This window comes from Microcaecilia unicolor, chromosome 11, assembly GCF_901765095.1.
Source record: "Microcaecilia unicolor chromosome 11, aMicUni1.1, whole genome shotgun sequence".
NCBI classification, from domain to species: Eukaryota; Metazoa; Chordata; class Amphibia; order Gymnophiona; family Siphonopidae; genus Microcaecilia; species Microcaecilia unicolor.
The window spans coordinates 110,991,859-111,063,947 of record NC_044041.1 but is presented as its reverse complement, the minus strand read 5'-3'; the positions used below and the strand labels follow the sequence as shown (position 1 = coordinate 111,063,947).

General features: G+C 45.5%; 1 protein-coding gene across 1 annotated transcript; it reads left to right on the top strand.

Moving 5' to 3' along the window:
- The first annotated feature begins 32,714 nt into the window (after nt 1-32,714).
- Nucleotides 32,715-70,453, top strand: UBXN1 (UBX domain protein 1). Its single transcript, XM_030218756.1, has 10 exons — nt 32,715-32,827; nt 33,376-33,449; nt 34,744-34,797; nt 39,206-39,327; nt 41,837-41,915; nt 53,734-53,925; nt 54,671-54,722; nt 68,769-68,888; nt 68,986-69,166; nt 70,096-70,453. Exons 2-10 carry the CDS (start codon nt 33,391-33,393, stop codon nt 70,134-70,136), a joined length of 900 nt encoding a protein of 299 aa, XP_030074616.1. The 5' UTR covers nt 32,715-32,827; nt 33,376-33,390; the 3' UTR covers nt 70,137-70,453.
- The last annotated feature ends 1,636 nt before the right edge of the window (nt 70,454-72,089 follow it).

Here is a 72,089-nt window from a genome sequence, read left to right as displayed (position 1 = left end):
GCAATGGAGGAAGTGCATGCTAATTCATATTTATTGTGGAAATCCTGAAAACCCAAGTGGCCAGGTGATCACTAAGACCTGGGTTGAAAGCCACTGGCATCAATCCTTCATCGTGTGGACAGGATTACCTAGACAGCATTATTTTCTGACCACTATGGAGCTGATACAATAAGTGCGTTCAGGCTTTGCATAGGGTTCACGTGGCTTTAAGGCAAAATATTGTGGGAACACAGTGCACAAAGGGGTTCTGTTCACAAGCTTTTCCTTAGACCAGTAGTTCCTAAACCTGTCCTGGGACAACCCCAGCCAGTCGGGTTTTCAGGATATCCGCAATGAATTTTCATAGGTTAGATTTGCATGCAATGGAGACAGTATATGCAAATCCAACTCATGAATATTCATTGCGGATATACTGAAAACTTGACTGGCTGGGGTTATCCCAGGATAGGTTTGGAAAGCACTGCCTTCTTAGACACTAGTGCACAGCATATTTAAAACCATGCTAATGAGGCTAATTAGATATTCTGCACTGATGCAGAAAAGTGTGCAAGACACAACACAGGAGCTTTAACATCATGTCTGAAGAGCAGGGCCGGTGTTCGACCTGCTGGGGCCCAGGGCATAAATTCAGGAGGGGGACCCCAATCCCCTCTCCTCCGATCTTGCCACTCACCATTACTACCACACATAAAGCAACTTTAAATGAGATCTTAATACACAAAACACAGACAGACCTTCATCAAATACAGATCACAAATTAGAAATATGAACACCACAACTGAACCGGGAACCCCAAGAAGTTAAACTTGGCAAGTACTGCAACACTTGAAAAATACAAACAGAAATGCACTTCATTTTGTACTTAACATAATTAGTGGCATAACCATGAGGGGGGGGGGGGGCTGGGCTGGGCTCCCCACTTTGGACTTAGACCCCCCCCCAAAGAAAATTGAACATATCTGTTGCTGTGGTTGATGGGGTCCCCAAGCCTCACCAGCTGATGATCATTTTCTCCCCTTCCTCAGATCCAACCACCAGAACTCTCCAAGTTCTGCATCTGGCAGCAGTATTTTAGAGCTGCTGCCCCCTCCCCCACACCAGCTCCGCTTTCACACATACATGGAAACTGAACATGCATGCTGAGGGAGCGGAGGTGGTAGTGGCAACTTGGGGATACTGCCACCAGCTGTACAGCTTAGAGATTTCTGGCTCTCAGACTGGAGAAGCTGGTCTTCAGTTGGCAGGGCTTAAGGATCCTGCTATTTATATTTTGCATTCAGGATGAGAAAAAAATTGGTGCCCACCCATTTTGAGCTCAAGCCCCCCCCCCCCCCCCCCAATCAGCTGTCTGGCTATGCCACTGAATACAATACAAAAACATTTGTGATGCACATATTCCAAAGCTAACATATTCCAGAGAACTGTTGGAAGGAGGACAATCAATGGGACACTGTGTTATCAGGGTACAAATTATATCACAATGATAGAGTGGATCAAATTGGAGGGGGGATTGTGCTATATGTTAAAGAGGGAATTGAGTCAAACAAAATAAATAACATGAAACAGGTAGCATCATGGAATCCTGGTCGATAGAAATTCCATGTGTGAAGGGAAAGAGTATACAGGTAGGGCTGTACTACCATCCACTAGAAACAGACAAAGGAACAAATGTTCACAGAAATTAGGAAAGCTGGCAAATTGGCAACATTATAATAATGGGTGATTTCAATTTACCCCAATACTGACTGGATAAATGCTACATCAGGGAGCGCTAGTGAAGTAAAATTCTTAGATGTAATATATGACTGCTTCTTGTAGCAACTGGTACAAGAACCAACAAAAAGAGGAGCAATTTTAGATCTAGTCCTTAGTGGAATGCAGGGCATGGTACAAGAGATAACGGTGTTGGTCTGCTGGGAAACAGTGATCATAATATGATCAAATTTGAGCCGATATCTGGAGTTAAGTCACTAAAGAAATCTACTGTAGCAGCATTTAATTTTCGAAAGGGTGGCTATGACAAAATGAAGAAAATGGTTAAAAAGAAGCTGAAAGGCAAGATGGCAGCTGTTTGAGCAAGCTAAACGGACGCACCTCGAAGCTGCTCCTAGCCTAGACTTGCGTGAGCGCCTTACCTGTCGTGGCGATGGGCAAGAGAAGAGGTAAAGTTTGGGTGGCTCCCTCTGTACCGGACGGCACATCTCAGCCATGCCAGACAACGCTGGATCACTTTTGCGTTGGGTCCGGTCCCGAGTTGGTGTCGACTCCGTTAGCCGGTGCTAGCGCTCAGACACTAGACAGCAGTGGAGACGGGGCTTCCCTGAGCCCCGTCGAGCGTGCAGCGCCCCCACAACCCGGAAGGGAAGCTTCTGTTGCAAGTCCTGGGGCCATGGCGTCTGGAAGAGAGCCAGATGATCAGGAAGGGAGACTGCACGGGCGGACAACTGTAGCCACACTGCAAGCTGAACCAGGATTAACAGCTGCTCAAGCCTTGGAAAAGACAGTGAGTACCCTGGAACAAGCTGCCAAGGCCCCCCTACCGGTTTTTTCAATGGGAAGGGTAGAAAAACCAGCTGTAGTGACTTTAGAGACACTGTGGGACTTGACTTCATCTACTCACTCAGCTTTACAAAATTTGATTTTGAAAAATATGGAGACGATCAAAGTCTTATCGGAAACTGCTCTAAAACAGATTAAAACTAGTGAATCCCAAGCTACTGAGGTTAGAAGATTGTCAGAAAAAATTGAGAAATATGATCTTGTGGGACAAACTTTAATTAAAGACAAAAACGTCACCTTGAGACGCCTGGAATATTTGGAGAATTACTCAAAGAGACTGACTTTGCGTTTTATAAATTTTCCTAGGTCCCCTAGGGTGGTGCCAACCCAAATGATCAGAAAATATTTAATGGAGATTCTGGGAATGCCGGAAAATTCCTTGCCACCTATAACTAGAGCTTATTATATACAAACGGATGCGAAATCATCTGAAAATCAACAGCAACAAGGTGCAATGGATCTTACGGCGTTTCTTGAGTCTTCTTTGAAGGTTATAACTCAAAGAACTACACTTTTGGTGACATTTGCGTTGGAAATAGATAGAGATGCAGTCCTTTCCCTGAGACATTTGGATTCTCTGTTTTTGGGATCAAAGGTTAGGGTATTTCCTGACTTGGCTAGGGATAGTCAACAAAGGCGTAGAAAATTTTTGATTCTACGTCCCAGAATAATAGCAATAGGTGCAGATTTTGTCTTGAGATACCCATGTATATGTAGAATAAAATTTCAATCCAGGCAATACCAATTCTTTGATCCAAAACAGTTGGAGGAATTTCTGTTAAGCAGAGAAGAGGTAAATGTAAAAGTCTAGCCACACATGCACCACTGTAAGGCAGCTTGGAGTCAGCCACTCGAGATGTAACTTGCTCTTTTGATTTACTTATTTGGTGATTATGCTTTATATTTAAGTATTTGAAATTTTCTATAACTCTTGGATCATTACCTTAACTTGGGAGCGATAGTAGGATATACTAGTGTGATTGTTAGAATTTTTGTTTACAAATTGCTGTTATGTGTATTATCACTCATAAGGATTTATTATGTTTGATAAAAGTATATAAATAAATAAATAAAAAAGAAGCTGAACGAGTCAGCTGCAAAGGTTAGAACTTTAAATCAGGCATGGGTGTTGTTTAAAAATACTATTGTGAAAGCCAAGACCAGATGTATTCCATGTATTAACAAGGGTGGAAAGAAGAGCAAATGACAGCCAGAATGGTTAAAAGGAGAAGTGAAAGAGGTTATTAGAGCCAAAAGAGCATCCTTCAAAGAATGGAAAAAAGATCTGAATGAAGAAAATAAGAAGCAACATAAGCAGTGTCTAGCTAGATGCAAAGCATTGATAAAGAAGGCTAAAGGAAAGGCCGCCGTGGCATTGTGAGCGGCCGAGAGGTAACCTGGTGACAGCTACATGGAAGGGCACCTCCACCATCGCCCCCTCATTCTCTCCTTGCAACTGGGCTGGGCCCCTTTCATCAGCGATGACAATGCACATGTTGCCGCTGACATGGGGGGTGGTGAGCCAGGTGATTGGTGGGCCATGGGGTGAGGGGGCAAGGCAGAGACAGACACCCTGGACATTTTGAATGAAATTGGGAAACTGGGTCTTGCTTCCCTTGCTGCCAACACTCTGGCTTTTGTTCATCGCCTCGGAGAAGGCATAGCAACCAGTGAAAAACAAGAAAAAAGAAGATGCATTCTTCCTCCCGCTCATCCAGGCCCTTCAGCCCTTTGCTCGTGGATTGTGTGACTACAGCTCATCCTTCTTAATAGGGCTCCCCATTCGCGGTGTGCAGGAAGATCACAATGGTTAAAGCAATTGGCCAATGGTAAAATTGATCCAGAGGGTTACAGATTCAAGTCCCACTGCAGTCTTCCCTATCAAGCAGAAGAGAAGAAAGAGAAACCATATTCAAGGTACACCTGGTAACCTTTTTAGAGAACTGCATGCTGTGCCATTTCTCCGCTCCCAAGTCCTACACAGCAACCACATCTTCCTGTAATAAAGGCAAGGGGCCATTTCTGCAGCCATACAGCTATGCCGTGCAGTATGAAGAAGCAATACAAAAGACTGGCCAGCAGACTGATAATGCTGCCACAGTACCCATTCTGTACCTGGAAACAGATCCTGCCCCTGTTCCTCCACCTAAAAGTCTGTGGAGACCACCTGAACTCAGTGGACTTAGCCTCTCCCACGGTCACTGCTCCAGCCTGTGTCAGCTTTTCCTTAAAAAGCACCAGTAGCTCATGTGCAACAACCCTCTGACACTCCAGCTTCTTTCAACCCATCTTCAGTGGAGGCAATCACAAGTGCACAGATTGGCCACAGACCCCTCTCCCCAACTTCTGTTCATAAGCCCAGTTCACAAAACCCAGTTGCGTAAACTAATCTACCCAGTCACTCTTATGATGCCTCTCCTAGACTGAGCAGAGAAGTTTCTATGTCTCACGAGTGGCTCGCTACCTCTCCTCAATATTTCCACAATTGCATTGAGAAGTACCACCGAAGGGTTAGAAGCCCATCCTATGGCTCACTTGAGCATTATGCTGGCTTCTGGTACTCCCGAAGATACTGGGAGTCACCCAAAGGTTACTACAGAACCAGCCCACGTAGATGCGGGCATTCATATGACTACCATCGGACACCACAAGCTACATGGGATCACCGCTCTGACATGAGCTCACATACCACTCCTTGCCTCGTTGACCTCACACCCTGTGCACTTCCAGAGGATGTTCACCAACTCCACTGAGCGAGCACCAGCAACACCCTGGACCGCCAACATTGAGCTACATGCCTCCAGCTGCTACAACCGTTTCCACAACTGTTCCTGCCATGGTGGTTCCTACAATGGCGATGTCACCTCATCAATCTGACCATCGAAATCTATCAGCTCTCCCTTCAGTTTCCAGAGTGACAGTGACAACCTCTTCAAATATTGTTACCAAGCTCAGGGACAAATCTACACAGAGAAAAAAAAAAAGTAAGAACCACAAGCGTCCAGGAGGTCTTCTTCCTCTTCATCCAGCTCTAGCACTTCCTCCTCATCTAGAAGGTCTGTGCTGCAAACTGCACACGATACTTCACATGGATCCAAGGCAACATAACTTTGGGAATGCGTACCTAGGTCTCTCAGGAAAAAAGTGCTGCGTACAGAGTATTTCGATATATTCAAGCTGCTCGAGGGACGCAAACGATAAAAAGGTGACATGCTTCAAGGCCACAACAAAATAACCTTCTCAATTGAGTGCATAACCTTCTCAATTGGGTGATCTCATTCGCCAGAACGATAAGCATCGTCACCAGGAAACAACCGCAACAGATTGGGTCCACGCTTTGTTATTTGGACCATGTCCTTGCCATATACAAGCATCATGAAGGCTCAGATTGGTTGGCATTTGATGAGCAATTTCAAGACAAGAGGCGACAAGACCGCATGTGTCCTGGGATGAAGAAGATGGTGGGCTATGGCTTAAGAATGTTTTAGCAGGTGCTGTTCCAGCAGGACTCAGACATCCCTTTCTTAAATTTCCCCCCCATGGGGCGCCAAGACAGCCCTCCTTCATGCCTAGGGACGTGTGTTGGTGCTACAACAAGGGAGCCTGTTCTGCATCCGACTGAAAGTTTCAACACTACTGTGCTACATGCAACAAGAAAGCCAAAAAGTAATAGCCATTTGCAGCGAGCGCCAACCCCCATACAGGTAGAGAAAATGGAGCTGTGGTTGAAAAATACCCTTACAAATGCAGTGCACACGTTCTTTATGAAGGCTTTACCTCTGGTCTCTGCATCTCTTACAAAGGACCTCCGCTACCCTTGACTTCGGCATAAGTCTGCCTTCTACCCCCACATCTAATGAGCATCCTGAAAGATAAGATCCGCATCAAATTTGCACTAGAAAGAATGGCCGGCCTTTCCCAGACCCTCCTTTTATCCACAGGTACAGTCACAGTGATCCCCAAGAAGGAACGTGGCAAATACAGACATACATAACTTATTTCACTCAATCAGGATGTCAGTAAATGATTTCATTCCCTCTGAAGCCACCATGGTGCAGCATATCTCCTTCAACAGAGCACTGTACCTTGTCCGTGCTACTGGACACAACGCCCTCATGGCAAAAGCAGATATCAAGTCTGCATTCTGGCTTTTACCAAGGGATTCTCAGTTGCTGGGAGGTACTATCTGGATAAATGCATGTCTATGGGCTGCTCTGTATCATGCAACCTGTTCGAGACTTTCAGCAAATTTGTACAATGGGTAGTCGAGCAAAAGGCTCTTTCAATTTCATCTACTAATTCAATTACTTTTTTTCATGGGACCAGAACATTCCTACACTTGTCATCTTTTGGACATCTTCCGGTCCACATCCAAGGAGTTTGGAATGCCCCTCACAGAGGAGAAAATTGTGGAACCCACCAGCTGTATTTCCTTCCTTGGCATTGAAATTTATGACCAGGTTGCCCAAAGACAAGCTCTTAGTGTTAAAGGACAAAATTACCACTGCCATGCAGTTGATGAAATTAACACTGCAACAGATGCAATCCCTTCTGGGATCACTCAACTTCGCATGCAGAGTCATCTCTATAGGGAGGATCTACGCCTGGAGATATCCGCATAACCGCCCCACTCAGATAAGACCTCGGCATCTGAAACCAATTCCTCAAAGATTTCAAGGCACACCTGTCATCGGAGTATGTTTCCAGTAACAAGATTCATCTCTTTACCAATGCTGCAAGTTCAGCTGGTTCCGGTGCATATTTTCATGGCACCTGGTGTGCTGCTTCATGGCCGACAGACTGGAATCACCTCTCATAAGAAACCTTGCCTTCCTGGAACTTTTCCCCATGGTTGTGTCTCTGTATATCTGGGGTACCCAACTGAGCAATATAAGAATAATATTTTGGTCAGACAACGAAGAGTCATCTTGGTTATTAACAAGCAAACCACTAAGTGTCCCAGGGTCGCAGAACTACTCACAGTTTTCGTCTTGCACTGCCTTCAACTTAATATAAAAGCATGAGCAAACATGTCCCAGGATTAGATAACAGTGCAGCTGATGCTCTCTCACGTTTTTAATTCTCTCTCTTGCTCCAAGTGCAGATGAGAAGCCTACAGCAGTCCCACCCGAAATTTGGAAGCTGGTCAGCCCACAATGATTGAACTGATTCGCCAATCTGTTGCCTCTTCAACCTGGAGTACATATCAGCTCACCTTCCACGATGTCTCCAATTTCTTACTGCTGCAAGGGTGGCAGGCTGATTCCATCCCAGAAATGTTGCTGGCCAACTATATCACCGCTGAGTTCCAACGGGGCATCTCGAGATCCACAGTATCAGCCAAGCTGGCAGGCTTTTCTTTCTTCGCTAAGCTTCACGGCTAGGGAATCCCGCATTCCAGTTTCCTGCCCAAGACCATTCTCAGAAGATGGTTCCACTCCTGCCCATCCCTTTCAGATATGCAGAGGCCTATAACACACAAACTGCTGATAGCCTTGTGAGAAATCCTGCATCAAGTATGCCATTCCACTTACGAGACCACCCTCTTCAGAGCCACATTTAGTTTGGCCTTTTTTGCTGTCCTGCACATTAGTGAACTCACAGCAAGGTCCAAGTCCAGCAGGAAAGGAGGCCTGGTCCTCGATGATGTTGCTGTGCAAGAAGACAAAGTCCGGATACGAACTGCAAGATCAAAATCGGACCAATTAACTTTGGATTACTGGCTGACTTTGCACAGTCTCCTGGTTAAACACCTGCTTGCCGCAAACTCTGCGCTGGTATCTGAGGCTACACCCAGAGGGAGGCTATCATCTGCTAGTGCCCGAGGACCTAATACCATTCACACAGTTCCAGTTCAATACAATACTGAAGAGAGCTCTCACCAAGGCAGGGTACTGTCCATCAGATTTTGGGACCCATTCCTTCCGGATTGGCGCTGTCACATCAGCGGCTCAGCTGGGCCTGCCCAGCCCAGCCAAATAAAACATCACCAGATGGAAATCCAATGTGTATCTTGGCTATATATGCCCGCTGAACAACAGCAGCTGTTCTCACAGACATTAATATGTCTTTGTGTCCTGCAGGGATGTCAGCAACGCCTCATAACAATCTGGATCATTGGACAATTCAATGTTTATCATGCTGCCAAGAGAGCTAAACCACGTCCTCTAGGATTCCATTTGGGGCTAGCCGCCAACCATGTGTACATTCACTGGCATGCTATCAGGGGCATAACAAGGAATCAACTCCTACTCTACATCTGAGAACTGCTGACCATAACTGCACCACCAGCTGTTGTGATCTTACACCTTGGAGGCAACAATTTGAATTCTATCTTCTGCAAGCAGCTGATCAACTTAGCTAAAGTCGATCTTTTCAAGCTATCACTCCTCTTACCAGCTACATGAATCTTCTGGTCTGATATTATACCAAGGTACAGATGGTCCACGTCTATCCTCTGGGGCCACAGCCTCAAGAAAGTGAACAGGCAGATTGGTCTATGGAACTACTCTCTAGGTGGCCAAAAAATATGGCACCACTGGGTCATACTTAAATCCCAGAGAATTTCCTCAAGGACCACATACATCTTTCCGATGCAGTGCAGGATTTGCTCCTCAACGTCTTTCAAGAGGCTCTTCAGAACTATTTCAGACACAATTCCTTAGTTGTGACTTACTTTATTCCAGCTTATATTACTCCCTTACTTGGGGTGGGGGACCTGAGGCAGGCTTTGCTGCTCAGGGCTGTGGCAGGAAGGGGAGTACCTGAGTTGTCATCCAGAAACATGTTTGGTGGAGTATTCGCCGAGCAAAGTTAATAAACAATGGACGCTCTGCAGAGTGGTAACACCCAGCTCCAGAGTAAGTAACATAATAACATAGTAGATGACGGCAGAAAAAGACCTGCACGGTCCATTCAGTCTGCCCAACAAGATAACTCATATGTGCTACTTTTTGTGTATACCCTACTTTGATTTGTACTTGTGCTCTTCAGGGCACAGACTGTATAAGTCTGCCCAGCACTATCCCCGCCTCCCAACCACCAGCCCCGCCTCCCAACCACCGGCTCTGGCACAGACCGTATAACTCTGCCCAGCACTAGCCCCACCTCCCACCACCGGCTCTGGCACAGACCGTATAAGTCTGTCCAGCACTATCCCTGCCTCCCACCACCGGCTGTGGCATAGACCGTATAAGTCTGCCCAGCACTATCCCCGCCTCCCAACCACCAGTCCCGCTTCCCACCACCGGCTCTGGTACAGACCGTATAAGTCTGCCCAGCACAATCCCCGCCTCCCAACCACCAGCCCCGCCTCCCGATCTTGACTAAGCTCCTGAGGATCCATTCCTTCTGCACAGGATTCCTTTATGCTTATCCCACGCATGTTTGAATTCCGTTACCGTTTTCATTTCCACCACCTCCCGCAGGAAGGCATTCCAAGCATCCACTACTCTCTCCGTGAAAAAATACTTCCTAACATTTTTCTTGAGTAACATTTTTCCAGAGTAAGGCGGCATGGACTGAAACATGTGTGAATTAGCTGGACATTTTGATGGTGGGTCATTGCGCATCTATGGCAGATTAAATGCCCCAGCTGGCTGATGGCGGGGCAAGGCACAGGACTTAAAGGAACAGAGCTCATGTGCTCCCCAGAGGTATTGATGTTGGTGGCCTTGTTTTTCCCACAACTGAACAAAGTTATTACCCGCAAACAATAAAGTTGTTATCTTGTTGCGCTGATCTGTATGAAATTCATTGCTCGCATCCTGTCTCGAAAGAGTGCAGTACAAGCCCTAACAAGTGTGATGTATGCCTATGGTAAAGAGTATGATGAAAAATTTGCCGTGGACACAAAAACTCATAATAACACTTTTTTCAGGTACATCAGAAACAGAAAGCCTGTGAGGGTATCTGTGGGACCATTAGATCATGAAAGAGCAAAAGGGGTATTCAGGGAGGACAAGGCAATAGAAGAGAGATTGAATTAATTCTTTGCTTCGGTCTTTACAGAAGATGTAAGAGATCTACCTGTACCAGGAATGGTTTTCATGGGTGATGATGCAAAGGAACTGAAAGAAATCTCGGTGAACCTGGAAGACGTACTGAGCCAATTGACAAGTTCAGGGCCGCCGAGAGGGGGGGACAGGGGGGACAAAATTCCCGGGGCCCGGGCCTTCAAGGGGGCCCGGTACCGCAGTCCCACCTGCCACCGCCACCGGGCCCCTTCCACCCGAACCCCTGCCAGCAGAAGTGCTGTCTTCTGACTCCGGCGTGCGCGACCCACACAGACGCGCTCCTCTCAGCTGATCTTCGCTGTACTCTGCAGGGCTTCTGTGCGTCTGACATGCAGGACGTCAGACGCACAGAAGCCCTGCAGAGTACAGCGAAGATCAGCTGAGAGGAGCGCGTCTGTGTGGGCCGCGCACGCCAGAGTCAGAAGACAACACTTCTGTTGGCGGAGGTTCGGGTGGAAGGGGCCCGGCCCGGTGGCGGAGGCGGGTGGGACTGTGGTGCCGGGACGACAACCTGGGAGGGGTGGCAGTGGGGGCGGGGCCGGGAGCCCGGGGGCGGCCTTGTCCCGGGCCCGGCCCAGTCTTTCGGCGGCCCTGGACAAGTTAAAGAGTGATAAATAATCGGAACCAGATGGCATACACCCCAGGGTACTGAAAGAACTCACACATGAAATTGCTGATTTTTTTTTTGTTACATTTGTACCCCGCGCTTTCTCACTCAAGTCCACCACCCTAACCACTAGGCCAACTGCCTTCCCAACATTACTCCCTCTCTTTTCTGTTCTTCTTCCCACCCTCTTTATGTGGCGTCTATTTCCCCATCCATCCCATTATTCAGCATCTCTCCCTCCTTTCCATTCCAGATCCAACATTTCTCCCCTTCTCTTCCCTCCCTCCCTCCCTCTCTCGGTCCAACTTCTCTCTCTTTCTTCCAAACTGCCTTCCCATTCAGCATCTCTCCCTCCCTCCCCACCATCCCCAGGTCCACTATCCCTTTCTCTTCCCAGCTGCCCTTTCATCCAGTATCTCTCCCTCCCTCCTCACCACCCTCAGGTCCGCAATCTCTCCCTTTGTCTTCTCAACTGCCCTCCCATCAGCATATTTCCCTCCCTCTCCGTCACCCCTGGATCCACCATCTCTCCCTTTCTCTTCCCAACTGCACTTCCATCCAACATCTCTCCCTCTCTTCCATCCCCAGGTCCATCATCTCTTCCTTTTCCTTTCCCACTGCCCTCCCATTCTACATCTATCCCTCCCTTCTTTCCCACCACCCCGGGTCCACATCTCTCTGTTTCTCTTCCCAACTGCCTTCCCATCTCATATCTCTCCCTCCCTCCCTCCCTCCCTATCACCCCTAGGTCCACAATCTCTCCCTTTCTCTTCACAACTGCCCTCCCATCCCATATCCCTCCCTCCACACCACTCCTTGTCCACCATCTCTCCCTTCTCTGTCCAACTGCCTTCCCATCCTATATCTCTCTCTCCCTCCCTCTGGACCACCCCCAGGTCCACCATATCTCCCTTTATTTTTTTTTATTTTTGTTACATTTGTACCCCACGCTTCCCCACTCATGGTAGGCTCAATGCGGCTTACATATTGTATACAGGTACTTATTTGTACCTGGAGCAATGGAGGGTTAAGTGATTTGCCAAGAGTCACAAGGAGCGGCCTGTGCCTGAAGTGGGAATCAAACTCAGTTCCTCAGGACCAAAGTCCACCACCCTAACCACTAGGCCAACTGCCTTCCCATCCAGTATCTCTCTCCCCCTCACACCCCCCAGTCCAATTTCTCTCCCTTTCTCTTCCCTCCCTCCATCCCATTGTGTACCAAACTCTCTCTCCCTCTCTGGGCCCTTCATTTCTTCCCCTGGTCCAGCATTCCTCCCTTTCTTTGAACCCCTCCCCAGGTCAACTTTAAAAACAGCTGCTCCAGGGGGCCCCCATGTCTTCCCCTTCTCTCCACCCCTGTTCGACGTCTCCCTCACCTTCCCGGACTACTTTTAAAATGCATCTTTCTTCGCAGGTAGTCACCAGTGTGGCAATGATTCTGATATGATGCCTGCAGACCCGTTGGCACTTTCCCTTTGATGCAGTCCACCCAAGTGGAAACAGGAAATTACCTCAGAGGGTGGTAGACCATGGCAGAGGGAAAGCACTTAGGGGGGCTGCAGGCAGCACATCAGAATTGCTGCCATGCTGGCAACCGTTGGCAAAGAAAAATGCATTTTCAAAGTAGACTGGGAAGGTGAGGGAGATGTCAGATGGGGTGCCATCCCATAGGAGCCCCCTGGAGCTCTGTGGCCCAAGGCAGCTGCCCTGTTCGCCCTCCCCTAACACCAGCCCTGCTGAGGAGGCATTGAAAGGTAGCATGTTCTTCTGCAGTAGTGTCTATGAGGATTTAATACTTGCTTTTCTTTTTCTGGCAAGCATATGAGACTTGCCAGCTTTTTTTGTGGGCTTCATGAAGAGCATGGGGGGGGGGGGGGGGGAAAGACAATGTGGACAGTGATGGCTCTGCACTAAGGGCAGCTAGAGGTGCGCAGAAGTCTAAGTCTAATCTAAATAAATAAGCAGAAAAAATTGTATTGGCGCACATCTGCTGGAATGTTATTCTGTACATAAACATCAGCATTCCAAACATTTTATGTACAGAATAGCATTTCAACATATGCTCAGATATGCCACAGCACTAGTTGCCCTTGGCACAGAACCTTGTGTGCATGCGTCCTGGTTAGCGCACAAGCTTTGCGCAAATCCTGTTTGCATATAGTTTCTTTACTGCAACAGCGAGCAAAAATTGGGAGTTACGCTTGTGTTAAGCAGCTGTGCGCTCAGCCACCACTGCACGTCTCTAACACAAACTTTTTGCATCAGTCCCTATAGGATTCCTTTTGTCTTTCCAGTGTCCACCATGATATGAAATGTATTTACAGAATATCTTTGAGTACTGTAGACAAAACATACCAAAACTGGCAAAGCACAAGTGTTTTCTTTAAATCCCTAATGTTGGATTAGAGACATTAATCAGTTCAAAATGTTATTTTCTTGCCTATAATGGGGAGTCTGGGTGCCTCTACCCCAAGGAAAGAATGGATATTTCTGGTAGCTGGTAACACATTTGAACAGAAGAAGTACTATGTATAAGTATGAAACTGTCAGCTTGCATGGTGCTAGCCTCCCTGCATGGATGTCCTCTTGCACAGTGGCAGCCTGTGTGTGTACACTTTGGGCCACATATTGCATTTCAGTACAAGCAGGACACCTGCAATTATGGCAGAGCTTTCTACACACCTTCTCCCCCAACACACACACACCACCTTAACAACTGGAAGTCACGCACATCTCGCCAGCAGACCTTTTGTAAGGGCACTTGGAGACCAGGAGCGATACAACATGCTGTAATTAGTGGAGCTGCTGCACCTGCTGTGGTGTTATACAGATCAGAGCAAATCCTGGAGTGGGGCTTTGTGTTCCCGGGAGGGATCTTCGCCTGGGGAGGGTACCTCGTCCCCAGTGTCAATGTCATAGTGCGGGGGTGGCTGGGCTAGCTCGGGCTTACTATAGAACTCCAGTACCCGTACCTGCCCTCCAGGCTGCACGATCTCATGGAAGTGTGGGCACCGCACTGCTGAGAAGAGCCGCTCTTTGATCTTGCGAGCTTGCTCCAGGCTGCAACGTCGCGCCTGCCTCCGGCTCACAGCCTTCTCCACCACTGAGCGAAAGAGCCTCTGGTACTCGTCTAGTAGCAGCCCATGGACCTTTATCAGCCGGCTGTTCCTCCCTGACTTGACCTCCTTGCCTGCCCGCCGCACCTCGAGACTGCTGGGATAATTTGCAGTGACGCTGGCACCTCCCTGCAGGAGACAGAATCTCCATTTTAGGTTTCTCCCTGTCAAATGTCTGCGTAATGCAGATCTCCCAGGCAGGCCAAAAGATCTACTGTGCAATGATTTGTACTGGTAGCACTACGTCTAGTAGCGCTATAGAAATGATAAGTAGTAGTAGTAGTAGTAATCGTCCCCTGGCTCTAAATGTTATCAATCACTGCTACACCACAGAAGGCATTCTAATGCTCCTACCCTCCTGTCATAGCCACTCGTCTGCCTCTAGGTGAACCCTCCCTTAAGTTAAGTGCACAGCAACTAACACGTCACAGCGACTCCCAGTGGAGAGTCCTGGGTGCCTGGAGAAATTGGTGCAGAGTGCAAAATCATAAATATAATTACAAAAAAAAATTAGTCAATAAAATCCAGAGGAGGGTAAATTATCCCCTTCCCACCCCCTCTGATAGATGGTACCTGCACAGCACAATGCCTCAGGCTTCCTTCTCAACAGACAAGAGAGTCACAAACCTGCTCAGGAGTGCAGCTGTAGCAGACAGACGCTTCAGGCACATCCTTCCTGCTGCCCTCAAACTGCGTGGTATAGCCCTGGCCCTGCCGGCGGCTCCGCAGGCGGAATTTGTGGAAGCGCAAGGCTGCCCGTACAGTTCGGGCAGTCTCTCGCTGGGTGCAGTAACTGTGCTCTCTCCTGATGTTGTTCCTGAGGCTCAGGGCAGTGGCTGGGGGATCAGGGCAGTGAAGGTCCTGCTGCTGCTGCTGCAGCACCTCACTGGGAGCCAGGTGGAGCACTTGCTGGGGGAGATGGGGACCAATGCGAGCTTCTGATGCGGGCGAACCATCCAGCAGCAGACTGGAGGTCACAGATGGCTCTGAGCCCAATGCAGCTGTTAGAGTCTTAGACCTCACCTGCACCTGAAACAAGGAAATGACAGATAGCAGGGTCACAGCTGGATTCTGCCTGGTGGGAAAACAGCATGAGAGAGCTTCAGACTTATTCTCTATCTTTCCTGTGCCTGGGGAAGGTGAGCAAAGTGTAGAGAAAGCCCTGAGTACAGAATCTGCCATTACAACCAGAGCAGGTGACAGAGAATTCTACTGTTCTGATTCCTGAAGGTTGCTGTTAGTATAGTAGCATCTCTTATTTCTCCTTCTCATCACCCTCTGAGATCTCAATCACACACATATACATACACATACAGTAGTATATCATTGTCCCCCATATTGTTATTAGACTAAATTAAGTTACCTGATAATAAATACTTCTGGACTGTTTTATTTCATTTTGCCAACAGGAACCGTATGGAGGCAGCATAGGGGGCTCATAACCTCTTATCAATGAGCAGTTTTAGAAGCTGCTGAGGTTGCACTAGGGCCCACTTGAGGGCTGAAGCTCTCTTGTTTCTGTACTTTACATATGACTGACAGATTTTTTTTTTTTTGGGGGGGGGGGGGGTCTCTTAGTGTTTACCTCTCCAGGGACAATTTTGGCTAAGGCTTTACCTTTACTCTCCTTACCATAATCCCGTATTGCTCTGCTATGCCATAGAGTCCCAGACTGGCAGAGGAATGGAAATTTTCATCTTGTTGTCAAGTTCAGTAGTTCCCTATGTTGCTCAGGAGCCCTTGTGACATCATCAGATGTAAATTCTAAGCAGGACAGGTGATGTCAATCATTCCACCAGCTAAGGCTGAACAAAAAGGCCTGGCTTCCAGTCACCATCAGGACACTTACAGAGCCTGCAATAAGATGTGAATAGAAGAAAAGTCTTATTTCCATGAATTCAACAGGCTTATTGCATCTCCAGCATTTCCGGTACTTGAGAAGCCTGAGTTTTCTGCAAACTCCTGAAAATCATCAAGCTGCATAGGTCAGAGGCCTATTAAGATGTTTGTATCCTGCTGATGGACTGGTAGAATGCCAAACTTTTAAAGGATATGTATTTTTTGTGGGGAGGGGGAGAGAAGGGAGGATTTTCCCACTGATCTCACTCTTCTCTTCCTTCTGGCCACTCATAAGATCTTCTCTAGCCTTCTCTCAGTTGTCGGAGACATCCTAAGCCTAGGATGGCAGGGATGGTTTCAGCAGATTGGGATCCTTGATCCATTGTCTCCTTGCACCCCATACTCTCAGGGCCTAAGCACATCTCTCTATAAAGGCCCTGAGCTGCCTGCTCTTAGACAGAAGTGCTAAGCTGGGGTCTCCAGTGAGGAAATGCATAATTAGAAATACAACTCATAAACCATTACGAGTTCTATTTTCAATGTTACTAGGCCACTATGGAATGCTCTTCCTCTTTCATTACATTTAGAATATAGTCTAGATAACTTTTTTTTTTTTTACCTCAAAACTTACCTCTTTCATGATGTATCTGGATGAATCTTCCACCTTTCCAGTTCTTACTGTTGATCTGTACTTTCCCCCAACTACTAGAGTCACATAAAATGCTAAGAGAGGATCAGAATCTGTGAGATGCAGACTTCTTTTTTACTTCTTTCCTTTTCCTTTTAAAGAACTGCAATCATCTTTTTTTTCTATTTTTTATCTTATTTTCTTTTTTTCTTTTTTTTTTATTACAAGATTTAATGTAGATTTAAAGCCACTCCAGAAGGCTTGACCATGGCCAGGATAAAATCTGTTATATTGTTCTGGGATCTTGCCAGGTTCTATTGGAAACAGGATACTGGTCTTGATGGACCTTCAGTCTGTCCCAGTATGACAATGCTTATGTTCTTATATGTACACTATGGACTAATACATTTTGTACAGACAAAAAAAGCAACACTGGGCCTTCAAGACTGAGACAACAGGAATAGTTTATTGATAAGTGACCCGACACGGGCCGTGTTTTGGCGTGAAACAACGCCTGCCTCAGGGGTCTGACAACAAAACATATAAAACACGTAAATCACCGTAGGCTTTGGGATACTTTGGCACAGACACATTTCAGCAAAAGGTACATTTTGGCACAAGCTCATTTCGGCACTGAGATACTTCGGCACAGACACATTTTGGCACTGGAACACTTCGGCACAGGCACATTTTGGCACAGGCTCATTTCGGCACTGGGACATTTCAGCACAGGCTCATTTTGGAACTGGTACACTTTGCGAAAGGCACATTTCGGCACTGGGACATTTCAGCACAGGCTCATTTTGGAACTGGTACACTTTGCGAAAGGCACATTTCGGCACTGGGACACTTCGGCACAGGCACACATTGGCACATGCACAATTTTGCAATGGGATACTTCAGCATAGCCACATTTTGACACCGGGACACTTCGTCACAGGCACATTTTGGCACATGCACATTTCGTCATAGGAACATTTAGGCACAGGCACATTTCGTCACAGGAACACTTTGGCACAGACACATTTCGGCATAGGTACATTTTAGCACAGGCACTCATCGGCACTTGCACACGTCGGCACTGGCACTTTTTGGCACTGGTACATTTCGTCATTGGGACACTTTGGCACAGGCACATTTTGGTACAGGAACATTTTGGCACAGACACATTTCGGCATAGGTACATTTTAGCACAGGCACTCATCGGCACTTGCACACGTCGGCACTGGCACATTTCGGCATAGGTACATTTTAGCACAGGCACTCATCGGCACATGCACACGTTGGCACAGTTACATTTCAGCACTGGGACACTTCAGCACAGGACTACACTTCACTACACATAATTTAGCTACACTTAATTTAACTACACTTAACTTCACTTGTCTTCACTTATCTTAACTACACTTAACTACACTACACTTAACTTTACTTAATTTGACTATACTTAATTACACTTAACTTAACTACACTTAACTTAACCTAAATACACTTAACTTCACTCATCTTAACTACACTTAACTACACTTAACTTTGCGTAACTTGACTACACTTAACTTATCTACACTTAACTTAACTTAACTACACTTAACTTTACTTAACTTAATATAACTACACTTAATTTGACTATACTTAATTACACTTAACTTAACTTAACTACACTTAATTTAACTACACTTAACTTAACAACACTACACTTAACTTAACTTAACTACACTTGACTACACTTCAGCAATAGCACATTTCGACACAGGCATATTTCGGCACTGGGACCCCGGCATATTTCAACATTGGGACATTTCGGCACTGGGACAGTTCAGCAAAGGCACATTTTGGCACAGGCACATTTCTGCACTGGGACTCTTCGGCACTGGGACAGTTCAGCAAAGGCACATTTTGGCACAGGCACATTTCTGCACTGGGACTCTTCGGCACAGACACATTTTCGCGCTGGCACATTTTGGCAAAGGAACAATTTGGCACAGGCACATTTCAGCATAGGCACATTTCAGCACAGGCACAGTTTGCACAGGCATATTTCGGCATTGGGACATTTTGGCACAGGCACATTTCATCCCAGGCACATTTTAGCACAGGGACATTTCAGCACTGGGACACTACTGCACAGGCACATTTCAGCACTGGGACATTTTGTCACAGGCACATTTCGGCACAGGTACATTTTGGCAAATGGACATTTCAGCACTGGGACACTACTGCACAGGCACATTTCGGCACTGGGACACTTTGTCACAGGCACATTTCGGCACAGGCACATTTTGGCATCAGGACACTTTGGCACCGGCGCATTTCAGCACTGAGACACTTCGGCACAGGACTACACTTCACTACACATAATTTAGCTACACTTAATTTAACTACACTTAACTTCACTTGTCTTCACTTATCTTAACTACACTTAACTACACTACACTTAACTTTACTTAATTTGACTATACTTAATTACACTTAACTTAACTACACTTAACTTCACTCATCTTAACTACACTTAACTTTGCGTAACTTGACTACACTTAACTTAACTTCACTTAACAACACTACACTTAACTTTACTTAACTATACTACACTTAACTACACTTAGCTTAACTACACTTAACTTCACTGCAGTTAACTACACTTAACTTCACTTACCTTTTAACTACACTTAACTTAACTGCCCTTAACTTAACTACACTTAACAACACTACACTTAACTTTACTTAACTTAACTGCACTTAACTTTACTTAACTTAATATAACTACACTTAATTACACTTAACTTAACTACACTTAATTTAACTACACTTAACTTAACTTAACTACACTTGACTACACTTCAGCAATAGCACATTTCGACACAGGGATATTTCGGCACTGGGACACATCGGCACAGGCATATTTTGGCACTGGGACCCCGGCATATTTCAACATTGGGACATTTCGGCACTGGGACAGTTCAGCAAAGGCACATTTTGGCACAGGCATATTTCTGCACTGGGACTATTCGGCACAGACACATTTTCGCGCTGGCACATTTTGGCAAAGGAACAATTTGGCACAGGCACATTTCAGCATAGGCACATTTCAGCACAGGCACAGTTTGCACAGGCATATTTCGGAATTGGGACATTTTGGCACAGGCACATTTCATCCCAGGCACATTTTAGCACAGGGACATTTCAGCACTGGGACACTACTGCACAGGCACATTTCAGCACTGGGACATTTTGTCACAGGCACATTTCAGCACAGGTACATTTTGGCAAAGGGACATTTCAGCACTGGGACACTACTGCACAGGCACATTTCGGCACTGGGACACTTTGTCACAGGCACATTTCGGCACAGGCACATTTTGGCATCAGGACACTTTGGCACCGGCGCATTTCAGCACTGAGACACTTTGGCACAGGCACATTTTGGAACGGGAACATATTGGCACTGGGACACTTCGGCACAGGCACGTTTCGGCACTGGGACATTTTGGCAACGGGAAACTGGAACAGGCACATTTCATCACTCTGAAACTTTGGCACAGGCACATTTCGGTACTGGGACACTTCGGCACAGGCTCATTTCAGCACAGGCACATTTCGGCACTGGGACACATCGGCACAGGCACATTTCGGTACTGGGACCGTTTGGCACAGGCACATTTCAGCATTGGGACACTTCGGCATAGGCACATTTCAACACTGGGACAATTTGGCACTGGGACACTTCTGCACAGGCACATTTCATCACTGGGACACTTTGGCACAGGCACATTTCAGCATTTGGACATTTCGGCACTGAGACATTTCAGCACAGGCACATATCGGCACTGGGACACCGGCTCAGGCACAGTTCCTGACTGGGACATTTCGGCACTGGGACACTTTGGATCAGGCACATTTTGGCAGAGGCACATTTCAGCACGGGGACACATCGGCACCAGCACATTTCGGCAGGTGGACATTTTGGCACAGGCACATTTCTGCACCGGGACACGTCAGCACAGGCACAGTTTGGCACAGGCACATTTCGGCACGGGGACACTTCAGCACCAGCACATTTTGGCACATGGACACTTAGGCACAGGTACATTTCATCACTGGGATACTTTGGCACAAGCACATTTCAGCACAGGCACACTTCGGCACAGTCACATGTCGGCACAGGCACATTTCGACACTGGGACACTACTGTACTGGGACACTTCAGACCAGGCACCTTTCTGCACTACGACATTTTGGCCTGGGACAGCAACACTGGTACATTTCACCACAGGCACATTTCAGCATTGGGACACTTTGGAACAGGCACATTTTGGCACTGGGACACGTTAGCACAGGCACATTTTGGTACATGCACATTTCATCACAGCAACATTTTGGCACAGGGACATTTTGGCATAGGTTAATTTTAGCACAGGCACACTTCGGCACAAGAACATTTTGCCACAGGCACATTTTGTCACTGGGACACTTCGTCACAGGCACATTTCTACACTGGGACACTTCAGCACACGTACATTTCAGTACTGGGACATTTTGGCACCGACACATTTCGGCACTAGGACAATTAGGCACGTGCAGATTTCGTTTCTGGTACTCTTCAGCACAGGCACATTTCAGTACTGGGATACTATGGCACTGGGACACTTCGGCAGTGGGACACTTCCGTACAGGCACATTTTGTCACTGGGACATTTTGGAACTGGGACACTTGGGCACAGGAACATTTTGGCACAGGCTCACATCGAAAAAAAGGCTCATTTCAGCACAGGCATATTTTGGCACAGGCACCTTTCAGCACTGGGACACTTCGGCACAGGCACATTTCGACACTGGCACACATCGGCACAGTCACATTTCAACACAGGCACACTACAGCACATGCACATGTCGGCACTGGAACACTTTGGCACAGACACACTTTGGCAAAGGGACACTTCGGCATAGGCACAATTCGGCACCAGAACACTACAACACAGGCTCATTTTGGCAATGGAACAATTCAGCACAGGCACATTTCAGCACTGGCACATTTTGACCCTGGAACACTTCAGTACCAACACATTTCGGCACTGGTACACTTAGGTACAGGCACATTTCGGATCTGGGACTCTTCGGCACAGGCACATTTCAATACTGGGACAGTTTGGCGGAGGCACAATAAGGCACTGGGTCACTTTGGCACAGACACATTTCGCCACTGGGACACTGGGAAACCGGCACAGGTACATTTCAGCACTGGGACACTTCAGCACAGGTACATTTCGGCATAGGTAAACTTCGGCACAGGCACATTTTGACACAGGCACACATCGGCACAGGCACACTACAGCACATGCATATGTCGGCACTGGGACACTTTGGCACAGACACATTTTGGCACTGGGACATTTCAGCACTGGCACATTTAACTTCACTTAAATTCACTTAACTTCACTTAACTGCACTGAACTTAACTACACTTAACAACGCTACACTACACTTAACTAAACTTAACTACACTTAATTTAACTACTCAACTGCACAACTTCAGTTAACTTGTCTTCTCTTAACTAGTCTTAACTTCCCTTATCTTAACTACACTTAACTACGCTACACTTAACTTTACTTAACTTGACTACACTTAATTACACTTAAATTAACTACACTACACTACACTTAACTTGACTACACTTAACTACACTTCAGCAATAGAACATTTCGGCACAGGGATATTTCGGCACTGGGACACATCGGCACAGGCATATTTCGGCACTGGGACCCCAGCACATTTCGACATTGGGACATTTCGGCATGGGGACAGTTCAGCAAAGGCACATTTTGGCACAGGCATATTTCTGCACTGGGACTCTTTGGCACAGACACGTTTTCGCGCTGGCACATTTTGGCAAAGGAACAATTTGGCACAGGCACATTTCAGCACAGGCATACTTCAGCACAGGCACAGTTTGTACAGGCATATTTCGGCACTGGGACATTTTGGCACAGGCACATTTCATCCCAGGCACATTTTGGCACCAGTATTTTTCGGCACTGGGACACTTTAGCACAAGCACATTTCAACACAGGCACATGTAAGCACAGGCACATTTCGGCACTGGGACACTACAGCTAAGGCACCTTTCGGCACTAGGACATTTTGGTCCTGGGACAGCGGCACTAGCACATTTTGGCATTGGGACACTTCAGCACAGGCACATTTTGGCACAGGGACATTTCATCACAGGAACATTTTGGCACAGACACATTTCAGCATAGGTACATTTTAGTGCAGTCACTCTTCAGCATATGCATACGTCGGCACAGGCACATTTCTCACAGGAACATTTTGGCACAGACATATTTCGGCATAGGTACATTTTAGCACAGGCACTCATCGGCACATGCACACGTTGGCACGGGCACATTTCGGCACTGGGACACTTCAGCACAGTTACATTTCGGCACTGAGACACTTCAGCACAGGACTACACTTAACTGCAGATAATTTAACTACACTTAACTTCACTTAACTTGTCTTCACTTATCTTAACTACACTTAACTACACTACACTTAACTTTACTTAATTTGACTATACTTAACTACACTTAACTACAGTTAATTTAACTACAGTTAATTTAACAACTACACTTAACTTGTCTTCTCTTAACTACACTTAACTTCACTTATCTTAACTACACTATACTTAACTTTACATAACTTGACTACACTTAACTACACTTCAGCAATAGAACATTTCGGCACAGGGATATTTCGGCACTGGGACACTTCAGCACAGTTACATTTCGGCACTGAGACACTTCAGCACAGGACTACACTTAACTGCAGATAATTTAACTACACTTAACTTCACTTAACTTGTCTTCACTTATCTTAACTACACTTAACTACACTACACTTAACTTTACTTAATTTGACTATACTTAACTACACTTAACTACAGTTAATTTAACTACAGTTAATTTAACAACTACACTTAACTTGTCTTCTCTTAACTACACTTATCTTAACTACACTATACTTAACTTTACATAACTTGACTACACTTAACTACACTTCAGCAATAAAACATTTCGGCACAGGGATATTTCGGCACTGGGACACTTCGGCACAGGCATATGTCGGCACTGGGACCCTGGCACATTTCGACATTGGGACATTTTAGCACTGGGACAGTTCAGCAAAGGCAGATTTCGGCAAAGGCACATTTCAGCACTGGGAATCTTCAGCACGGGCACATTTTCACGGTGGCACATTTTCCACAGGAACAATTTGGCACAGGCACATTTCAGCATAGGCACATTTCAGCACAGGCATACTTCATCACAGGCAAAGTTTGCACAGGCACATTTTGGCACTGGGTCAATTCGGCATAGGCACACTTTGGGACACACACGTTTTGGCACTAGGATACTTCAGCATAGGCACATTTCGGCACCGGAACACTTCGGAATAGGCACATTTTGGCACTGGGACACTTCGGCACAGGTACATATTGGCACTGGGGACACTTCGGCACAGGTACATTTCGGCACTGGGACACTACGGCACAGTCACATTTCGGCTTTGGGATACTTCAGCACAGGTACATTTCAGCAAAGGCAGACTTCGGCACAGGATCATTTCGGCACTGGAACATTTCAGCATAGGCACATTTCAGCACAGGCATACTTCATCACAGGCAAAGTTTGCACAGGCACATTTCGGCACTGGGTCAATTCGGCATAGGCACACTTTGGGACACACACGTTTTGGCACTAGGATTCTTCAGCATAGGCACATTTCGGCACCGGAACACTTCGGAATAGGCACATTTTGGCACTGGGACACTTCGGCACAGGTACATATTGGCACTGGGGACACTTCGGCACAGGTACATTTCGGCACTGGGACACTACGGCACAGTCACATTTTGGCTTTGGGATACTTCGGCACAGGTACATTTCAGCAAAGGCAGACTTCAGCACAGGATCATTTCGGCACTGGAACATTTTAGCAAAGGTACATTTTGGCACTGGGATACTTCGGCATATGCACATTTCAGCACTGGAACACTTCAGTGCAGACAAATTTCGGCATAGGCACATTTTTACACAGGCACACTTTGGCACATGCACCTGTCGGCACTAGAACACTTTGGCACAGACATATTTTGGCACTGGGACACTTCAGAACAGGCATATTTTGGCACTGGGACACAACGACACTGAGACACTTCAGCACAGGCACCTTTCGGCACTAGGACATTTTGGAACTGGGACAGCGGCACTCGCACATTTCGGCACAGGCACATTTCGGCATTGGGACACTTTGGCACAGGCACATTTTGGCACTGGGACACATCAGCACAGGCACATTTTGGCACAAGCACATTTCTGCACTAGGACATCTCGGCACAGGCATATTTCGGCAGAGACACATTTGTGCACTGAGACACTTCGGCACAGGAACATTTCAGCAGAGGCACATTTCGGCAATGGAACACTTTGGAACAGGCACATTTCGGCACTACGACACTTTGACACAGGCTTATATCAGCACAGGCACATTTCTGCACTGGGACACTTCAGCACAGGCACATTTCGGCACTGGGACACTTTGGAACAGACACATTTCGGCACTGGTGCACTTAGGCACAGGCACATTTTGGCTCTGGAACTCTTCGGCACAGGCACATTTTGGCACTGAGAAATTTCGGCACTGAGACACTTCGGCAGGATCACATTTCAGCACTTACAACACTTCGGCATTAGGACACTTCGGCACAGGCACATTCTGGCACAGGCACATTTTGGTACTGGAAAACTTTGGCACAGGCACATTTTGGCACAGGCACATTTCGGTACTGTGACACTTCAGCACAGGCACATTTCCGCACAGGCACATTTTGGCACAGGCACATTTCAGCACTTGCAGACTTCAGCACAGGGACATTTAAGCACTGGGACAATTTGGTACTGGGACACTTCCGCACAGGCACATTTTATCACTGGGACACTTCTGCACAGGCACATGCACTGGGAAACTTCTGCACAGGCACATTTTGGTACTGGGACACTTTAGCACAGGCACATTTCAGCATTGGGAAACTTTAGCAGAGGCTCATTTCAGCACTGGGACACTTTGGGACAAGCACATTTCGGCACTAGGACATTTCGTCACTGGGACACTTTGACACAGGCATATTTCGACACATCCGTAGTATCTGAAGAGGGCGGCCAATTGACACCAATTTTTTAAAAGGGCTCCAGGGGTGATCCAGGAAATTACAGACCGGTAAGTCTGATGCTGGTGCCAGGCAAAACAGTGGAAACTATTATAAAGAATAAAATTATGGAACACATAGACAAATATGATTTAAAGGAACAGAATCAGCAAGGGTTCAGCCAAGGGAAGTCACCAATTTGCTCACCAAATTGCTTCATTTCTTTGACGGCGTGGATAAAGGTAACCCGGTTGATGTAGTGTATTTAGAGTTTCAGAAAGCTTTTGATAAAGTTCCTCATGAGAGACTCGTGAAAAAATTAAAGAGTCATGAGTTAGGAGGCAATGTTCTGGTGTGGATTAGGAATTTGTTATTGGACAGAAAACAGAGAGTGAACAGTGGAGTGTCACAGGGATCAGTACTGGGACCTTTGCTATTTAACATATTTATAAATGATATGGAAATTGGAATGACAAGTGAGGTGATTAATTTTGCAGATAACACAAAACTATTCAAGGTTGTTAAAACATGTGTGGACTATGAAATATTGTAGGAAGACCTTAGGAAATTGGAAGACTGGGCATCCAAATGGCAGATGAAATACTATAATGCCTCTGTATTGCTCCATGGTGCAACCTCACCTTGAGTATTGTGTTCAATTCTGGTCGTCGTATCTCAAAAAGGATATAGTGGAATTAGAAAAGAGGTTAGGGCTCTTCAGCTTGAAAATAGACAGATGAGGGGAGATACGATTGAGGTCTTCAAAATCCTGAGTGGTGTAGAACGAGTAGAAGTAAATTGATTTTTTTTACTTGTTCCAAAAGTACAAAGAATAGGAGACACTAGTGACATGGAAATACTTTTAAAACAAATAGGAGGAAATATTTTTTCTCTCAACAAATATTTAAGCTCTGGCACTCTTTGCCGGAGGATGTAGTAACAGCGGTTAGCATATCTGGGTTTAAAAAAGGTTTGGAGAAGTTCCTGGATGAAAAGTCCATAGTCTGCTATTGAGACAGACATGGGGAAGCAACTGCTTCCCTGGGATTTGTAGCATGGAATGTTGCCATGATTTGGGTTTCTGCCAGGTATTTGTGAACTGGCTTGGCCACTGTTGGAAACAGGATAGTGGGCTAGATGGACCATTTGTCTGATCCAGTATAGTTATTCTTATGCCTATAATTTGATACCGGTTATTGGGGGCACCTGGCAGGGGCCTCTCTGGCAGTCCATCTGCACGTGGTGCATTTTTTTAAGGGAGTGAATCACCTTAGACCTCCACTTCGTTGGCCATGTTTGAACTGGAGCCTTAATTTGGTGCTTAAGGTTTTGCAGCGAGTACCATTTGAACCGCTGAGAGGTGCTTTAATAAGGGATCTTATGCTGAAGGAGGTGTTCCTCATCACATTGGCATCAGCATGTCAGGTGTTGGAGATGAAGGCTTTGTCATGCCAGGACCCGTTTCTTTGGTTTTCCGACACAGGTGTGACAATCCATATGGTTCCTTCTTTTTTGCCTAAAGTCATTTTGTTTTTTCATCTTAACCAGCCACTCTTTCTGCTGTCTTTTCAGCAGCAGGACTATCAAGAGGATTTTGCTGGACTGTGATACTTGAATGTGTGAAGAGTGCTCTTCCGCTGGCTGGAGGTGACTAATGATTTCTGGAGGGCGGATCATCTTTTTGTCCTCCTTTCGGGTCTGGGTAGAGGCAATGTGGCATCGAAGGCGACCACTGCTTGGTGGCTTAAGGAGGTGGTTTCTTCAGCCTACATAATGGCAGGACAGTAGCCGTTATCGGCTTTTCAAGCACATTCTACTCGGACTCAGGTGACCTCGTGGGCAGAGACACGTGTGTTTTCACTGGAGATCTATCGGGTGGCTACTTGGGCCTCCTTTCATACTTTTTCACGGAATTAGTTTGGATGTAGCCTTGCGGGCGGTTTTTGGCGTGGCTGTTTTGTCTGGGGGAACTGCAGCTTCCCACCCTACTTAGGGATTGCTTTTGTACATCCCCACCAGTTTCTGGATTTGTCTGCTGCAGAGCCTAAAGAAGGAAAAATTATGTTCTTATCTGATAATTTTCTTTTCTTTAATCGCAGCAGATGAATGCAGGATATTACCCTTGCACCACGCTTCCGGGTGTGGTCGTAGACAGGGGTCTCTATGGTGGGAGGTCGGGACAGGGGTCCAGTTTTCCATTCCATTGAGCACAGGATGATTACTGATGAGGGACAGGTTTCGATTATTACAGGCACTGTTTCTGGCTTGCTTTGAATGCCAATGGCATCTGCTTTGTTCTGTTTGTCTGAATTGTGAGGATGCCTGTCTAGTGATTTCTGTTTCTTCTGCTTTGTGATGAGACATATACTGGCTGACTAAGGGGTGGCCATCCCATGTCACTGCATTCAGTACAGTAATCTCTATCTCCACCTGCTGGTAGATTGTCACAACCCACCAGTTTCTGGATTTGTCTGCTGCAACTAAAGTTAAGAAAATTATCAGGTAAAAAAAACATTTTTTCTTCCCTCCCAATGCTCAGACAACAGCGCACAAAACAAAGCTACCTTACTGCTTAAAAAATAACGCCAGCTTTTGCTTTTACAGCACACATATAATTTGAATACCATTTCCTTTCAGCACTGGCAAGCTAGATTTCTGTGCTGCTCCAGTGGTATGGTTTCTGTGCTGTTAGCTTACCACAGGAGTTCTGAGAATCTGCCCGTGGGTACTGCTGTATAAAAAATACAAAGCCATTACACTTCATAATTTTTTTAACAAATCGCTCCACTTTTCGTAAATAGAAAAACATTGGATTCTTACCTAATACTCAATAATTTTTAGTATCTAGGAGTGGAGGAGTGGCCTAATGGTTAGGGTGGTGGACTTTGGTCCTGGGGAACTGAAGAAGTGAGTTCAATTCCCAGCACAGGCAGCTCCTTGTGACTCTGGGCAAGTCACTTAACCCTCCATTGCCCGCCACATTGAGTCTGCCATGAGTGGAAAAGTGCGGGGTACAAATGTAACAAATAAAAAATGCTTCCTTTTTAATAACTACTAACAGTTTATGATTGCATTCGAGTTTGTATGTCTTGTTTGTTTTTATATCTTTATTTTAAATATATATATTTTATAGAGTATTATAGTAAATACAAAAACATAGAGTGAATTCAGGTATAAACAAGTTACAAATGTATCATAGTAACAAGAACAGTACAACAAAGTACTACAGGGAAAACATGAGTTCTATAAATATATATCTAGGATAAAAGTGTAAATAATCTCTTGATAACCTCTGTGATCCCCCATCTCACTTTCCAATTTGTGTCTGAAGTCTCCTGTAACCAACCCCGAAATGGACCAACCAATCACTGCTCACATACCAGAAGAATCATGGCACTCATTTTGGAGCCATGGCCCTAGAGCCTTGATGTCCGCTTTAATCACCCAATCCTTATACTTCATATATCATTGCTCACTCTGGACTCCCAGGAAAGCAATGGCCAGTGGTCAATCTCCGTCGGATCAATGCTAGTCATGCTGCAAAGCAACTTGTACACTCTACCATATGCTATTTGACTGCAGCAATCTCCAAATTTTTTGGTCCAATGTTTGGAGTAAAATATCAGATATCCTCCAGTTGTCAACCACTATTTCTTTGAAACTCATTATTTGGAAATCACTCTAATTTCTGTGCCCTTAAATTTATTGTTAATCATTGGAAGATAACTCACTTCTTTCTTTCCATATATGGTAGAATTGGGTTATATTATATAACAACTATGAAAATAATTTAAAGTTGTTGCACCCTCCAGAAATCTCGTTAGTTGTTAAAATAGAAAACTTTAAGAAAATTATTTATCTAGTACACCATTGTTTTATATATTACAAGAATAATAAAGATATATGGTTAAAAAAAAAGTCCTGGAATGTATCTGGACTGCTCTTGAATCTTTGCATAAGGTTTGTGCTTCCTTTATATCTGTTTCATTAAATAATGCTACTCCAGTAAGAAATTTAAAAGAAAAAAATAGAAGGTGTCTTAATTTAACAATCTTCTTTGGAAACACATATGGTTAAATTACAAGAACAGCAAGCTCAAATCTCTGGAGATCGTTTATTATCACATCGGAAAATAGAAAATTTAGAGAATTTCTCAAGAAATTTAAATCTTCATATACTAAATTTTCCACATTCTCAATATGTTACTCCAAGAGATATGTTCTTCAAATTCCTGAAAGAGATCTCTAAATATTCAGAATCTCTTCCACCTATACAGAGACTTTATTACTTAGAAACAAAATTAAAACAACAACAAAATGTTCCAGTACAACAAGATAACTTAATAGAAACATTGGATATAACGGACTTTCTGGAACATTCTAAAATTGAAACTAGAGCAACCTTAATTGTTACATTTGTATTTCTTCAAGATAAAGAAGCTTTATTAAGACTTTATTTTAAGAATATTCATCCTGAATTTAAAGGAAGCAAAGTTTCAATATTTCCTGATATTTCTAGATGGACACAACAGAGGAGGAAGAAGTTTCTGGATATGAAACAAGAATCTATTGGGATAAATGCTCGTTTTCAATTGAGATTTCCTTGCAAATGCTTAGTACTTTTTAAAGATTAGAGATATGTTTTCTTTGAACCAGAACAGTTGTAAAACTTTCTAAATATGCAAAGTAATAAGGAGAACCAGATGTGAAGCGGTTCAATTGATAGGGGTAACCTCCTGCTTAATTTCCTTTGGCAGAACTAAGAATATTAGACCAACTTCCTTTGGTATATTATTGGATTTTCTCTCTCAATTGTGGACTGTTAAAACCAATAATTTATTTTTATATTAACACAATGTTTCTTCTTGAAGAATGTTATTGAAGTATTGGTTATCTGATCAGATTGTATTTTTGTGTTAAATGAAAATCAATAAAGAAATTAAACATTAAAAAAAAGTCTTGCATTTACAAATTCAAAAGGTAGTAAGTGTGAGAACGTACAGTCCATGTGTGTGTAAACTTGAGTGCATGTAGAAGACGCTTTGTAGGCTCTTGATGCATCAGTCTTGTTGAGGTTGTTAGGGAGTTATCCGGAGTCAAGGCACAAGACTTGTTCTTGGAATTCCCTAAGGAGAGCGAGCTCCTGCCCATCCAGACCCCGTCAAGAGCTGCAGTTTAGGCTATGCATGTGTTCAGTAAAGGGAAGGGAAAGGGAAATGGGACTTGATATACCGCCTTTCTGAGGTTTTTGCAACTACATTCAAAGCGGTTTACATATATTCAGGTACTTATTTTGTACTGGGGCAATGGAGGGTTAAGTGACTTGCCCAGAGTCACAAGGAGCTGCAGTGGGAATTGAACTCCGTTCCCCAGGATCAAAGTCCACTAGACTGAGTTCAATTCCCACTGCAGCTCCTTGTGACTCTGGGCAAGTCACTTAACCCTCCATTGCCCCTGGTGCAAAATAAGTACCTGAATATATGTAAACCGCTTTGAATGTAGTTGCAAAAACCTTGGAAAGGTGGTATATCAAGTCCCATTTCTCTTTACTGGACATACGCATAGCCTAAACTGCAGCTCTTGACTGGACGGGGACTGGATGGGCAGGAGCGCGCTCTCCTTAGGGAATTCCAAGAACAAGTCTTGCGCCTTGACTCCGGATAACTCCCTAACAACCTCAACAAGATTGATGCTGCCCCAATGTATCAACGTCTCTAAGGAATGGGCTTCCTCTCAATTGCCACACCAGGAATTGCTAGCATGGCTTTGTAAAAGAAGCCCTAAGGGGTCCTTTTACTAAGCCGCTGCAAAAAATGGCCTGTGGTTGTGTAGGCACGTGTTTTTGGCACACGCTGGACCAGTTTTTACCGTGTTTGGGAAAAGGCCTTTTTTTTGCCAAAGGGCCAGGAAATGGGCCTGCAGTAAAATTGAAACCAGCGCGTGCCTATTTAAAGCCTGAGCCGTTAACACCACCCATTGATCTAGTAACGGCTCACACACTACATGTACAGTGACCGGTCGGCATACACCAACTAGCGATTAACGCTGGAAATGCTGCATGTGGTAGGACATGTAGTAGTAGTCTCATTTTGACGCTAAACAGTGTAGAGCCCATTGCACCTTTGTAAAAGAGCTCCTCCGTGCAGTATTGTATTGTAACATTTATACCCTGCTTTCCTACTTATTAGCAGGTTCAATGCAGCTTACAAATATAACAGGTTTACAAGATAACACAAAATGGATAAAACAGCTGAATATAGCATATAAAGAGGTGGACAATAAAAAGTGGGTAAGGAAGATGGGTAATGGAGGAAGGTGGTAGAGATAGGGAGTGGGAAGAGGGTGTAAATTGGGATAGTGTGTTGTAATTAAGGAAGAATGTATAATGATGGCTGGAAGAGGGATGAAATAAAAAAGGGTAAAAGAGGAGGAAGCGTATTTCAGGTTCTGTCATAAAGTCAGATCCGGGAAGCGCAGATTGATCTTAATTTAAGTCAAGTCCTTTGTGTAGGCTTGCTTGAAGAGGTAAGAGGCGAAGCTGAAAAAAGACGCTCTCTCTCTCTCCCCAGCCCAGAATACTCGCTTTTTCATTCTCAAACTCCTTATGCCTGTATCAAACTTATCTTTCAAGTCGCCCATGATGACTAGTCTCGCAGTTATACCTCTGACACAACAATAACGTCTCAATCTAACCTCCTTGTCATTCCTTCGGCCGCGTCCCACCCCCTCTGATGCCACTTCCTCCTGTTTCCGGCGGGGCGGGACGCGGTTGAGGGAAAGACGTTGCGTCAGAGGTGGCGGGACGCCGGAGAAGGAACATTGCGGGGTTGGTTACGGGTGACTTCAAACACGAATTGGAAGGTGAGATGGGGGATCGGGAAGTTTCAGAATGAGCGACAGGTGCCGAACCGCAGTTGGGAGGAGAGGGGAAACCATGCTGGACAGGGCACCGAAAAAGAGATGGTAGATCTCGGAGGAGGGGTTCTGGGCTCTCGGTCCTGTAAAGAGGAGTGCTCGATGCGTGTGATTTGTGTCTCTGGGCAGTGGCAGGCTAAGCGATTTGCCCGCGATCACAAGAAGAAGCATCAGTGGCAGCTGAAGTTTGGCTTGCTAGTCCACTGCCTTAACCATTAGGCTATTCCTCCACTCCATACGTCCCCAACTGATCCCATCTCATTCCATGTCATCTTCTTGTTCTATTCCAGGTCCTCACTCCATGCTTCCCATATACACTCTAATCTGTACCAAGATCCCCTTCCTATGCATCTCTATTAATGTATTCTACCATTCTTCATCTACCCCCCCCCTCCCATCCCATCCCATTTTTTTCTCCTCCATACACAGCTAGATATGCCTCTTAGCACTGCTGTCTCGTTATATTTGTGTTTTGCTTCATATTTTACTCACAGGCTGCGGAAGTAGATATGGCAGAGTGCACGGCACTGGAGAGTCTCATTGAAATGGGCTTCCCCCAGAATCGAGTGTAAGTCCCTCTCTCCTGCATGGTAGATTCTAGTTCATGATGGTTGGTTTTTTTTTTTTTTTTACTTTACTATAGCAACCCTTGCTGTCTCGCTGAGCTGGAATTCGCTGTATTCTGAACGACTACTCATCCTCTGCGCTTTCCCAGTGGGGAATAGGGAGACAAGGGTATCTCTCTTTCTGTTCCATCTCTGCACTGGACTTTTCATCTTTCAAATATATGCTATCTTTCAGACCCAAAGGGACACTTAAAGCAACTTACAAAAAAATTACAAATACACATAAAACACAGTAAAGCCATATCATATAGAATACATCTAAGGAGGAATATGCATCCTAACTTCCCTTTCCCTGCAAGGGAGAAAGAAAGACAGCTTCTGCTTGCCAGTGTGTCTCTCTTCATCCTCATGCCAGTGTCTCCAAATGGGTTCATTTTGCATATAGTACAAATACAAAACGGTGCAGAAAGGGAAAATATCAGAGTATGATCTTATTCTCTCAAATTTACTTCTAATACTTGCTGTAGAACTTGCATCATGACAGCGATATTCCATCTGGAGTTTGTAAGACATTACTTGTATAGGTAACCTATGAAGGTGTGCCTGTGCCTGAAAATTCCTTTTGATCAATCCTGTGACACCCAGTACAATGGGAAATATTTCTGTATCTGATGACATTGCTTAATACTTGAGGATTTTCTCTCTCCAAATGATTTACAGAATAATCACTTGGCATCTCAATTATCAATGTGAAATTTGATCCCAGAGGGAGAAAGAGATCAAATATACAATCTCACACTAAACTCTTTCTACAACAGGAGCTGACTGTACTTAATTCTATCAAAAATATTTGATAGAGTACAAAAATAAACTAAGGGGGGAAAGCCTCAGAACCCTTCATCCACTTCCAAGCTTTGGAAGAAACAGTGGTAGGAATATAATGGGTAAGATCACTTCACAAGCATAAAAAAACCCTTCAGATAATTTTTGTTAAAGCTGTTATTGAACCAGGCTTTGTGGATCCAAAACAAAATTGTGACGTAAACATAAGAGATCAAACTTAAAGCTGTTTTCATTCTCAACACACACCAACTGTGGCCAAGTTTCACCAAAAGCATTGTCAAGGTGTACAACATGTGTCCGCTTTCAACAGCAGTTGCCTTCTATAAATGTCACTGTTATCAATGCCATTTTCATGTTTTTTTTTCTCTTTACCACTATATTCAGTTTTCTCCTCATTTTGCTGCTGCTCTAGCGGTGGTGCTTTGGTCTCATGTCTTTTATTTCTGTCTATAGGGAGAAAGCTTTAGCCCTCACAGGACACCAAGGCATTGAGCGAGCCATGGACTGGTGAGCAGAAACATTTCATATCTTGGCCCTGTGTAAAAAAAAAAACAATGATCATGCAGGTGCCTCCTATGTGTGTTATGGTTCTTTTGCTCCCCCAGTTAATGCTTATGGGTTTTACTGTCTATGTTTGTGAGAGTGATGTTATAAGGTTGTGGGTGAGTGCTTGTCTCCGCTGACTGCATTTGTGTGGTGTTATGGAGCAATCTGCTTCTTTGCATGTGTTTGCTTAGGGGCCCTTTCACTAAGCTGTGGTAGGCTGTACACGCTTGCAGTGCGTGCCAAAACGAGACTACTACCAGGCCAGGACAACCCCCCCCCCCCCCCCCCGTGGTAATTTTGGATTTGGCGTGCACCCGTAACGCTTGGGTGATTTAAAAAAAAAATTTATATCCTCCCACACGCACCGTTTCTGGTGGTAATTGGCAGTTGGAGCACGCCGACCAGTCACCATATATATGTAGCATGTGAGCCCTTACCACTAGATCAATGGGTGGCATTAAGGGCTCAGGCCAGTTTTGGACGCGTGCCGGTTTCAGTTTTACTGCATGCCCTTTTCCCGCCCTATTAAAAAAAAAAAAATCCCGTTTTTGCAGATGCGGTAAAAACTGGCCTAGTGCACTCCCAAAACACGTGCCTACACTGCCGCAGGCCACTTTTTACCACAGCTTAGTAAAAGGACCCCCTAGTTTAAGGTCAACGTTCAAAAAATTTGTCTAGATAACCTTGGGAGTTAATGGACAAATCTTATGTATTCAGAATTGGATTTCGAATTGAATAACTTGCCTTTCCAAATTTGAGCTCAAGGCGAGTTACAATTCAGGTACTGTTGTTATTTCCCTGCCCAAGGTAGCTTAGAATCCGAGTTGTTCTGAGGTGACATGACGACGAAAATGACAGAGCATCAGTGGGAGAAGTAGGATTTGAACCATGATTTCCTAGCCATTATCCTCTTGCTGTAACCACTAGGCCCTGGTAGCGCTTTAAAAATGTTAAATAGTAGTAGTAGTAGGCAAGTCCTCCTTCTTCTTGCGTTTGTAAAATTCCCTCCCTTCAGAACATATGAATTTAGTTGGCTGGATATAATTTATCCAGTTAATGCAGTTAAAACATCTCTTGATACTCAGCACCCCAGTTAAGTCAGGCCACACACATAGTGCTTGTATTCGGAGACCTGATTTAACCAGATAAGTCCATTAAATCAGGTATCAGGCTGCTAAATATGGATTTTGGGGTTGGATTTAGCTCATGTCTTGGTAGTTCAAGCTGAGTTGCATTCAGGCACAGTAGGGGTATTTTCCTGTCCCCTGAGCTGTGAGGGTTAAGTGACATGTCCAAGATCACAGGAGGCAGCAGTGGGGCTTGACTTTGAACGTGGCTTCGCTGGTTCTCGGCCTTCTGTTCTAACCATTAGGCTGCTCCTCAGATGTTTATTCTTAAGTCAGGGTATATTATTGCTAGTGTTTTTCTTATTACTGTCATTGTGCCAAAAAGAGGAAGTTCTTCTGGAGTTAATACAGTGTTATCATGTATAGGCAACTTGGAAGTTCTTTTTAATCAGATCGGTGGATCCCAAAACAGTTGGAACAATTTCTGCCATGTTTTTTTTTTTTTTTCTGATTGCGTCTGCAGCTTAAGGATTTGTCTTTTTCTCTTTTGTTCTCACCTTGGCTATATAGAATACTGGCTTGGTATTGACACTGTCACTGAAGCCTTGATGCTCAGAAGCAAATGCAGGCGCTAGAGGCCATTAGCGCTAGACTAGCGCCCGCATTAGTGAGTGCAGAACGCTCAGAGGCTGTAGTTTGGGAAATTAGTGTGCAAATGATTAGTGCATATAGGGGTATGTTTACTAAGGTGCGTTAGCGTTTTTAACACGCCTGTAAATTTAAGGCGCGTTAAACGCTAATGCGCCTATACATTTCTATGGGCGCGTTAGTGTTTAACGCATGTAAACCATTTACGCATGTGTAATCCTGTCCCTTGCCCCTGGGGAGGGGAAAACACTTCAGCCCTAGAGGCTGGAATAAGAGAGACAGTCAGACTTAGATATAGGCACAACCAATAAAAAATCTTCATTGGTATCTCACTAAGCCAATACAAAATAATTGTTCTCTCTGCAGCAGTTTGTCACACAGAAAAAGCCAGACGCAAAGACTGAATAACAAAGTCTGCTCAGCAAAACTTTCCTAGCCATCGCATATATACTGTTGTAAGTTTCATTTCTCCTAAATCATGTGATTTCTCCTAAACTAACTTGTGATCATATATGGATCTTCCTGTTTCCTTCCATCACACAATATAGTAATATACAAAAATGGCAATTTCTTATATTCTGCCATCCTCTCCTACTTTGTTCACATGCACACTTTGTGGCAATTGGCTAATTCCTTATCAGTAAAGCGTGATCACAGCGTGCAAAACCATGTAGCAAATTAGTATGAAACACCTGATGTCCTTCCTCTCTGAACACATATTTCTGTTGGAACATCATGAACTTTGCAGGGTCTTCAGTCCAGGGGCGTATCTGAACTGCGGCGGTAGGGGGGGCCAGGGCCAGAGAGGGGGGGCACATTATAGCCCCCCCCCCCCGCCGCCGCCGCCGCCGCCATTGCCGATCCCCCTCCCCCCAGCCGCTGCCATTGCTAACCCTCCCCCTCCGTTGCTCGCCTACCTTCGCTGGCGGGGGACCCCAACCCCCGCCAGCCGAGGTCCGCGTCCTCCTGCCGCTGCCGGCTGCCTTTGGTCCTTTCATTCTTCCATTGAAGCTGGCGCCGACGAAAAAGTTTCTTTTGAATCTGACGTCGCTGCACGTTGCACGTTGTACGTGCAGGACGTCAGACTCAGAAACAATTTCTGAGTCTGACGTCCTGCACGTACAACGTGCAGCGACGTCAGACTCAAAAGAAACTTTCGTCGGCGCCACTGCTTCAATGGAAGAATTAAAGGACCAAAGGCTGCCGGCAGCGGCAGGAGGACGCGGACCTCGGCTGGCGGGGGTTGGGGTCCCCCGCCAGCGAAGGTAGGCGAGCAACGGAGGGGGAGGGTTGGCAGCGGTAGGGGGGTCCAGGGCGAAATCTGCGGGGGCCCAGGCCCCTGAGGCCCCACGCAGATACGCCCCTGCTTCAGTCTCTCATCACCATCAAAGTTACATCCAAGTGTATCTGCCATATATGGGCAGCATAGCCTCAGTTCCTCCTTGTCATGTGATAAAGCACTCTTGCTTACATGCAGCTGCAGGGAGAAACTAAAATTATGCTGATGACAGCAAACTAGGAAATCTGAGGGCTAGCCGGGCCATCTTACAGGCCTAGGATAGGGGTGTACAGCGCTGCGTATGCCTTATAGAGCTATAGAAATGATAAATAGTAGTAGAATATAGATGCACGTTAGGAATGCTAACGCGCCCATAGCGCCGCTTAGTAAACCTAGCCCATAGCATGTTAATGTAGTCAAACGAATGTTAATGAGGTCATTTCCTGTTCCTTCCCAAAGCTCAGAGAACAGCGCCCAAAACAAAACCCTTACCACTGAAAAAAATAACACCATCTCAAAGCAGGCATTAGGATGTTTGAGAAATCCTCTCTTCATGATCCTCTCTTAAAAATCTGCTGTTTTTTCATTAATTTTGAAGCAGAAGGAAGCCCATGCAAGCCCCTAAGCACCAGTAGTGGGAAACAAATGTGCATGAGTCCGAGCAAACCCGAAAGTGAAAGCACACATTGGCACCTGTTTCCTGCATTTAAATATAAGCCTTTCAAGTAAAAAAAAAAAAAATAGAAAAGAAAACCCCAAAACAATGAAAAGCTTATAAAACAGATGCCAGTGTGTGCTTTATGTTCGGGTTTGCCTGTTGCATGTGAACAGAAGCTGGACTTACCGTAAAACTCTTCTGCGCATGTAGCAACCTCGTCCCCTCCTCCTTGCTCTCACTTTAACGGTGAGCATTGGCGAGCTGTTTCAGCACTTTTGGCTTACCACAGGAGGTCTGAGCATTGAGGCCTGTGTTTTTCTCCTTTACCATAGTGTTTGGTTTTCTAGCATTAAGCTTTTTATTGGTGAGAATGGAAATAACCCAGGTGATCATAATGACCTCATTTTCTGCAGTTCTGCTGGAGTTATGATCTCATTGTTATTCTGGCACAATAGTATTCTAGTGCTTGTACAGCAGATGGGCTGTGTTTCCTTATTTTGCCTTTCTGTGTAAATACCTTCTGACAACATCTTCCGGCAGTCGAGATGTATAGCCATGCATGTTGTTATATGATTTTGTGTGTGTGAGTGATATAGGGCTCTGGATATAGGTGTGTTGGTAGTTGCAGAACTTTGATTGAGAGTTAAAGGGCTATGTGTGCATGTCATTTGGGGAGGGTTCGTAAAAATGTGTATTCTGAGATTTTCCTCTTTCCAGGCTGATGGAACATGAAAATGATGCTGACATAGATGAGCCCTTTGTTCCACCACAGGGGAATATCCTGGGAATGGAAGAGCCATCAGAGGGTGGGACTCCAGAGTCCATGCACTCAGTCACAGGTGAGAGAAGCTTCCAGCACAGCTAGAGATTGGTTCTAGTGCCCTACCCTAAACTGTTGAGGGCCGTTGAGAAATGATGTCAGTTTAGTTGTGGGGAATACATGCAGCGGATAGTGGGTGGGGCTGAAACTGGAGCAAATGCTGCAGAGCAGAAAACACAGTTACATAGTAACATAGTAGATGACGGCAGAAAAAGACCTGCATGGTCCATCCAGTCTGCCCAAGAAATGTGCCACTTTTTTGTGTATACCTTACCTTGATTTGTACCTGTCTTTTTCAGGGCACAGACCGTACAAGTCTGCCCAGCACTATCCCCGCCTCCCACCATCGGCTCTGGCACAGACCTTATAAGTCTGCCCAGCACTATCCCCGCCTCCCACCACCGGCTCTGCCACCCAATCTCGGCTAAGCTCCTTAGGATCCATTCCTTCTGAACAGGATTCCTTTATGTTTATCCCACGCATGTTTGAATTCTGTTACCGTTTTCATCTCCACCACCTCCCGCGGGAGGGCATTCCAAGCATCCACCACTCTCTCCGTGAAAAAATACTTCCTGACATTTTTCTTGAGTCTGTCCCCTTCAATCTCATTTCATGTCCTTTTGTTCTACCGCCTTCGTATCTCCGGAAAAGGTTAGTTTGCGGATTAATACCTGTCAAATATTTGAACGTCTGTATCATATCAGCTTATAAAACAGTAAATTGAACCTAATAATAGAACTACCATAAAACAGTATCAAAAATATACACATTTAAAAGCACTGGAATTAAAATACCAGACACATAATACAATCTTAGTATAATATAAGCAGTAATTGACCATGATGGTATGTACAACTAGCTTTGGTCCTTTCTCCAGATCCTCCCTCAAGTTTCTTGAACTCTACCTGGTGGCGAGGGGCAGGAGTTCCCAGATACGGTGATCAGATGGCACCTTCAAAATCTGAACAACAATTGACCAGCGAGTTTGTTTCAGATTGTTATGCTTTGTCTTTAGTGCACTGCATCTCGAGAGTCCTATGTATTTACGAGATCTCTGAGGAACACATGAACCGTCTAGATACCTCTGATCTTTCTAGCAAGGTTTTATCTCATTGTATCGAGTGGACTTAAATTGCAGTCTACTTCCAAGTGATCATTCTGGGTATTAGGTCCTGTTGTGGAATTATCTCACATTGGAATTATTGCAGATGCAATGCTTTGAGACGTGTAAAAAGCATTTGAAAAATGTGGGTTCTTAAATGAATGTTTGACTATGGAAGATTCCTGTCATATTTGGGGTTTTTTGCACTATGGTGTAGGGACACAGTGTGATTAGGGAGTGGAAACTTTTTTTTTTTTATTGTGTTGATTATTGCCTTGAGTGAGGTTGGTGAAGCATGTCATCTGTTGATTTACAGTAAAGGGGGCCTTTTACCAAGCGGTGGTAAAAAGTGACCGGTAATAGTGTTGGCGTGTGGAATTGCTGCGTGCTGAATCCACTTTTTACTGCAGTGGGAAAAAGGCATTTTTTTTGTATTGGAGTCATTAATGGCTTTGTGCTAATATAAAAATTAGCGTGTAGCCATTTACTTCCTGAGCCCTTACTGCCACTTATTTAGGAGGTAGTAAGGGCTAATGCGCTAACCCAGCGGTAATCAGACAGCGCTTGGCAATGTGTCCGCACTGCCCAATTTACTACTGTGAATGTCTACTCCTGGCCCCCCCCCCCCCCCCCCCCCCCCCCCCCCCCCCCCCCCATGCTAGAAAATAAAAATTATTTTCTAGTGCAGGAAGCGGCACATGGCAAACTCAGAACTACTGCTGGGGACTTGGGTGTGCTGGCAGTAGTGCTGTTTTGCCACATGCTACCTGTGCAGTAGCCCTTCCACCGCTTGGTAAAAGGACCCCAAAGTAAAGTAACAGTCTTTTGCCTGTGTGAAAGTCTCTGGAAATAGCTAGCTGCTTTTTATTAATTGTGATCTGTGCTGAGCCTTTTTGGTTTGCAGCGGAATACATATAATTTTTTTTCTACGTTGTATATAAGGGCCTGCTCCTTACTTTTGTCCATGCAGACAATTTAATTTTTAGCACACCTTCCTCTGACAAAGGCATCGTGGAACACAACAATCATAGTAAAATATGTGTGCAATAAAAGGGAAAACACAATCGGTATAAATCTGGAAATCATATTTTATTGAAACAATTTTTAAAACCCCACCAAAAACAGTGTGAGCAAAGCTTAGGTCCTCAGTTCTGGATACTGCCTCCCATCTTTACGGGAAATAGGATTGCTGTAGAGGGTGCCTTCTTAGACTCATGCCTGTTCCTGAAGTTCTCTCTTCCAGGCCCTACCTAGCACCCATCAAAAGAATCAGAGCTGCTCTCAGCCACTTGGCTCCAACCCCACCTGTGTGTTAGGGTTGTAGCCAAGGGTTTTTTCTCGAAACTTGAGCTGCTTATAGCTGTCCATAGGTACTCACTTGTTGGAGAGGTAGAACAATGATGTTTTTCTCTCTTTCTCTCTGCAGAGCCTGTGTCTGAAGGATCCACAGAGGGTGACAGGAAGCAACCCCTGACAGAAGCAGAAAGGGAAGAACAAACAAAAAGGTAACAGATGGATGTGAAGGCTTTACACACATAAAAATATGCTGCTAAAGATCCAGGCTCTTCCATGTCCACAGCCTGGTGTGGAAAATTCTTCAAATTCAAGAATGACCACTGAGCCTAGAGCAAATTCGGTAACAAGACCATTGTCTTTAAGAATTTCTATTTTTTAAACTTTATTTTTAATTTTAGCTATTGCAAAGATATATAAACTGCAATTCTTTAGACCACTCCAGAACTTGTGGTTCATGTCCTTCAATAAGCGGAGAGAGACTGAGAAGTAAAATAGTTCTATGCGATTTGCCTCTTAAGGGCAGCATGCAGCCTTATAATCAGTATTCTATTTCTCTCTCCTACGGATGGGGATAGGTAGATGCTTTCCTGCCCGCTGATCCTCTTGCCAACACCGCTTGTTTAAAATGGCTGCCGAGACTTCAAGCAGTGGCCTTGCTTCCTGTATTTTACATTTATTTCAGTAGAGGAGTTTTTTGTTATTTGACTGTTAATTAAAAAAAAACAAACAAACAGTTCCTCTTTAGAGAAATGCTCAGAGGAATCTGAGTCCTTTTCCTCCATAATACAGGGCGCACTGCTTTGGAGACAACATATCAGTCTCTGTCGTTCAGGTTGGCAGGGATAATGCTTCAGTGGAAGGACCTCCTTATAGTGCTCTTGTAAGGGAGCTAGGGCAGACAGCGTCCTGTTTCAAGTTTTTTTTTTCTTTGTCAGGAATGATGGTCTCTGCCTTTTAACAGTATTCTGTTAGCAGTGTCCTTTGCTGTGCAAAATTTGTTTTGGTGCCAAAAGTGACTTTCTTTCAAACAGCTTTGGAGACCCCGGTGGATTGCTAAAAGCGGTGCACGTAGGGCCGCTCTTTCTCTGAGGCTAGATACAGTTTCTGCAGCTATAAGGAGCAGTATTTTTGAGTGGTGTGCAGAATCTTGTGGAGCAGACACAACACCGCTTCTGTTGTGAGTGGTGCTGCATTAGTTCAGGATAAGGCGCTGGATACCATGTTGGACCAGCAAACTGCCTGGACTCAGGAGACAACCTTACAGGAAGGAAGGAAGGATATGGTACCTTAGGTGGTGGTGTGTGGTTCCCCCCACCCCCCCCCCCCCCCCCCCACACACCAGATAAGTTGTTTTTCAGTGCTGTATTATACACATATTCACCCCCCCCCCCCTTCTGGAGAGGTGGGAACGGTGGCCATTTTAAGCTTCCTGATTTCTTGTTTCTACTCAGCTGTGTTTCCTTAACGTGGCCTTGTTACAGCCTGGCACAGAATGAGGCAGTCTGGGCAGAAAACCTGGAAACCCCTTTTTGAATAGGGGAGAGCCCCTGGATGAGATTACTTGAGCTTCCACATTTCAAGGGGAAGCTTCTTGGTAGAGGCTGTATTGCCTCAGCAGGTAGTCTGGGATTCCCAGTCAGTGTGTTCACGATCCCTCTTTGTTTTAGGGAGTCCTTATGTCTAAGATTCCAAACTCTTTTTGCTTGGACATTGTACTCCAGAGTGAATGCCCGGGCAAGGAGACTGTTTGGTGGCCTAATGGTTAGAGTTGAGAGCAGTATCTCCCCTAGATATTTTGTAAGCCACATTGAGCCTGCTAATGGGTGGGAAAATGTGGGATACAAATGTTACAAATAAATAAATATATGCAGAACAACAGCAACGTGGTTTTCCCTTCATACTTTACAAGACATTATCACATTTTTAACACGCACTAACAGTAGAGACTCCCATAGGAATATATGGATGTCTCTAGCATTAGCACGCATGCTAAAAACGCTAGTGCACCTTAGTAAACAAGGCCCTTAGATGTAGGAGCTTGAGTGGAGGTGGTTTTGGGAATTAAAGTAATTTGAGCAGGTATCTCCAGATCCTACTCATCTTGAGGACTACTTTGCTATATCCCCCAGATTCTCAACTGGTCTGGTGTGGATGTCAAGGAAGGACAAATTAAGTCATAAGAACATAAGCTTTGCCATACTGGGACAGACCATTAAGCTCAGTATCTTGTTTCCAGCAGTGACCAGTTCAGGTCACAAGTATTTGGCAGTATACCAAAAGAGTAAAACAGATTTTTGACTTATCCTAGAAATAAAGTAGTAGATTTTCCCAAATTCATCTTAATAATGGCTTTTAGACTTTTCTTTTAGGAAATATCCAAACGTTTATTAAATCCAGCTAAACTAACTGCGTTTACCACATTCACTGGCAACAAATGCCAGATTTTAAATACATGTCAGGTGAAGAAAACATGTTCTCTGATTTGTTCTAAATTTACTACTTAGTAGCTTTATTGCGTGCCACGTAGTCATTGAATTGTTGAAAAGAGTAAACAAGTGATTCACATCTACCGTTTCCACTCCACTCAGTATTTTATAGACTTTTATCATAGCTCCCCTCAGCCATCTCTTCTCCAAGATGAAGAGCCCTAGCCTCTTTCCTCACAGGGAAGTTGTACCATCCCCTTTATCTTTTGGTTGGCCTTCTCTGTACCTTTTCTAATTCCGCTGTATCTTTTTTGAGATACGGTGACCAAAATTGCACACAATTCGAGGTGAGGTCATACCATGGAATGATACAAAGGCATTATTCTCATTTTTGTTTTCCATTCCTTTCCTAATAATTCCTAACATTCTATTTTGCTTTCTTAGCTGCTACTGCACATTGAGCAGAGGATTTCAACATATCATCAGCGATGACACCTAGATTCTTTCCTGGACAGTGACTCCTAATGTGGAACCTTGCATCACGTAGCTATAGTTTGGGTTCCTCTTCCCTACGTGCATCACTTTATCCTTGTTCACATTAAATAGCATCTGCCATTTAGATGCAAGAGGACCTTACAAGATTGGGAGACTGGACAATTTGTCACAATCTTGTTGCTATTTAACAACGTTTAATAACTTTGTGTTATCAGCAAATTTAATTACCTCACTAGTTATTCCCATCTCTAGATCATTTATAAATATGTTAAAAAGTCTTACCTGGTAATCTTTCCTTTCGGTACTTGTCAGTCTTTTGTAGCCATGACCTTATGACTGTGGCCAAATAAAACTGTGTGACACCCCCCCCACCCCCCAGAGATTGCGAATAATGACAAACCTATGGAGAGCTCAGTCAGGTTATGACTCCATTTGCGGTCCAACCCACAGTTTGTGAAGCTCGCTTTAATCCAACCAGACTGATCCAGAGGCCCTCCTTTAGATAGCCTCCATTTTAGAAGCGTTTCCATTAGTTTACTCACCACTGAGGTCAGACTGAGAGGTCTGTAATTCCTAACCACCTCCTTATTTCTGCTCTTGTGTAGAGGGACCACTTCAGGCTCTAAAGAAGCATTGAAGAGGTCCAACAACGGAACTGCCAGAACGTCTCCATGTATCTTGAGTACCCTCTGGTGTATCCCATCAGGTTCCATTGCTTTGTTTATTTTTAATTTTGCTAGCTCTTCACGAACACAGTCTTCTGAGAATCGATCCTGGTCTACCATACATAAGTACCAAATCATCACGGTCTTACTTGAATCTTCATTACTCAAATTGCAAAGGACTAAAATACAAGACAACCCATGCGTCCAACTTCTCTTACATAAGCACGCGCCTGTGGAACGCACTGCCACAAGTGGTGAAAACAACCTGCGATCACCTAAAATTCAGGAAATTATTAAAGACTCACCTATTCGGAAAGGCATACCCGACTGACCCAACTTAAATGCCTCAATCATGCAACACTTCAAAGATCGTATTAGACATTAACAAACCCTTTACCTTAAACCCAACTTGACTGATTCTTAGCTTCCCTATCCCACTGCAACATTTATTGTACTTATCCCCTACCGGACTTGGTGAATGCCTTTACGGAATTATGTAAGCCACATTGAGCCTGCAAATATGTGGGAAAATGTGGAATACAAATGTAACAAATAAATACATACATCCTCATTAGCATTTGTTTTCTGCGGTCCCCAGCCTTTCATCCCTGAGCACAGAAGAGAAATAACCGTTAAGCAGTTCAGCTTTATCCTTACCAGCTTCTACATATTCCTCACCCTTGAGCCTCACAATGCTCTTATGGCACTTCCTCCTATCGCTTACATATCTAAAAAATGTTTTGCCCCCCAATTTACATCGGCTACATCTTTGCTTTCGTAATAGCTTTTCCAGCTACTCTTAGCTGTTCCAGGTATTTTTGCCTATCGCCCTCTTTCTGAGCCATCTTGTAATTTATGACCCTTTTTTCCCTTACCTTTTCAGCTACTACGTTTGAGAAACAGAGCAGCCTTCTTTTCCACTTACTTTTTATGTACTTTTCTAACATAAAGGTTTGTTGCCTTTAAAATAGCTCCTTTCAGTTTTGCCCACTGATGTTCTACTCTTCAGCTGTTCCCATCCAACTAACTGTTCCATGAGATATTCCCCCATCTTGGCAAAGTTCTTTTGACGTCTAGGACCTTCAAACTTGAATAAGCCATCTTCTCCTGTGCAGTAATATTGAACCACACCATTTGATCTCTAGATGCCAAATGATTCCCCGCCATAACATCAGAAACACTCTCCCCGTTTGTAAGCACCAGGTCTAGAATAGTTCCATCCCATGTGAGTTTCGTTACCAACTGCTGGAACAATTCTTTCTGTAGAGAATCCAAGATCCCCTTGCTTCTAGAGAACCCCACAGCAGGGACACCCCAATCGACATCTGGCATATTAAAACCACTTATCAGTAGTATTTCCCCTTTCCTATCTATCTTGTGTCTTCAATTAAATCTCTGTCCATTTCTTCTGACTGTGAAGAGTTATACCAGTGTAAATAAATTTTCCATTCCCCCTTTTTAGTTTAACCCACCATGCTTCTTCCTTACCCCATATGTCCTTTTAATATTATTATTAACATATAATGCCACTCCTCCATTCTTTTTTCTTACACTTTCCTTCCTGAATAGATTTATAGCCAGGTATAACTATCTCCCATTCATGGATCTCTGTGAACCACGTCTCCGTGACCGCCACTAAATCCACGTCTGCTTCTATCATTGCAGCTTCTAGATCTAGAAAGTTGTTTCCCATACATTAGTATACAGAGCTCTCCAGCTATTACTCTCCCCCCCCCCTTTCTATATAGGTATTTGATGTCTTACATTCCTGAGGGTTATTAATTACTTTGGTGCTTTTGCTGGGGAATATGTTGTTACTAGAGGGTGTAGACAAGTTTTCCAAAGGAAAGGTCAATTTAATGGGGTGCTTATCCAATTTTCTGTGGCCATGACCCCATTTTTGTTGCTAAAGATAACATGTAACCCCTCCCCCCAAGAGGCGCAGACTGATGACGTATCTATGGACAGCCTGCTTGCAACCCCTATTTGGGGAAGGCCTGATTTAATGATTATTAGCCAGGTAGACATGGAATGTGCTGTCCTAATAGGATTTGCTAGACACTTTGAAGTGACCCAAACTGGCTATTGTTGGAAATAGAGTGCTGGACCCAACATGACATGTCTTCTGTTATCATGTTTGTATTAGCTTTTGTTACCAAAGATTGGCTTCATGCTTATTCTTTGGGGGGGGGGGGTGTTTGTGAAGAGATGGGTCCTTATGCTCTAAGGGGGTGATTTTTATAAGGCCGTTTTCATGCGAATGGGGCTTCTTATAAAATTCCGACCGTTATAAACGTTATGAACTGTCACACAATGGTGTGTACTTGCTAGTAGGCATAGCCCAGGGTGTGGCTTGGGCAGAGTGTGGGCAAAATCTGCAATTACATGCAATAATTACAGAATACCTTAATTTAGGCACATATTTGCAAACATTTACACGGCATATGTATCCACACCTGCATTCAAGGTGTGCATTCTGCCTGTTATGTTAGTATTTCACATAAACACACAGGTGCCTGTATAAGTACCTACTTTCTCTCTTAAACCAGGCATCCTGTTAGAAAAATTATCTGCCACAATTCCTCTTAATGTTTTATGTGCTGCTTTCAATCAAATTCTTCTGATAAGCAGACATGGAAACAACACATAAATAAGTATACATTTGAATTAGCTGCAGCAAGAAGACATTGCTATGCAGACCTGATAGGTTCTGTCACCACAGGTGTTTAAATTGGTGAGGGAGTTGATAGACCCTTCTGGTTTAGTTAAAAAGAACAGCCTAGTGCTGATACTCTAGCCTCATATTTTCAAGACAAGATAATCTTAATGGGACAGTCTAGTGCAAGAATCTACAACTGATAAAATTGTAGTTCCAATAGCAATTTAACCTTGGATGTTTTCGGAGACAAGCTTTGGGCCTCTTCAACAATGTTGAAGAACTTTTTTTACAAACCTTGCTTGCTTGATTCATGCCCACATTATTTTGCTACAGAATCTTCCTATGGAAGTCATACAGTGGATTACTTTGCTTATGAACATTTTGAAAACTGGCTTTTTCATCCTTCTATTAGTAATATTATCCTGACTCCTATATTGAAATCTGTAGATCTGTACTCATCTCTACCAGCTAGTTATTGGCCAGTTGCAAGTGTTCCTTTATTCACTAAAGTAGTAGAGTTAGTGGTTGCTCGACAACTTTCAAGTTAGATGATTATCAGGTTTTGCTTCCTTCCCATTTGTGTTTCGGGCTCTATATAGTACTAAAACACTGTTACTGACATTAGTGATGAAGGTCAGGACTCTACTGGCAACAGGTATGGAGGTGATCTTGCTCTAGTTCGATCTGTTGGCGGCGTTCAACATGGTTGATCATAAGCTGTTGCTTGATAGACTGCAGAAGTTGGGCATTAGGGGTTTGGTTTGAGACATTTTTGGTTCAGTGTAAATATGCAGTGAAAATGAAGGGACTATCTCTAAAGATTGGACACCTGATTGTGGAGTACCGTAGGGGTCTCCACTTTTGTTGATTCTTTTCAGTGTTTCATGAGTTACCTTGGGTCTTTTATCTCTAGCTTCCTATGAAATCATCTATTCTTATGCAGATGATATCTTTATATTGATACCTGTATTGAGTAACAATCAACATACCTGGAATAAAGTAATATGATGTATTGAAAATCTAAAAGCATAGGTTATTTCTAGGATGTTGAAATTAAATGCAAACAAGACAAAGGTTCTCTGATTACTAATCAAATAGGCAGTCTACCAGATGATATCCATATAGGTCACTATGATAAACTAAAGGTTGAACGATCATCAAGAGTATTAGGTGCGATATTAGATACAAAATTGCTTCTTGAACTACAGATAGATAATTTATGCAAGAGAGTCTTCTGGAAATTAAGACAACTTCAATCTGTGGCATCATATTTTCATGAGTTATTATTTCAGATTTAGTTCCGAGCTTTATACTGGCTCAATTAGACTATTGCTTATCTTGTGTTTAGGAATATTGATTAAGTTAAGGAATCATTTGCAGTTGCTGCAAAATACGGCAGCTCATATGATATTTAAGAAGAGCAAGTTTGAACATTTATCTCCTTTGCTTAGGGAATTACACTGGCTGCCATTGCAAGCAAAGAGCAAAAGAAGCAGCAAGCAAAAACAAGAGTGGAAGTCACCAAAGAACACAAGTTCCTAAGACAACCAATAAAAATGTCCAAGGGTGTTTATTCTTCAAATGTAACAGTTAAAAACATAAACAAAAAAGCAGGATGAGGTTAAAAAGGTTTAATTGGAACAATACCCGACGTGGCCACGTTTCGCCCTCAGGCTGCGTCAGGGGTAAAACTATAAAAACAAGACAAAAGCCATATAAAACCATACATATAAATCATGCAACATTCCAATATCAAACAGTATATAATAATACTAACATATACAAATCACATAAATAGTTATCATATGCTTCAATATGCATCATAAAATAGCCAAAATGAGAAATAAAAACATGGCCACGTCAGGTATTGTTCCAATTAAACCTTTTTAACCTCATCCTGCTTTTTTGTTTGTTTATGCTTTTTTGCAAGCAGGTTGGTGCCTTTTTGTTTTTTGGTTACAGTTAAAAACATATCTTTCAAATCTATACAGGCAATACCTGATACAGGCTGTGTTTCGGCACACAGGCCTTCGTCAGGGGTCCTCATAGAAAAGTAAAAACATAAATAAAGCATAATTTTACAATGCATTCTAATGCAGAGTGTCAGTGCACATAAATGTGTATGACAAAGAAGTTGTGCCAGATGAAAATAGATGAATAGCAAACCAATAAAATTGATTAAAAATGTCTTTGTGAATAAAAAATTAAACAATGAATGTGTCTTGTAGTAGAGAGAATGAATAGTGACTGTGTCTGTGAGAATAAATGAGAGGCCGACGCAGTATAAAAACTAACATAAACAACTACCACCAATTTGCTTTCAATTATGTGAAAAACCCTAGGGGGGGGGGGGGGGAAATTAGGATGTGATAATGAAATGAAGTGATAGGGAAATGCTGCAGAGAATGGGCCATACCTATAAGGCAGCAATAAAAGCCTGCAACTGTGAAATAAAAGCCCGCAACGGTAAGCGCAAATGCTTGTCAACCGTGAAGATACATATAATTAAATGGCAGTACAGCACACTATAAAATACAAAGGATGCGTTCCCAACCAAGTTGTCAGCAATGAATACATGCATGATCTTTAATGAATTAAAGTAGGAGTGAAGACGCAAGAGGGAGGTGTCCCATTAGTTCTAATAAAAAATTGTCAGTTATCATGGATAGTGTGCCAATAGACTAAAAGAGTAACCAATCCGATAAATAAAAGGTCTATATGAATACCTTGTTGCGTACAAATAATGGTAGATTGCGTCAACAATGAAACGTTTCGTGAAATACATGGGATATAATACACACAGCCAAGCTGTTACTATCAGTAGCGGTGACCCAGTATACAGAAAATACAATAGTGTCCATAAGAGTGTTTGTGCAAATAACGAAATGCTGATGAGTAATTCTGGACACAAGAGCAAAGTGTGTATGCAGGATGAAAAACCAACCACAAGTGCAGTGCCAAAATGTTTAAGGAAAAGTGTGTCCCACAACTTTTTGGGAGCCAAGCCATACAGCAGTCTAAAAAATATAGAACAATCTAAGGGCCTCTTTACAAACCCACACTACTGATTCTCTGTGCGACAAATGAGAGGAAGCCCATTCCTCTCATTTGCTGCACGGGAATTGTTAGTGTGGCTTTGTAAAAGAAGCCCTAAAAGAATACTCAAACTTTGCCTTGAGTGTGAAGCTGGGAGACTGGGCGGCTAAATGGCAGATGACGTTTAATGTGAGCAAGTGCAAGCTGATGCGTGTGGGGAAAAAAGAACCTGAATTATAGCTACGTCATGCAAGGTTCCACGTTAGGAGTTATGGACCAAGAAAGGGATCTGGGTGTCGTCGTCGATAATACACTGAAACCTTCTGCTCAGTGTGCTGCTGCGGCTAGGAAAGCGAATAAAATGTTGGGTATTATTAGGAAAGGTATGGAAAACAGGTGTGAGGATGTTATAATGCCGTTGTATCGCTCCATGGTGCGACCGCACCTTGACTATTGTGTTCAATTCTGGTCGCTGCATCTCAAGAAAGATATAGTAGAATTGGAAAAGGTGCAGCGAAGGGCAACTAAAATGATAGCAGGGATGGGACGACTTCCCTATGAAGAAAGACTAAGGAGGCTAGGGCTTTTCAGTTTGGAGAAGAGATGGCTGAGGGGAGACATGATAGAGGTATATAAAATAATGAGTGGAGTGGATGTGAAGCGTCTGTTCATGCTTTCCAAAAATACTAAGACTAGGGGGCATGCGATGAAACTACAGTGTAGTAAATTTAAAACAAATCGAAGAAAATTTTTCTTCACCCAACACATAATTAAACTCTGGAATTCGTTGCCGGAGAACGTGGTGAAGGCGGTTAGTTTGGCAGAGTTTAAAAAGGGGTTAGATGGTTTCCTAAAAGACAAGTCCATAAATCACTACTAAATGGACTTGGGAAAAATCCACAATTCCAGGAATAACATGTATAGAATGTTTGTATGTGTGGGAAACTTGCCAGGTGCCCTTGGCCTGGATTGGCCGCTGTCGTGGACAGGATGCTGGGCTCAATGGACCCTTGGTCTTTTCCCAGTGTGGCATTACTTATGTACTTAAGCTTTGCAGATGTACAGTTGCATAGCTCGGATGCAACAGAAAAAGAAAAGAAAGACCCCTATCTGTGGCGTTTAAGAGTAGGTAATGATGTCACAGATACTGAATATATTTATTAATGAAATGTCATTATGACATTGTGTATTGAAAACCCAAAATGTTAAAGCAATGTGAATACTGAGGGGGTCTTTTACTAAAGCTTGAGTTACCTGCAGCAGGGCCCATAGCAATAAAATGGGCCCTGCTGCAGATAACTCAAGTTAAGGTTTAGTAAAAGACCCCTTGAATGCAAGTTAGCACAAAACTGTGATGTAAAAAAACATAATCAATTATCAGAGAAATACCCGTGTGTACAATAAAGCCTTGAAACCATACCTGTGGAGTGATATCATCAAAGGCATGAAACTAAGTAGTGAGCTGAAACTTGTACGTGAATCTGAGTGATGAAAAATACCAATGAACAAAGAAATAGATTTAGGGAAGAAATTAAAAATTAATAAATGAATCAGCAGCACATACTATAAAATGTTAAAAAAATATATCAGTTATATAAATATCAAGAATATATAATAATTGGCAAAATGGCATAAAGTTAGTCCTTAAAAATCCATAGTAAATGATGGCTGCGCATAGAACACATTAATTAAAACATTACTACCATACAAAGAACATAAAATCCATGTAGTTAAAAGAAAAACAAAAACGCATACCCATAAAAACAATATATATATGCAAAATGTACTCCTTAGTAAAAAAAAAAAAAAAAAAAAAACAAATACATTAAATACTTGTGCATTACAGAGAGAGTATTTAAAAGCTCAACACAAATTTAAGACAAATATAGAGTTGACCTTTGCAAAAGAGATCTTTACAGGTCTCATTTATTCTCACAGACACAGTCACTATTCATTCTGTCTACTACAAGACACATTCAATATTTAATTTTTTATTCACAAAGACATTTTTGTCAATTATATTGGTTTGCTATTCATCTATTTTCATTCTTCTGGCACAAACTTTTTTTGTTGCACACATTTATGTGCACTGATGCTCTGCTCTTGGGCATTTTCATTGGTTGTCTTTAGGATCTTAACATAGTAAATGACGGCAGATCCAGTCTGCCCAACAAGATAAACTCATTTTACATGGTATGTGATACTTTATACGTATACCCGAGTTTGATTGTGTTCTTTGGTGACTTTTGCTCTTGTTTTTGCTTGCCATTGCAAGCACGAATACTTTTTAAAGCATGCTGTTTAATTTACAAGATCTGGCATGGTCTAATACCTTCGCAGGTTTCTCAATTAGTCCTGCGATCATCCAGGATAAACTCTAGTGGATTATTACCTCAGATGGACCTGGTTAGCCCATCATTTACAGGCACTAAATTTAATACATTTTTATGATTTTCATTCTTATCCTTGAGTATGGAATGAATTACTGTTAGATCTCAAATATCTATTTTCTTTTGATTTATTCCAAAGGATTTGAAAACTTTTTTGATAGGTTTAGGAATTAAATTTTATGGTTTTTATTTTGTTCTGTAGTTTTATTGATTTGTACCTTCATAGGGATGAAGTGAGCTATAAATGCCAATTTAGATTAGATTAGATGTTAAAAAGAAAAAGAGTTGGGTTGAGAGATTCTGGGATTGGGGGCAGGTACTTCTTCCTCCCTCTCACAACTCTGCTTTGTCCTCAGGATGATGGAACTGATCGCACAGAAGCAGAAGGAGCGGGAGGAGAGAGAGAAGCGAGAACAAATTGAAAGGGAGAAGGAACGAAGAAAGCAGGGACAGGAACTGTCTGTGATCCGGCAGAAGTTGCAGGAAGATGAAATGAAGAAAATAGCAGAAGAGAGACGGAGAGAAAAGATTGAAGAGAGGCTTGCAAGGTGAAAGCACAGGAACAGAGGGGTTGATTTTTAAAACAATGTAAGCAGCCAGGAGAAGCTCCTGCCTGCTTAAATTGCACTGGCTGGCCCTAGAGCAGATACTCTTGAGGCACTTGACTGGAGAGTGCCACCAAATATTTACCGTGACTGCTGCGGCAGCATCTTGTTGGTGCCAGGGCTGGACGTTATCTGGACACAGCAGATATTCAGTGCTGGTGCCCAGCTAGCTAATTGGGCATGCTGGTCTGCATTTAATGCTATCCTAAGTATGCCTGGTTAGCTATCTAAGTATAGCACTGAATATCAGCCATACTCAAATAACTTCTGGATACCGCCAGTACCCAGATAAGAGTTGACAGTGAATATTTTGGTCTTACTTAGCTAGTGGTGGTGTTTATTCAGACAGTGGCCATCAGAATTTCTTTATTGTCCCCAGAGAATCTAGTTTGTCTCATATAATTGCCACAGAACTGTCAGTCAGTCTCTGGCTTTCCTCTCACTTCTTCACAGCTAGGAATCTTCTATGCTTACTCCAAGACTTCTTGAATTGTGACTTGTTGTGCCACTATATGCATCCACCATCTTTTCTTTGGAGAAACATTTTTTTAGATTTATTCCCAAGTCTAGGTCTGTCTGTGCATATGTAAGGCGAACAGAAAACGTATTTTTCCATGTTTTTGTAAGTGATTCCGTACATGGTGGGAGCCATAAAATCAGTTCTTATCTTTTTTTTGCTTCCTTTTAGGCAGCGAGTGCGGGACAAGATTGAACGAGACAAAGCAGAGAGAGCCCAGAAGGTGAGCTGTAAGGGGGAACAGATGGTTGGGGCAGAAAAGAATGGGAGCAGTGCCTTGCGGTCAGCTCTCTGGTAGCCATGGCGGATCTCTTGAAATCTCTAAATGCATCTGTATTCTAATGAGACCTTTTAAGGGAACAAGAAAGAACACTCAGTGCCATAGCCAGAAGGCAATTTTTGGGTAAGGTGAAATTAGGCCTTACCTGCTAATTTTTTTTTCCTCTAGACCCTCCAGACCGGTCAAGATGCTTGGGTTATGCAGGCCTACCAGCAGAGGGAGACTGAGAATACTAAAACTGTAACAATGTATAAGCCACCTGCCAACCCCCAAGCAGCCAGTAAATCAGTAACAAAGCAGAAAAGAACATTCAAACACATAAAATGAATACATAGAACCCTGTACTCAGAACTCAAAACAGACATGAATGTGCTTCTGTTGACCTAACGCCAAAGCGCTGCGGTCCACCCCTGACAACACAGAGGCTACTACCACTGAACTTCAGAAAACGAGAAGTCCAGAACTAAAGACCTATCAGCCATAGCAACCCTGAGGCACAAAACCAAAACCAGTCTGCAGACCACACTAGACTAAAACATACCGGGTGGGTTCTTAACCGGTCTGGAGGGTCTAGAGGAAAGAAAATTAGCAGGTAAGGCCTAATTTCATCTTCCTCAGCGACCCGCCAGACCGGTCAAGATGCTTGGGAAGTACCAAAGCAGTAAATAGTCTTAAGGGCGGGAACCCGGAAAACCAGAAGTCAGAACTACCACACCAAAACTCGTATCCTCTCAAGCCTGTACATTAATCCTATAATGCTTCACAAAAGAATGCAGAGAGGACCAGACAGCCGCTCTGCAAATATCTTGAGGAGGAATCAAACTAATTTCAGCCCAGGAGGAAGCCCCTCTCCCCCCCCCCCCCCCCCCCCATGTAGAATGTGCCTTAAGTACCGAAGGCACCTCACGCCCCTTGAGCAAGTATACCAAAGAGACTGCCTCTTTCAACCATCTGGATATCGTTGCTTTAGAAGGTGCAGCACCCTTCTTAGGTCCCCCATTCAACACAAACAACCTATCAGAGGCCCGAAACACTTGAGCCCTTGTCAAGTAAGAACGCAAACTCGACAAATATCCAATTTAGCTAAACAGCGTTGAGTCAAATCTCCCGACCTATCACCCAAAACCGGCAAAGAAATGTCCTGATTCACATGAAAAGAGAAAACCGCCTTAGGCAAAAAGGATGGAATGGGCTTTTCTTAGAAAAAGTCAAAAAAGGAGCACGACAAGACAAAGCCTGCAACTCCAAAATCCGCCGAGCCGAAGCAATAGCCACCAAATGCACCGTCTTCAGAGTGAGATCCTTAAAAGTACTCGAAACCAATGGCTCAAAGGGGGAACCCACCAACACCTCCAATGGCTCAAAGGGGGAACCCACCAACACCTCCAACACCAGATTCAAATCCCATGGAGGAACCACCTGACGCTGCGGCGGACGAATGAACTTCACGCCCCGCAAAAAACGAACCACGTCCGGAGAAGAGGCCAAGGATACACCCTGTACCTTCCCTCGGAAACAAGCCAAAGCCGCCACCTGTACCTTCAAAGAGGAAAGAGCGAGACCTCTATCCACACCATCTTGCAAAAATTCTAGCACTTCCGGAACCGAAATGCGCCAAGGAGAATAAGAATGATACCAATTTTCAAAAATTCGCCACATGCGAACATAAGCGACAGAGGTGAACCGTTTATGGGACTGCAACATAGTATCAATTACTCTGGACGAAAACCCTTTCTTCCATAACCTGTTCCTCTCAAGAGCCAAGCCGTATGCGAGAACGGAGATGGATCGGGCATCACTATGGGGCCTTGCACTAACATCGACTCCTCCAGAGACAGCGGACCCCGAATTGCCAGATGCACTAGATCTCCGTACCACGGCCGACGAGGCCAATTCGGAGCTACCAGAATCACCATGCCTAAGTGCCGCTCTATTCTCTGAACTACACAACCTACCAGGGCCCAAGGAGGAAACACATACAACAGCTGTTGAGGAGGCCATGGAAGCACCAGGGCGTTGATCCCCTCGGACCGCGGATCCCAACGACAACTGAAAAACCGGGGCACCTGAGCATTGGCGGACGTCGCCATGAGGTCCGTCACAGGCAGACCCCACTCCTTCACCAGACGATGAAACAGCGGACGATGAAGCAACCACTCTCTGGGGTCCAATGTGTCTGCTCAGAAAATCCACGCTCACGTTGTCCACGCCGGCCACATGACCTGCTGAGAGAGACTGCAGACGAACTTTTGCCCAACGCATTAGCTCAGCTGTCTCCTCGGCAACTGCCCAACTCTTCATGCCCCCTTGACGATTGACATATGCGACGGCCGTGGCATTCTCGGACAGAACCCGGACCGCCTTGCCGCCTAGAAGATACTGAAGAGCCTGGAGAGCCAAACAGATCGCCCGTGTTTCCAGATGATTGATGGACTATCCGGCCTCCTCCAATGACCAACAGCCCTGGACCACCTGTCTGAGGCAATGGGCCCCCCAACCTCCCAGACTGGCATCCGTGGTGAGAACAATCCAGTCTGGAGGATCCAAGGGCATGCCCTTCTCCAGATTCGGTGTGTGAAGCCACCACTGAAGGCTGAGGCGGGGAGCATCTGGCAAAAAGAGTCTCTCCAAGTCCTGAGTCTGAGGAGACCAGCGATCCAGCAGGGACGACGGTAACTGCCACATGTGAGCCCGGGCCTACGGAACTACTTCTATCGATGCTGCCATGAGACCCAATACCTGCAGATAAGAGCGAGCTGAAGGAAGTCTCTTGGAGCAAAGCTGACGAATCAGAGCCTGCATCTTGACAAACCGAGCTGACGGTAGGAACACTCGCCTCTTCAATGTGTCGAAACGAACTCCCAGATACTCCAGGGACTGCGACGGAACTAAGTGACTATTGTCCACGTTCACTACCCAACCAAGCGATGCCAAGAAACTCACCACACTTGCAGTCGCCTCTACACTCTCCTGCCTTGACTTGGCTCGAATCAGCCAATCGTCGAGATATGGATGGACCAAGATTCCTTGCTTCCTCAATGCCGCCGCTACGACCACCATAACCTTGGAAAAGGTACGAGGCGCCGTCACAAGACCGAACGGCAGAGCACAGAATTGAAAATGCTGTCCTAAGACTGCAAAACGAAGAAAATGCTGATACGCCGCCCGGATGGGAATATGTAAATAGGCTTCTGTCAGATCCAACGAAGTGAGAAACTCCCCCGACTGAACCGCTACAATGACCGAACGCAAAGTCTCCATCCGGAAGGAGGGAACCTTCAGCGCCCCATTGACTCCTTTTCAGATCTAAAATAGGCTAGAAGGCACCCTCCTTCTTGGGAACCACAAAATAAATCGAGTAACAACCCGCCCCCCTCTCTGAGGTGGGTACAGGAACCACAGCCCCCAGATCGATCAACCGAAGGAGGGTTTGGCGAATTGCCCTGGCCTTGAGACGAGAGCGACACGGAGATCCCAAAACAAAACTGGGAAGAGGACCATCGAACTCTAGGGCATACCCGTCATGCACCACTTCGAGCACCCACTGATCCGACGTGACTATTGGCCCTACCCGGCCTGTACCGCCTGGCATCTCGCAGACAACCACGGCCCGATAGCCCTCAACCACCTATTCTGGGATGCATCTCTGGCAGGCGCGGAACCTTAGCATCCCCAAGACCGCATACCAACTTATCCAGCTCTTCTCCATAGAACCCTTGAAGGGGAGAGAACACAACTTGGACTTAGAGGCCGCATCTGCGACCCAACCTTGAAGCCAAAGAGCCCAACGAGCTCCCACAACCAATGCCATATTTTTTGCTGACGCTCGCAGCAAATCATAAAGAGCATCCGCTAAGAAAGAAGAGCCCATCTTCAGCTTGGCTAGTTCCTGCACCCAGGAAGATCTATCCACCGCCGGATCATCTGAGAGTTTTTCAGCCCAGCGGAAGCAAGCACAAGCTACTAAACCTCCACACACTGAGGCCTGCAGCGACAAGGTGGACAGGTCAAAACTACGCCTAATAAAGGATTCCAACTTCCTATCTTGAGGATCCCTGAGAGCAGCCCCCCCCCCCCCCCCATCAACAGGAATAGCAGTGGCTTTAGTGACCGCCGTCACCACTGCGTCTATTGTAGGAGACTTTAAGGAGTCCCTATTAGAGAGTTGCACGGGGACAGAAATCCAACCCATCCCCGCCCGTCCCTGCTGGAATCTTACCCATCCCCACTGGAATCTTACCCATCCCCACCCATCCCCGCAAAAATTTAAACCATCCCAACCCGTCCCCACCCGTCCCCGCAAGAATTTAACCCATCCCCACCCATCCCCGTAAGAATTTAACCCATCCCTGTAAGAATTTAATAGTACATAAAAGAAAGTTCCAGTCAGCTCCCTCAGTCTCTTTCTGGATTTGAGCCACAGCACTGTAGGCAAGGAAGGAATGGAAGTTGGAACTTGGAACACTCTGGTGCGCACATGTAAGATTTGTCTCTGATTCACTGGCAGTGTGTGCTGAGAGGCTGCCACATGCACGCGCCAGTAGGTCAGGTGACATCTGATTCTCGTGCCTTTGTCAGAGCTGAGGTCTGTGCACCAGCCTGGGAGCAAAGAGGATTAATAGTAACATAGTAAGTGACAGCAAATAGACCTGAACGGTCCATCCACTCTGCCCAATAGTCACACTCATGATCATTAAATCAACGAGTGTGATATTATATACTTGATTATGGTCTTTCTTTCGTGTTTCTGGAACAAAGACCACAGGAGTCTATCTGGCCCCATCCTTATGTTCCAACTGCTGGAGTTGCCATCGAAGCCCACTCCAGCCTATTCATGTTCTCATTTGTGGGACACAGACTGTAAAAGTCTGTCCAGCACTGTTCTCATGTTCCAGCCACTGAAGTTGCTGTCTAAGCCCTTTCCAGCCCATCCTACACCAGATTGCCATGTATGAGACACAGACCATACAAGTCTGCCAGGTATCAGCTCTAGTTCATCACAGCCAGAGTCGCCATCTAAGTGTCACTTGACATATCCACACACATGCAGCCATTTAAGGTTAGCTTTTATATAACTTCCATTTTCTAATTAGAGATCCACTGTGTTCATCCCACGCCTTTTTGAATTCCGTCATCATTTATGACTCTACCACCTCCTTAATGGAAGACTTTCCACATTTATGCTGTTAAAGCAAGGAGGAGGAGGAGGAGACAGCACTCAAATAAATTGGTATTCGATAGATGAGAGGCTGGTGCAGGTGCAGCTTACACTTCCACGGGAAGCCCACAGAACTGGTTCCATCCCCGCGGGAACCCCGCAGGAACTGCCTCCGTCCCCGCGGGAACCCCGCAGAACTGGTTCCATCCCCACGGGAACCCCGCAGGAACTGCCTCCGTTCCCGCGGGAATCCCGCGGGTTCCGCGGGATTCCCGCGGGGACGGAAGCCGTGCAGCTCTCTAGTCCCTATCCTCTTGCAGAAAAGGATTTATGCCTCGCCATAGCTCTAGCCACCCTACAAGCAGGATCTGGGGAAGACCACTCCTGTATGACCATATCTCTGAGGTCTTTATTCATGGGAAAAGAACGGGAAGACCGGCGAATACCCTTAACCAACGGGTCTACCTGCTTTACCTCCACCACCGTGGTCTCAGGAGAATTAAATGTAAGTGTAGCAACCACCTGATCAATCAATTCAGCCAGCTCATCTCTATGAAAGATCCTCACTACCAAGGGATCTTCACCTGGCAAGGACCCCTCCTCCTCAGGACAGGTGTCCAAAAGAACGTCATCTCCAAGATCACAGCACTCTTCTTCTGAGTGCTGTAAGGACAAAAACTCAGGGTCTTCTGACCACTCCAGACAAGGGCGCTTGGCAACTAAGGGACCTACCCTCTTCTGAAGGTCTGCCTGCTGGGATCCTGACTTCCACGCCTGGAAAGATCGACCAAATAAAATCAGGTGGAAATCCCATGCCCCCTGAGCACTCAGGAGACCAGCCTATGTTCTGCCCCTGAAAATCCTGCAACGTCTGAGGCAAAACCGCAGGGCCGGAGGAATCCAAGATGGCGGCGGTTCCCACCAAAATCGGAACCGCCGCTACAGCACCCGGGAGCAAAGACGTATTAACAGAGCCCGAGCCGACCCTGGAAACCTCTGCGGACAATACCGGAGGCGAAGAAAGAGGCAGTTTCGGCTCCCCACAGAGCCTGCATTGTGCCCCAGGCGCATCCACACCTTGGCGCACACAGAACCGGCAACGGGACGGTTTCCCTGCCGATATCCCTCAGGGAAGAAAGGAGGTAAGCAACCCAACAGGCAGCAGCACCCAGACTCACAAACACACTGCAGCTCTCCCGGTCAGCCCCAGAACAAACAAGCAGAGCTTTTCTTTTTTTTTTTCCAACTGGCTTCTTACCTCTCAGCCCGGTTGCTAAAAGTTGACAAGGGCTATGGCTCTTAAGGTTCCTGCAATCACACAGGAGCTGAGGCACAGGGCTGACTGCTCAGGAGAGCACAGCAGGGGGAGGGACCTGATCACCTGCTGTTACACCCCAGGGGAAAAACAGAGCTCCACCGGACCCACTTCCCCGAAGCACACAAATTCTAAGTACAGGGTGCTAACCAACAAAAGGCCTAAAACAAATCCCAGGCCTACCAGACCAGACTGACTGCTCAGGCTGCACGTCTACCCTCTGCTGGAGACTGAGATTTACTGGCTGTTTGGGGGTTGGCAGGTGGCTTATACACTGTTACCGTTTTAGTGTTCTCAGTCTCCCTCTGCTGGTAGGAGTGCATAACCCAAGCGTCTTGACTGGTCTGGAGGGTCGCTGAGGAAGCATACATTTCCTCTACCTGCTCTCCATACCTACAAACTTAAAAATTAAATTAACCTTAGCAAGCAGGGCTTGTCCAAACTCTGCCAGCTGAAGACTCAGCAGTCCGTTGATCCCTTTCAGAAAACCATGGTTGTCAGCTGCAGCTCTCCAACCCACGAATGCTGGCACTTCAAGCATGCTGAGTAGAGGCCCACTGAAAGCTTTCAACGAAAACTGAAACTAAAACTCATTACCTGATTTTGTCTGGAGCTGAAAACTCGTTTGGTTGTGTGAATGTGAACCAGTGAGGGCCGCTGGGAATGGTCAGAGCTTGCAGTCTGCACCCCTCTCCTAAACAGTATCCAAGCCAGGATATAATTTAAATAATGAAAGACCGTATTTTACCTCCAAGCAAAATAGCCTCCACACACATGGACTGCAGTTAATGAAAACTGAAACTAAAAGTCACAGTGCTTTTGCAATGGCTGACTTTGTGCCACACTTGGAACGACAGATGATGTCATAACTCTACAGAGAGGCTAATTCCTAAGGAGCTTATCCCAAATTTACAGACTTAAATTTTCTAAAACTTTTTATTGAGCATTTATTTAGCACTCTATTTACCATATAAATTATTGTGCAAGATCATAACTGCATTACTTGTGGTCGCAATATTAAAAAAAATGAATACAAAGAGTAGTGCCCTCCAGGCCTACTTTACAATCCCTGGTGTTCTCATGGTGTAGTTAGGGCAGGCCTGATGTCCCGGTCATAGCAGCCGTTTTAGAGCAGAGCTGGAATGGGCAGAAGTAAGGTAAAATTATGTATAATCATACCTGATAATTTTCTTTCCATTAATCATAGCTGATCAATCCATAGACTGGTGGGTTGTGTCCATCTACCAGCAGGTGGAGATAGAGAGCAAACTTTTGCCTCCCTATATGTGGTCATGTGCTGCCGGAAACTCCTCAGTATGTCGATATCAAAGCTCCATCCGCAGGACTCAGCACTTAGAGAATTACACCCACGAAGGGACACTCTGCCCAGCTCACCACCGCCGAAACGGGGGAGGGGAATTAACCCAGCTCATCCCCACACAAGTGGGGGAGGGGAATCCGTCCAGCTCATCCCCGCGGAGCGGGGGAGGGACACCACACCCGCCGATGCGGGGGGATCTGGCTTATCCTGCAACCGCGGGAGGAGCTGACTGACCCTAACACCGCCGAAGCGGGAGGGGTACAAAGCTGCCCTACAGCCGCACGAAGCGGGAGGGAGTGCCGGCAGAATTTTAAGTCTCAATCCAGCCCCGTAAAACGGAGGGGAGAGGAATGCAGCAGCTCACTGTAACACAAACTCGTCTTAACTCTTGAAGAATCCAAGTGAAAAAACTTGAACACGAAGTCTTTCTGAAGTAACTGAAGACTAAACTTGAACCTGAAATGCAACCAGAATAAAAACAGTACAGATATCTGGGAGGGGCTATGGATTGATCAGCTATGATTAATGGAAAGAAAATTATCAGGTATGATTATACATAATTTTACCTTCCATATCATCAAGCTGATCAATCCATAGACTGGTGGGATGTACCGAAGCAGTACTCACCCAGGGCGGGACATTGAAATTCCTGACCTCAACACTGAAGTTCCAAACCGGGCCTCCGCCCGTGCAGCCACAGTCAAACGGTAATGCTTGGAGAATGTATGAGCCGAAGCCCAAGTTGCCGCCTTGCATATCTCTTCCAAGGAGACGGATCCGGCCTCTGCCATCGAGGCCGCCTGAGCTCTCGTGGAGTGAGCCTTCAGCTGGATAGGCGGCACCTTCCCCGCGGCCACATAAGCCGCTGCAATGGCTTCCTTGACCCATCTTGCCACTGTAGGCTTAGCAGCCTGCAGACCCTTACGAGGACCTGCAAACAGGACAAACAGATGATCCGATTTCCGGAAATCATTGGTCACTTCCAAGTATCTGATGATGACTCGTCTCACATCCAGATATTTAAGAGCAGAGTACTCCTCTGGGTAGTCCTCCCTACGAAAGGAAGGGAGACAGAGCTGCTGATTCACATGGAAGCGAGAAACAATCTTGGGCAGGAAGGGAGGCACTGTGCGAATAGTCACTCCTGCCTCAGTGAACTGCAGAAAAGGCTCTCGACATGAGAGCGCCTGGAGCTCGGAAACTCTTCTGGCTGAAGTGATAGCCACCAAAAAGACTGCTTTCAATGTCAGGTCTTTCAGAGATGCCCTCGACAAGGGTTCAAAAGGCGGCTTCTGCAATGCTCTTAGTACCAGGTTGAGATTCCACGCAGGCACCACTGAGTGCAGAGGAGGGCGCAGGTGATTAACTCCCTTGAGAAAGCGCACCACATCTGGCTGTGAAGCCAGGGAAACACCCTTCAGGCGGCCCCTGAAACAAGTCAGAGCCGCTACCTGGACTTTAAGGGAACTGAGCGACAGACCTTTCTCCAGACCTTCTTGCAGGAACGCCAACACTGAAGAAATTGGAGCAGTGAAGGGAGAAAGTGAGCCTGCTTCACACCACGCTGCAAAAATACGCCAAACCCTGGCGTAAGCAGTAGAAGTAGAGCGCTTCCTCGCTCTCAGCATAGTGGCGATGACCTTGTCTGAGAAGCCCTTCTTCCTCAGACGCTGCCGCTCAATAGCCAGGCCGTAAGACCAAAGGGTGAGGGATCCTCCATCACCACGGGACCCTGATGTAACAGGCCCTGCACCACTGGCAGCCGCAGAGGATCGTCGACTGAGAGCCTGATCAAGTCCGCATACCAGGGACGCCTGGGCCAATCCGGACTCACCAGGATTACCCTGCCGGGATGCTTTGCCACCCGGTCTAGCACCCTGCCCAACATGGGCCAGGGCGGGAACACATAGAGAAGCTCTTGTGTCGGCCACTGTTGGAGAAGATCATCTACTCCCAGGGATCGAGGGTCCCGTCCTCTGCTGAAAAAGCGCGGCACTTGGCAATTGGCCGATGACGCCATCAGATCTAGGCTCGGCTGGCCCCAGCGCTTCGTGATGTCCAAGAACGCCTGAGCAGATAGCTGCCACTCTCCGGGCTCCAAGGTATGGCGACTGAGAAAGTCCGCCTTGACATTCATGACTCCGGCAATGTGGGCCGCTGAAAGCTGCTCCAGGTTCGCTTCCGCCCACTGGCAAAGATTCATAGCCTCCTTGGCTAGAGGGGCGCTCTTGGTACCTCCCTGGCGGTTGACATAGGCCACAGCCGTGGCATTGTCCGACAGGACCCTTACAGGCTTCAACACCAGTACCGGGATGAACTCCAAAAGCGCCAACCGAATGGCTCTGAGTTCCAGGAGGTTGATAGACCACTTTGCCTCTGCAGGAGACCAGAGCCCCTGCGCTGTCCTTCCCAAGCAGTGGGCTCCCCAGCCCGATGAGGCGTCCGTCGTGACGACAATCCACTCTGGGGTCACCAGAGGCATTCCCGCAGACAACTTGTCTGTCTGCATCCCCCAGCTCAGCGCCTTGCGCACTGCTGGGTCCAAGGGAAGGCGCACAGCATAATCCTCCGACAACGGAGTCCAGCGCTGCAGCAAAGAGTGTTGAAGTGGTCTCATATGAGCCCTGGCCCAGGGCACAACTTCCATCGTGGCCGTCATAGAGCCCAACAGCTGCACATAGTCCCAAGCCCGAAGGGGAGAGGCTACTAGGAACTGGTCCACCTGAGCCTGAAGTTTGACAATCCGATTGTCTGGCAGGAACACTCTGCCCACTTGGGTGTCGAATCGAACTCCCAGGTACTCCAGGGACTGAGTCGGGCGCAGCTGGCTCTTCTCCCAGTTGATGATCCATCCCAGGGAGCTCAAAAGAGCAACTACCCGGTCCACAGCTTTGCCGCACTGCATAAGAGGGGGCTCGGATCAACCAGTCGTCCAGATAAGGATGGACTTGTACCCCTTCCTTTCGTAGGAAGGCCGCGAAGACCACCATTACTTTGGAAAAGGTCCGCGGAGCAGTAGCCAACCCGAAAGGGAGGGCTCTGAACTGGAAGTGTCGTCCCAGGACTGCAAAACGCAGAAAGCGTTGATGAGGAGGCCAGATGGGAATATGCAGGTACGCTTCCTTGATGTCCAAGGATGCCAGGAACTCTCCTGCCTTCACTGCCGCTATAACAGAGCGGAGAGTCTCCATGCGAAAGTGCCGCACTTTCAAGGCCCGATTGACCCCTTTGAGGTCGAGGATAGGCCGGACAGAACCTCCTTTCTTTGGTACCACAAAGTAAATGGAGTAACGTCCCTTGCCAAGCTGACTTTCTGGCACCGGAACGACCGCGCCCAGGCGGATCAGATTGTCCAAGGTCTGCTGCACTGCCACAGCTTGACCGGAGACTTGCAGGGAGAGAGTACAAACCCGTCTTTTAAGGGTCGGCAGAACTCTAGTTTGTAGCCGTCTCTGATGACTTCCAGCATCCACGCGTCTGAAGTTATTGTGGTCCACTCGCCCAGAAACGAGGACAGCCGTCCTCCAATCTGCACTGGGGCGTGGACCAAGACCCCGTCATTGGGTACGAGACCCTGGGGGAGGACCGGAGGGAGCACCTCCGGGACGGCGGTCTCTGCGAAAGGGATGCTGCTTGGGGGAGAAATTCCTCTTGAAGGAAGAGGGGGCAGAGGAACCCGACTTGCCCGGGCGGTACCGACGGGCTTCCTGCAACCGTCCTCTGGAGGTACCGGGACGAGTACTAGCCCGAGCCCTGACCTCTGGTAATTTTCTTGCCCTTAGACGTGCCGAGATCGGTCACGATTTTGTCCAGCTCGACCCCAAAGAGCAGCTTGCCTTTAAAAGGCAACCTAGCCAGGCGGGATTTAGAGGCGTGGTCAGCAGACCAATGTTTCAGCCAAAGCCACCGCCGCGCAGAGATTGTCTGAGCCATGCCTTTCGCTGAGGCCCTCAAGACATCATACAGCAAGTCTGCCAAATAGGCTAAGCCCGTTCCAGGGCCGGCCAATCAGCCCTCAAGGAATGATCCGAGGGGGAAGCCCGCTGCACCATAGTCAGGCACGCCCTGGCCACAAAGGAGCCGCAAACGGAGGCCTGCAAACTTAAAGCAGCCGCCTCAAAGGACGACCTTAAGGCCGCCTCCAATCTTCTGTCTTGGGCGTCCTTTAGGGCCGTGCCACCTTCCACCGGCAACGCCGTTTTCTTAGTCACCGCAGTGATTAAAGAATCCACGGTAGGCCACAGATAGGCCTCACGTTCACTTTCAGGCAAAGGATAGAGGCGGGACATAGCCCTAGCCACTTTAAGGCTCGCTTCTGGGACATCCCATTGAGCCGAAATTAGGGTGTGCATGGCATCATGCACGTGGAAGGTTCTAGGCGGGCGCTTCGTCCCCAGCATAAAGGCAGAGCCAACACAGGGGCTGAGGGAGAGACGTCCTCCGGAGAGGAAATCTTCAAAGTGTCCATGGCCTGTAACAACAGGTTGGGCAAATCCTCTGGGCTAAAAAGCCGCGCTGCAGAGGGGTCATCCGCTCCATCCGAGCGGGGATCCGTCTCCTCCAAGGAATCCGCAAAGGACCGTTGGGAGATCTCAGACACGCTGCCCTCATCTACATCGGAGGAGACAAATTCCTCCAAGGCCTGGGAATCAACCCGAGGGCGTTTACCTCTGGGAACCTCAACCTCTTTACCAGACGAGGGAGCAGGGGCAGCGTTTTGCCTGAGGAAAGCCTGATGCAGCAGCAAAACAAACTCGGGGGAGAAACCCCCCAGACTGTGCACTTCCGCAGCCTGGGCAACAGCCCTAGACGCACCCTCAACCGGCGCTCGCAATAGCGGGGGAGAGACATGCTGCGCATCCAAAATGGCGTCCGGCGCGACACTCCGCGAAGGCGCCGCGCGGGAAGAACGGCACTTAACTTTAGCCGCTTTTGTGCCGTCGCCCAAATTAAGGGCGTTCATGGCATTAATGTCTCCAACCTCAAGGGCGGCCCACGAAGAAGCCGTCCGAGCCGCGTGGCCGGCCAAGATGGCGGAGGCGAGGAGCGGGGGATGGGCGTTTATGGCGGGAAAAACCGCCACGCCGGAGGAAGGACCGGGACATTCATCGGTCACGAAACTGTCACCCAACAAGGGCGAATCAGGCTGTAAGACCCCCGCATCCCCTCTAGAAGCGCTCAAGCGATCCGGGGAGCGACCCTTTGCGCCCTCGCCCTCCGACGCCATATGCCACGAGGAGAAGAATCGGGGAACCCCCTGCCCGCTATAAAAAGGTAAAAATTACCTGCTGTCCGCTCCGAGCTGTAACGAACTGGTGTCCCAGTGAGTAGCTGCAATGAACGTTTAAATAAACGTCGAAATAAACGCCTTTAAGGACGTTTAAAATTTTTTTTTTTTTTTAACGGAGCCAGCGGGAGGGGGGAGAAAAGGAGGGACCTGGCACCACCAGGTTTGCACTTGCTCAAAAGAGCCCTCAACCCCAGGCACTCAACAAAACCTAAAAATTAGGCTTGGAGGCCTAGCCAGAGCTGCTGCTGTGTGTGACCACCACCTGCTGAGATAGAGAACATACTGAGGAGTTTCCGGCAGCACATGACCACATATAGGGAGGCAAAAGTTTGCTCTCTATCTCCACCTGCTGGTAGATGGACACAACCCACCAGTCTATGGATTGATCAGCTTGATGATATGGAACTGGGGATTGTAAGATAGGCCCAGGGGAGCCTGTGTTGGGGGGAGAGAAAGGAGGGCCAAATCCTTTTGGAGGGAGGGCGGGTGAAAATGGGACAAAGCACAGATTCTTTTGGCTTTTATTGAAAATACATGGGCATTTTTGGCCAAAATTGAAAACATGGCTGAAAATTAACATCTTTTGGCTAAAACCAAAACTAGGCAGAAAAAGGAGTTTTGGCTGGTTTTGGCGCTGTAATTGAAATTCAGTCAGCCTCTAATGCTCGTAGCACGCATGCACTGAGCATGCCTGTGGTGCTGGCATCAGAGGCTTAGACTGTTGCTGCTGACAGCCTCAATTTTTGAAGGGTGTCAGTGGGCAGCAGAGTCTTCAGCTGGTGAGGTATGGGGATCCCCACCAGCTACACAAATGGCATAGCACTGCTGGATGGGCCCAGTCCTCCTAATTCCATTGTGGAGCCTTCCAGTCCACTCTTGCTAACCTTCTCTCTCTTTTTCTCTAGTTTGGAGGTGGGAGCGGATCTCAGACCTCTCCCACAGAATCAACACACGTCACACCTGTCCCATCATCTCCAATCCAGGAGCCTCCTAGTAAGAAAGAATATAACCAGTGCCGGATACAGGTATATGAAACTCTGTTCCAAGGGACTGTACCAGAAATACAGCTAATGGGGAAGGAACAGAATGTGTGTGTAAACACTGCTTTCTGCTCCTTTCTAGGTCCGTTTGCTGGATGGCTCTTCTCTCACTCAGACATTTCAGGCTAAGGAGCAGCTGGCAGCCGTGCGACTCTATGTGGAGCTGAATCTCCATGATGGGGACCACCCCTTCAACCTCATGACCAGCTTTCCCCGTCGTGTGTTTACAGCAGAGGACATGGAGAAACCCTTACAAGAGCTTGGTGAGACACACACTTCTCCAGAACATTTATTTATTTATAGAGATTTATTATCCGCCTTTATGACAAGATTCACCCAAGGTAGTGTACAGCAGGTAGAGCTTGGCATAAAGCTTACAATTTTGTTAAATCAGTAGTAAAATAAGCAAAAACAAACATGCATGCAATCAGTGAGGTAAACTTGGAGATGACAAATTGAATCCTAATAATAGGACTTGCCATAATAAAACAATATCAGAAATGTGAATGTTTGCATCTGCCTGTCTGAACAGGTGTAGGGAGCACTGTATTTTGTACTAGATTCTATAAATGGCAGCAAACAATTTAAGCGCTGAGCGCTATTCTATAAAGGATCTGCATCCTTTATAGAACAGCGGCTAAGCACATAAATGGCACCTAACTTATGGTGCCGGCAATTACGCCAAATGCTGGTGCCTAAATTGTGCACCTTTGGGGTCTATTCTGTAACAATGTATAATTTGGGAAACACCCTGGCCACACCCCCTTGAATTTACGCATGGATCATTATAGAATCTTGATCCACGCATAAATCCCAATTACTGCCAATAATTGGTCATTAGCAGCCAACTATTGGCGCTGATTGGCTCAATCAATTAAGTGGTGCATACAAATCGGCAATTCGCACGCACAATTTGTTACCATATATGGAATCCAAGGGTACATGTGTGTGGGCTTGGTCGTTATCGCCTTTATCTCTTTCTGTTTGTATGAGGGGTATGATCTCTTTTTACATGCTTCTCTCAATGCAGCACGTGGTGTATTACAGATAATCTCCCTCTGCAGGTATGGGGGACATGATCTGTTATACATCTCTCTCCCTGATTATGTGGTGGGGGGCACAAAGTTATATACTTGTCTTTGTACAGCAGTGAGGGGCACAATCTGTAGTATATGCTCTTTTGTCTCTGCAGGTCTGGTACCATCTGCTGTGCTGATTGTTGCCAAAAAATAACTGAACAGACAAGTTATCCCTCCAGCTATTTTGAAGGAGTGACCCTCCGCCCTGGGCAGTAGCTAAGATCCTTCCCAACAACATGATCATCCTCAAAGTTCAGAGATATTCCCAGACGTGTGTCTTTATCTCTAACACTGATAAAGGAGTGGGAAAAATCACAGACCCTATGATTCCCTTCTGCTCTTGTTTTTTTTTTTTTCTAGACTCATTTTATTTGAACTGGTTACTGATTTTTCTGTTTGTTGGACTCCTTTAATGTGATAGGTTGAACTGGACAGAGCAGTTGCAACTGAATAAAATATTCTTTCGCTTCAGTCTGTCTCCTTTCAGTAACTGCTAAGATGATGAGGGCCTATGAGACATTCTCCCAGCCTGGATGGATTGCGTATGAATGCTTTCTTTTTTTATTCAGTGCTTGCATAAAAAGATAGGTTGTCCTTTTGCCTCTGTGCAGTTTCAGGGGCTAATGGCCATGAGACATACTATGGAAAATGTGGTTGTCTGTCTTCTGTGGTCCATCACAGCTACTTTGTATAGCAGAACAGCTGTTGCATCACAGGATTACTTACCCAAGACCCATGTCTGTATGTAGTTTTAAAAAACGTTTTTATTTATAATTTTTCTGAAAATACAATGGAATTCTGCATGAGTAATGTCCAAATGAAATATCCTTGTATGATATATTTGCTTCCTTTATGATAAAAGGTGACAAGTATCTGCCAAGGCCAGTGTGTCTGTTCTGCAGTCCTTTTACACCTTTCGTTCTGCTTTTCCAACCGGATCCACCAATAGGACCACACCCCAAGATGCCAAACCTGCCAAGATGGGGGGAAAACCTTGTTACACATATATAGGCTATAGCTCTAGAAATTCAAGTATTTACTGTCAACTTTTTATATTTAAAAAAAATGAACTGTAGAGTAAAACATGGTTACATGATGGTAGAGAAAGACCAATAGGCTAATCAGCCTGCCTAGTTATGCCTGTCCACGCTACTGTATGCCTTGTTTTCCCAAGGAAATAAAATGACTTGCTGAAGACCACATAATTTATTTTTTTTTTGTTACATTTGTACCCTGCGCTTTCCCACTCATGGCAGGCTCAATGCGGCGGGCAATGGAGGGTTAAGTGACTTGCCCAGAGTCACAAGGAGCTGCCTGTGCCGGGAATCGAACTCAGTTCCTCAGTTCCCAAGGACCAAAGTCCACCACCCTAACCACTCCTAGTAAAGTTTGAGCTTCTGAGCTAAATCTGAACCATGGGACACTGCTTGCACCATGGAAGTGTATGAACAGGATGTGAGCCCTTGCAGACAATCAAAGTAGTCTGTAAGTTTAGTGGAATGGAGTTAAGATGAGGAGGTTCAGTGTGCAGTCTCATCTATTCAACACAAGCTGGAGGTGGGCATGATAACTGCCTTGGTGTAAGTAACAGCAAGTTCATGGGGTTTGAAGTTGAGTGGCTGTAACATAGAGGGGAGGGGTAATTTTCAAACTATCTGCTACATTTTTGAAAATACGTATGTCGTCCAAAGGGAAATGGGACTTGATATACTGCCTTTCAGTGGTTTTTGCAACTACATTCAAAGCAGTTTACATATTATATATAGGTACTTATTTGTAGCTGGGGGGGGGGGGGGGGGGGGTTAAATGACTTGCCCAGAGTCACAAGGAGCTGCAGTGGGAATCAAATCCAGTTCCCCGGGATCAAAGTCCGCTGCACTAACCACTAGGCTACTCCTCCACTCCACTAGAACATCTAGCCTGAATAAGAGTAAAGTATTTATATTTAAATTCCACAGCTGATTTTAAGATGGAACAGAAGAACTGTCAGACTGCCAAGTTACCTGGCTCTGGGGATCATTTTCAAAGCACACAGACTTACAAAGTTCCATAGGTTATGATGAGGCATATTTTCAAAGCACTTAGGTTGTTGTATTATATTGTAAGC

Excerpts from the sequence above, each read along its gene's own strand:
- UBXN1 (XM_030218756.1), top strand. The coding sequence starts at position 33,391 with ATGGCAGAGTGCACGGCACTGGAGAGTCTCATTGAAATGGGCTTCCCC. Across the intron at positions 34,798-39,205 it reads ATTGAGCGAGCCATGGACTG|GCTGATGGAACATGAAAATG; the intron begins GTGAGCAGAAAC and ends TCCTCTTTCCAG. Across the intron at positions 69,167-70,095 it reads GAAACCCTTACAAGAGCTTG|GTCTGGTACCATCTGCTGTG; the intron begins GTGAGACACACA and ends TTGTCTCTGCAG.